Source organism: Cnephaeus nilssonii, assembly GCF_951640355.1.
Source record: "Cnephaeus nilssonii genome assembly, chromosome: 4".
Classification (NCBI taxonomy): domain Eukaryota; kingdom Metazoa; phylum Chordata; class Mammalia; order Chiroptera; family Vespertilionidae; genus Cnephaeus; species Cnephaeus nilssonii.
In genome coordinates this window covers 109065195-109135946 of record NC_137075.1, presented here as the reverse complement: position 1 = coordinate 109135946, position 70752 = coordinate 109065195, and the positions used below count along the sequence as shown (strand labels likewise).

The window sequence follows — 70752 nt, the reverse complement described above, 5'->3', positions numbered from 1 at the left end:
CCCAGGTGTCCTATCCCAGGTGCAGTTGCAGGAGTCAGGCCCAGGACTGGTGAAGCCCTCGCAGACCCTCTCCCTCACCTGCACTGTGTCTGGATTCTCTCTAACGAGCTATCATGTACACTGGATCCGCCAGGCTCCAGGAAAGGGGCTGGAGTAGGTCGGGGTTATGTGGTCTGGTGGAGGTACAAACTATAACCCAACACTGAAATCCCGTGTCAGCATCACCAGGGAAACATCCAAGAGCCAAGTAAACTTAGCACTGAACAGCCTGAGAGAAGAGGACACGGCCGTGTATTACTGTGCCAGGGAGACACAGTGAGGGGAAGTCAGTGTGAGCCCAGACAATAACCTCCCTAAGGAGGCAGCAGGGCTGGGCTGCAGGGAGCGCTCAGGACACCAGGGGGCGCCCAGGACCACAGCACAGAGAGCAGCACCAGGAGCAGGGGCAGAGGGAGGTGGGGAGGGAAGGGCCTTCCTGTTGGGCTCAGGGATTTCCTCTCAAGCTCTCAGCTGCCTCCAGGGAAGGCTCCTGCTCTTTCTCTGAGGCTCTAATTTCCTGCTTTCTCACTGCAGACCCCAGAGGAGGAGGTAGCTGCTGCGAGATGACATATGGGCAGTGATGGGGACTCTCCTCACCACGTTCCTGTATTTCCTGCTTTTCTTTCTCAACAGAGACCATCCTCAGTGCTCTCATTGGCCTGTGGTTGGAAACTTTCCCACCAAGAGAGATCCCAGCACAGCCCTGGCCCCTGTGTGCTGAGCTCGGGCTCTGACCCACATGCCCACCTGCCCCATAGGGGCCTTCGTACTGACAGGCCCACAGTAAATAAAACAAGTGCACGTCCCGTGGAGAGTGGAAGCTGGATGAAACCATCTGAATGGTGCAAAGGGCCCCTGAAGGCTGCTCCCTGGTCTCCTCACCTGTATAGGTACCAGGATTGGCGGTTTCTGGTCCCACAGGAGCAGGAAATGACCTCAGCTCTCTTCCTATAGGCATCACACCAGCACTGATGTGAGAGGATAGCAGTGTGGGTGTCCTTTGTAGTGTGGTTTAATAGGGACATTTAACAAGGGTCATTGGAAATCATCTCTTGTTAACAAGCAGCTGACTTGGGAAATCTCTTGGTGAAGGAGACAGCTTTACAGTTTTCCATTCTCTTTTACTTAAAACCATGGGCTAACGTTTGACATTTCATGATGACGGTGTTGAGTCCTCTGTAGATCACTACTCTGAGGGCTCAGACGGGATAATAACCCAGGTAGAGGCTGCTTGTTGGGGTGTTGCTCTATCTCAGCATTTCCCAGCCTCCATGTTATAGATGCTGTAGTGGCCCCACCTCACCTCATTCTTGTCTGCAGGATGGTGGAGACCTCCCTCACTTCCCTCCTTGCTCCTTTGGTGGGTCTCCAGGAGCCATGAGAACCCACTGTGTCTGCAAGGCTTCCCCAAGTCATGCACTGCTCCCCAGACCTCTGTGTGTCTCCCCTGTTCCCCTCCTGATTGACTTGGTGAAACCATGAGCTGGTTCTTTGAAAAGATAAAAAAGATTGGAGAACCATTAGCCAGACTCATCAGGAAACAAAGAGATGAAACCAAAATAAATAAAATCAGAAATGAAAGCAGAGAAGTAACAACCAACACCCCAGAAATAAAAAGGATGGTAATAAAGTACTATGAACAACTATATGCCAACAAGCTGGACAATGTGGACGAAATGGAAGAATTCCTAGAAAAATACCCCAAAACTGAAACAGGAAGAATCAGAACACCTGAATAGGCCAATAACAACTGAGGAAATAGAAGCAGGAATCCAAAAACTCCCAGCAAACCAATGTCCTGGTCAGGATGCCTTCACAGAGGAGTTTTACCAAACATCCAAAGAAGAACTAACACCTATACTCCCCAAACTATTCAAAACAATTATAAGAGGAAGGAACACTTCCAAACTCTTTTTATGAGTCCAGCATTATCCTAATTCCAAAACCAGATGACACTCCTAAGAGAGACAATTACAGGCCAATATCCCTGATGAACACAGATGCTAAAATTCTCAACAAAATATTAGCAAATTGGATCCAGGAATATTTTAAAAAGATCATACACCATGACCAACTGTCATTCATCCTGGGATGCAATATTCACAAATCAATAAACGTGATACATCACATATACAAATTCAAAGACAAAAATAATATGACCATATGTATAGGTTCAGAAAAAGCATTCCACAAAACCCAACACCCACTTTTGATAAATACTTTCAGCAAAGTGGTAGAAGAGGACTCATATCTCAACATAATAAAGGACATGTATGACAAACCAACTGCCAGAATCAAACCCAATGAGCAAAAACAAAAACCATTTCCCCTAAGAAAGTGAACAAAACAGAAATGTCCGCTTTCACCACTCTTATTCAACATAGTACTGGAAGTCCTAGCCACAGCAATCAGACAAGAAGAAGAAATAAAAAGTACCGAAATTGGAAAGGAGGAAGTAACACTCTTATTATTCATAAATGACATGATATTGTATATGGCAATCCCTAAAGACTCCAAACACAAAAAAACACACACTAGACTTAATAAATGAACCCAGCTATGTATCAGGATACAAAATTAACATCCAGAAATCAATGGCACTTTTATACACCAATAATAAATTCTCAGAAAGGGAACAAAACACACAATCCCATAGACGACTGTATCAAAAAAAATTATGATAACTTAAGAATAAACTTAACCAAGCAGGTAAAAGAATTGTACTCAGAAAAATTCAGGAGGTTGAATAAAGATATAGAGGAAGATATAAACAAGTGGAAAATATATAGTAATCATGGATTGGTAGAATTAACATTAAAAAGTCCAAATTACCCAAAGCACTCTACAGATTCAATGTAATTCCTATTAAAATTGCAATAGCATATTTCACAGATCTACAATAAATACTCCAAAAATTAATATGGAACAAAAAAAAGACCCCATTTAGCTACAGCAATCTCAAGAAAGAAGAACTACAGTGGAGGGATCACAATACCAGATATCGAATTATACTCCAAAGCCATGGTAATCAAAACAGCCTGGCACTGGCACAAGAACAGGCATATACATCCATGGAACAGAACAGAGAACCCAGAAATCTACACAAGTCATTATGCACAATTAATATTTTACAAAGGAGGCAAGAGCATACAATGGAGTCAAAACAGTCTCTTCAATAAATATTGTTGGCAAATTGGACAGATAAACTTGAGGAGAGAAAAGGAAACAATGCATTAACATATACCACACACAGGAGTAAACACAAAATGGTTAAAAGACTTCAATGTAAGTAGGGAAACCATGAAACTCCTAGAAGGGACCACAATCAGCAAAATCTGATACATCTCTCATAGCAATGTGTTTACAGATACATCTCCCAGGACAAAGGAAACTAAGGAGAAAACAAACAAATGGGAATACATCAGAATAAAAAGTGTCTGCACAGCTAAAGAAACCATCCACAAAATGAAAAGGGAGCCCACAGTATGGGAGAACATATTTGGCAAAGATACATGTGATAAAGGATTAATATCCAACATATATATGAAACAAAAAACTTACCCAAAGGAAGACAAGCAATCCAATTACAAAAAGGGCACAGGGCCTAAATACACACTTCTCCAAGGGGACATTCAGATGGCCAAGAGACATGGGAAAATGCTCAGAGTCCCTGACCATCAGAGAGATGCAAATTAAAAGAACAAGGAGGTATCAGCTCACACCTGTCAGAATGGCTACCATCAGCAAATCAACAAATGACAAGTGCTGGCCAGGGTGTGGAGCAAAGGGAACCCTCCTACTCTGCTGGTGGGAATGCAGGCTGGTGCAGCCACTATGGAACACAGTATGAAGTTTCCTCAAAAAATTAAACATGGAACTGCCATTTGACCCAGTGATCCCACTTCTAGGAATATATGCTAAGGGACCCCAAACACCAATCAGAAACAGTATATGCACCCCTATGTTCATAGCAGCACAATTTGCAATAGCTAAGATCTTTAAACAGCCCAAATGCCCATGAGTAGGTGAGTGTGTAAAAAAGCTGTCGTACATTTATGCCATAGAATACTATGCAGCAGTAAAAGAAAAAGTTCTCTTATGCTTTTGGACAGCATGGAAGGACCTGGAGAGTATCATGGTAAGTTAAATAATCCCGTCAGAGAAAGACAAGTATCACATGATCTCACTCATATGTGGACTCTAATGAACAAAATAAAATGATGAACACAATGGATCCAGATACCTGGAAGCATGGAGCAGACTGTGGATCTCAGACGGAAATCGTGGTAGGGTGGGTGATTGGGAAGAGGTCAAACAACAAACTCGTATGCATATAGGCATAATCCAGGGACACAGACAATAGGATGTTGAAGATCTGGGGCACCCAGGGCAGGCTAGAAGGTGTCAATGGGGGATAAAAGGGGACATGAGTAATACCTTCAACAATTAAGGTACAATTTAAAGAAAAAAGAATTAGGACTTGGACCCTTTAAAGCAGTTGGAGCTTTAAAGGTGAGGACAAGGCCCTGTATTACTGACCAAGCAACAGTGAGGGGAAGTCAGTGTGAGCCCAGACACTAACCTCCCTGAGGAGACAGCAGGGCTGGGCTGCAGGGAGCTTCCAGGACACCAGGGGGCGCTCAGGACCAGCACAGGGCCCTGACCAGGAGCAGGTGGAGAGTTAAAGAAAGACACCATTTCCTGCTCCATCTTAAATTAGTTTTGTTCTGAGGCTCAGCCACAGAGCTCACAGGAATCCCTTTGCTAGGTCTAATGTTAAGGATTGTGTTTGTGAACAAAATGGGGGCTCTGTCCTAAATCTGACAAACCACAGTGACTGACAGGACCCTCACAGGAGGCTCTGATCACACATTCCTACCTGTGCAGCCCTGGGGGAGGGCACGCCCCAAGCCTATGACTTCTTTACTAAAAGGCTCCTCTTTGCCTGAAGCACCCCGTCCATGGTTCCTGTGCATCTGGGTTAACACACCTGTGAGATCAGCATGACCACCCTCAGGAGAGCACCTCCTGTTCACTGTCCTTGCACCCAGTCCCCGCCTCGCTCTCTCCCACCTCCATGTCTCCTCACCTTCCCTCCTTAACTTCAAATGCACAAACGCAGCTGCAAACGGTTATTCCCTGGAGCACTGGAGATCTTGCTCCCCAACAGTTCTTGTCCGTTTGGCTCCAATGACATTTTATAAAACATTCTCCACATATTTGCACATTTCTTACATCAACATGCTGTCTCTTCTTCATTTACAACATATGTTCACACAGGTTTCTTCCCCGTGTGCAGAGGGAAGTGCACACAATTATTAAAAACCTGTTACCTGGACGGGATGAGTTCAAATGCGTTCACAGGTGTTGGAGATGAGACAAATTTGCAGTTGGTTGAAATGGACGTAAGTGTCCTGTCTATTTCGAGTCTGGTAGGCGTGACTGGGAGGTTGAGCATCAACCTCTGAACTAGAAGGTCATGGATCTACTCCTTGGTCAGGGCACATTCCCGGGTTCCAGTCTTGATCCCTAGGGATTGGGGAGCAGAAGACAGCCGATCAATGATTCTCATCATTGGTGTTTCCATCGCTCACTGGCCTCCTCTCTGGAGTCAAGGAAAGTGTATAAAGAAGGAGAAGGAAAGAAAGGCGGCTTCCCCAGCTGTGCCATCTCCCCTGTGACACTCTGGCAGGTTCCCCTGCTGGTGGAATCGGCATAAAATCCACAACATAAATGAGCCACTTTGAAGTCGTTGACGTGACAACCTCCAAGCCTGTGCAGAATAGTTTTAAGAGTTTATTTGAGCCAAACTTGATCACCGGAACAGCGAGCCCAACTTCTTCTGTCCCCGGGATCGGGGGTCACTAAGTCCAAGAATGAAATCGGGGACCAGAAGGTTTAAGGAAAAGCGTGGAGCGTTTATTACAAGCAGATTCAGGCTCCCCGCACGGGGAGGGCCTCCTGATGGGCTGCCCCTGAAGCCTGTGGTCTTGGGTGTATGTGTGCCACCAGCCTGCTCCGTGTCCACCCGTGTGCCCACCTGATTGGCCCTCATTGTTCCTGCCCAGCAAGGGGCCTGCACGTCCCTGTTCCCTGTGTGCGTTCACCTTACTGTCCCAGGCCCTCCCTCGTTTCCCAGGCCTCCCGCTCTGAGTCCAGAAACACTCTGCTATGTCTGCCTGGTTGGTGCCTGTGGATAGGCTGATCAGACTGCTGAGTCTGCCCCTGCCTACCATCCACCTGCCTTGGTTTCCCATGGACCCTGCCCTGTCTGCCTGCCCGTCAAGCTAACTCCTCTCAAAGCCACGCCTTCTGGACGTGTGTCTGGGGTCCTCCAGGAACAGGAAGCTCATCTTCCTGAAACACAGGCTCTCCTTACAAACACCAGAGTCACTGCTCAGACCTTGCTCCTCCTCCCGCCTCTGCTGGCCTGGATGGGCGCTGCCCCCTCTGTTCTCTCTGTTGTTGGTAGATTTCCAGGGCGGTTGCTCTTCTCCCTTCTCATTCTCTGTTTGTTCAAAAGGAGTCACTGAACAGAAGGGACAGAAGCAAAATGGTGGCGTAGGCAGCTCCAAGCTCTTATTCCTCCACAAAAGCATCAAAAAACAAACCGAAACTCTCAGAACTGGCATCTGTCGGGCTGTGGAACACAGTCAGACCTGCAGCAATAGAGCAAACCCCGCGTCAAGGACATGCTACTCAGAGAGGGAAGGAGCCCGGCTGGTGTGGCTCAGGGGCTGAGTTTTGGCCCAGGAACCACCAGGTTATGGGTTTGATTCCCATTCAGGGCACAGGCCCTGGGTTGCAGGATCAATCCCCAATAGGAGGAATGAAGGAGGCAGCTGATCAGTGATTCTCTCTCATCATTGATGTTTCCATCTCTCTCTCCCCTCCTTTCCTCTCTGACATCAATAAAAATATATTTTAAAATAAGAATAAAAAGTGAAAAGGAAGAGAAGGAAGGCTTTGTGGTGTTTGACCTGCCCACGCCTCCCCTCCCCAGCGTGATCGCACTTTCCAAGTGGTGGTGGCCGCCTTCCCAGAGGAACAAGGGACCACAGTCCCAGATCCCTGTGTCCGTCTGTCCTCACCTGGGGCTGTGGGAGGATGGACACAGGTGGCCGCTCTCCTCTGGGAAGGGAGGTGCTCACCTGCCCCCAAGGACGACGTGGTGCCTCAGCTCTCTACCCAGGGTTTTGTTCCAAGAGCCAACATATTCCTTTTTTTAAATCATTTTTGTAATTAATTAATTTTATTATTTATTTAATTTTTATTATTAATTTGTTTGTCAATACTCACCGAGGATAATTTTTCATTAATTTTTAAGGTGAGTGAAAGAGAGTGACAGACAGAGACGAACATGGATATGAGAGAAACCTGTAGATTGATTGCCTCCTGCACCAGCCCCGACCAGGGGAGGAGCCTGCAAGCAAGGTAAGTGCCCTTGACCAGAACCCAACCTGGAACCCTTAGTCCACAGGCCCACACTCCATCCACTGAGCCAAACCAGCTAGGACTCCTTTTTTAAATGATAGAAATTCCCTCAAATTGAGAGGCTGGGAAACAGGGCTTTTCCACATGAACAGCAGGGAGGCTGAGGGAAATGTGTGCTTTTGGGAGGCAGCTGTGTGCTTGTGAGAGTGGCAGCAGGTTAGAGACGGAGGCTGCGGCCACAGCGTCCAGCCCAGCATCTCCTGCCTCCTCACATGCATATGTTAGATTTTGTGGACGATCTGATTGGGGAAAATAACAAGGAGAATCTTTTGGTCTCAAAATAAAAGCATCATTTAATGCAAATTCTTATTCCCAAACCCCAGAAAGGCGACATGGCCCATGGCAGGTGAAGGGGAGCGAGAGGAAGCCCCATCCATGTGCCTCTGGGGCAGCACCCCTGGGTCCTCATCAAACCCCGAGGAAGGAGGACTCTCAATCCTGGAAACTGCCCCCAAAGGAATGGGGTTAGGGTGACGGGTCTCAGGAAAGGAGGGAGGGAGGGCGGGTCAGGATGGGACCCCTTGTGGCCAGCATCCTTGAGTCCTTTCCCATCTGGGGTCATCCCTAGGATGACAAGATCAGGCATGCAGCCCAGGGTCACAGCTGCACCTTATATGCACACTCCATGCAAATGGGGCTCTCCTCCTGCTCATAAAAGGGGTCCTTGCCCGACATGTTGGGGAGACACCCAGAACCCAAGTGCCTGAGACAGGACCCCAGCGGCTCCACCATGGACTTGGTGCCAAGCTGCGTTTTCCTCCTGATCATTTCTCAAGGTCATTCTCAGGAGTGGGGAGCGCTGAGCCCTGTGCCTGTGCCTGTTTGTGCTTCCATGTGATTCTAAGTCCCCCTGTGTCTCTGTGTTTGCAGGTGTCCAGTGTGAGGTGCAGCTGGTGGAGTCTGGGGGAGGTGTGGTGCAGCCTGGGGGGTCTCTGAGACTCTCCTGTGCAGCCTCTGGATTCACCTTCAGTAGCTATGATATGCACTGGGTCCGCCAGGCTCCAGGGAAGGGGCTGGAGTGGGTCTCACGCATTAGTAGTCCTAGTGGTAGTAGCACATACTACGCCGCCTCTGTGAAGGGCCGCTTCACCATCTCCAGAGACAACGCCAAGAACACGCTGTACCTGCAAATGAGCAGCCTGAGAGCCGAGGACACAGCCGTGTATTACTGTGTAAGAGACACAGTGAGGGGAAGTCAGTGTGAGCCCAGACACTAACCTCCCTGAGGAGGCAGCTGGGCTGGGTTGCATGAAGCATCTAGGAAACCAGGGGGCGCTCAGGACCAGCAAACCCGGTCCCAGCTCAGAGGCTGTCCCTGGAGGGGTTGTGAGGGCTTCCTATTGGGGTCAATGCTTTCTTCCCTCCTCATGTCCCCGGGGCAGGTCCTGCTTCCTTCTCTGTGTCTCTAATTAGATTCTCTGCAGGAAAAAAGCAGGAAGTGGCTGTGTTTCCGATCTGGTTGACTTCTCCTCTGAACCCTTCCTGTCACCAGGTCCCTGATGGTCGCTCTCTGGGTTGACAAGGAAAACATTGTAGGGGTTCCCGTCCCCTCACTGAGAGCAAAGTCCCCCAACCTCCACGCAGTGCTGAGCGGGGCACACAGAGTCCAGGCCCCAAACCTCACCTGAGGGTGATCAGCCCTCGCTCTGCCCCAGGAGGAGCCCTTTGGGGGCAGTTAGCGCTTGCCTCTCACTGACATGGCTGCACATGGAGGTGTAGGTTGGACCCTGCAGGTGCTGCCTCTCTGTGAGCCTGGCAGCGCCCACCTCTCCGTGTGCCCCAGATGGAGGCAGGAAGCCCTGCTGGGCTCTGTTCCCCGTGGGTCTCAGAACCTGGTCCCAGGGGACGTGTCCCAACACCTGTCCCGCTTCCCCTGGAGAACCACCTGCATCCTGAGAACCTGCTGAAGGGAGACCTGGTCCCACCCACCTCTGCTGTGCCTCCAGCTCCGCAGACCCCACCCCATCCTCACCCTCTGTCCTCTGCCGCCCACACTCTCACCCCACGGGGCCTGCACAGGACGTCCCGTGGGGATGCGTCTGCCCTCTCCTTCCCGCCCTGGTTGTTTTGCCTTAAATGCACCCCCAGGTCCCCCCTCATGCCCATGTCCTGTGCCAGGCCCTCCCTGAGACGCCAGGGCCAGGACCACTCAGCCGTCCTGCTGAGCCCACAGTCAGTGCCCACGTGTGATGTCTGGTCGTCGGGATCCCTCCTGTGTCAGGTGGAGACACAGCTGAGCACTGAGCTCAGAGCACCTCCAACAGCTCACACCTGGGCTGAGGGATCCTCCAGGGGTCCATGAGCTGCAGAGCATAGTGGTGGACAAGCCCGTGGGCACTGGGGTCAGAGGGCAGTCAGGGAAAGGCTGGGGCCTGGTCCCCTATGATGGTGCCAATTTCTCCTGACCAGAGCCATGGTGCACAGGGAGCTCTGTGAATCCTAAAAACACAGGGACAGCCCAACCAGCATGGCTCAGGGGTTGAGCATCAACCTTTGAACCAGGAGGTCACCATTCGATTCCCAGTCAGGGCACATGTCTAGGATGCGGGAAACATCCCCAGTGTGGGGCATGCAGGAGGTAGCCAATCAATAATTCTTACTCATCATTGATGTTTCTATCTCTCTCTTCCTCTCCTCTTTGAAATCAATAAAAATATTTTAATAAATAAAAAATAAATACATACATAAAAATGTTGCAGATATTATTCACAGTGGAGTCATATATGGGAGGCAACTAATCAATATTTCTTTCTCACATCAATGTTTCTCTCTTTCCTTCTCTCTCTCTCCTTTACTTTCCCTCTTAAAATGAATGAATATATTCTTGGGTTAGAATAAAGAAAATAATATCTATATCTATACCTTTATGTACATCTATAAATACATCTTCATCTGCATCTTTTATCTCTATATCTACATCTACATCTATAACTATAAATCAATTAATGTATTCATAGGTGAGGAAAAAGAAAAGAAGATCTATCTATGTCTATGACCATATCTATATCTATATCTAAACCATCTATAATAATAAAAGCATAATATGCTCATTAGTCCAGATGTCCTTCCGCAAGAAACCTCGGAGGCGGTGGGGGCCGAGCCACTTGCACCATTTAAATGCATCAGGCCTCTAGTATATCTATATCTATATCTATATCTATATCTATATCTATATCTATATCTATATCTATATCTCTATATCTATATATCTATCTGTATCTATCAAAATCCATGGAAACAGATTCTCATTGAATTTATGCCCAAAGGAGGCTCTGATGGTGCCCACAACCTACTTCCTGACCACCTGATGCAGCACAGCCCCTGGTGTGGAAGAAGAGGCCCCTGGGCACAGTGACCAGGACCCCAAGGAGGGCCTGGTTCTCTGAGGGCACAGTCAGCACCTCCTTCCAGGAGAAGCCCCAGAGACCAGGACCTCCCTCACCTCTTGCCCTTTGTATGTGCAGACACCTCCCCTATGCAAATGCCCACCCGGCCACCAGACACACACACAGTTGGCGTCCACTTAAATGCAGGGCCTCCTCACCCTGGAGAATACTTTCTGGGGGACGAGGACCTCACCTGCAAGACATGACTCCCATGTGGCTCTTCCTCTTCCTGCTGTCAGCTCCCAGATGTGAGTGACTCAGGGGCTTAGACATGAGGAGATGGGGACCCTGCATCTGAGCCCAGGACTCACTGTGTTCTCTCTGTCCCAGGTGTCCTGTCCCAGGTGCAGATGCAGGAGTCGGGCCCAGGACTGGTGAAGCCCTCGCAGACCCTATCCCTCACCTGCACTGTCTCTGGTTACTCCATCACCAGTGGTTACTACTGGGACTGGATCCGCCAGCCCCCAGGGAAGGGGCTGGAGTGGATAGGGTACATACGTTATGATGGAAACACTTACTACAGCCCCTCCCTCAAGAGCCGAACCTCCATCTCCAGAGACACGTCCAAGAACCAGTTCTCCCTGCAGCTGAGCTCCGTGACCACCGAGGACACAGCCCTGTATTACTGTGCGAGACACAGTGAGGGGAAGTCAGTGTGAGCCCAGACACAAACCTCCCTGAGGATACAGCAGGGCTGGGCTGCAGGGAGTGACACCAGGGGGCGCTCAGGACCAGCACATTGCCCTGAGCAGGAGCAGGTGGAGAGTTGAGCAAAGATATCATTTCCTGCTCAGTCTTAAATTAGTTTTTACTCACAGAAAGCCCTTCCCTACGTCTAGTTTTAGGGATTGTATTTGTGAACAAAAAGGGGGCTCTGTTCTATGGATGAAAGGGACCATATGCTAACCTGACAAGCTCAGGGGAGGCCTGCATGGCAGTTGTACAACCTCAGAGACCTAACATAACCACAAAACATGGTCTGAAAATTAAATATTTAACTACAAACTGGTTATGGTGGGTAGTCATGTCCTAGGGCAGTATTTTCTTTTTTTAAAATTTTTTAAATATATTTTATTGATTTTTTACCATCGATGAGAGAGAGACATCGATCAGCTGCCTCCTGCACAACCCCTACTGGGGACGTGCCCGCAACCAATGTACATGCCCTTGACCGGAATCGAACCTGGGACCTTTCAGTCCGCAGGCCGACGCTCTATCCACTGAGCCAAACCGATCTCGGCTAGGCCAGTATTTTCCCTGACAAAGATCAACTTAGATCTTTGCTGAGTCTATTTGTCTTTTTGCATCTAAGATAACATATCTGTGAGATGTCTGGGTACCTGGTAACTTCCTTTTTCTTCCAGGACCCCTCAGAGCACAACAAATTGCACCAGGACATTCCATCATTGTAATTGTTATCAAGTTAATTGTCAACTGTTAATTATTTTAAACTATCCTGTATCCACCTCTGTAAATGACGCACCTGTCCATCATTTCACTTTTTACCCTATCTCAGAGGTTTCCCTGCTTTGCTTTCTCCCACCTCCTTAATCTATCACCAATGAATGTCATGTAACCCATCTACATCCCTACCTTTGATTGCAATGTATAAACACAGATGTAACCTGCTATTCTCCGGAGCATTATCTCAATTCATTGAGGTTCTGCTTCCCAGCATATGTCCACATTTTGACTCAAATAAAGTCACAAAATTTTTAACAGGTCTAAATGATTTTTACGTTAACAGTTTTTTTCTTTTACACGACTGCATACTGTTCCATGGTGTAGATGTACCAAGGTTATCCAGTCCTCTGCTAATAGCACTTAGGCTGTTTCCAAACCTTAGTTATTGTAACTTGCACTGCTATGAACATAGGGGTGCACGCATTCTTTCTGATGAGTGTTTTGGGTTTCTGAGGATGTATTCCAAAAAGTGGGATCACTGGTTTAAATAGGAGTTCCAATTTTAATTTTTAGATGGAACTCCATATTGTTTACTATAATGGCTGCCGCAGTCTGCATTGCTAATGGACCAAATAAACAGATGAACAAAAGTAGACCCAGAGTCATAGAAGCATGAACAGACCATGGAACCTCAGAGGGAGGGTGGATGGGAAGAGATCAACCAATGGGCTTGTCTGTATATATGCCTCACCCGGGGACACAGACAAAAGGGTGGTGAGGGCCTGGGGAGGGAATGGGAGTGAGAGAGAAGAGGATAATTCGGAGAAACGGGGAACCTATGCAATACTTTCAACAATAAAGATTGGGGGGGGAGAGAGAGAGAGAAAGAGAGAGCACCTCCTGTTCACTGTCCTGGCACCCAGTCCCCGCCTTGCTCTCTCCCACCTCCATGTCACTCCTCACCTTCCCTCCTTAACTTCAAATGCACAAACGCAGCTGCAAACGGTTATTCTCTGGAGCATTGGAGGTCTTGCTCCCCAACCGTTGTCGACAGTTTGGCTCCAATAAAATCTTATAAAACACTAGAGGCCCAGTGCATGAAATTCATGCATGGGGGGAGGGGAGGTGTCCCTCAGCCCAGCCTGCACCCTCTCCAATCTGGTACCCCTTGAGGGATGTCCGACTGCCCAGTTAGACCCGATCCTGGTGGGATTGGGCCTAAACGGGCAGTCGAACATCCCTCTCACAATCCAGGATTGCTGGCTCCCAATCACTTACCGGCCTGCCTGCCTGATTCCTCCTAACTGCTTCTGCCTGCCAGCCTGATCACTCCCTAACCACTCCCCTGCCAGCCTGATCAACACCTAACTGCTCCCCTGCCTGCCCAATTACTCCTAACTGCCCTCCCCTGCCAGGCTGGAAACCCCTAACTTCCCTCCCCTGCTGGCCTGGTTGCCCCTAACTATCCTCCCTTGCAGGCCTGGTCGGCCCCAACTACCCTCCCCTGCTGGCCCAGTCACCCCTAACTGCCCTCCCTTGCCAGCCTGGTTGCCCCTAACTGCCCTCCCCTGCCAGCCTGGTAGCCCCCAACTGTCCTCTTCTGCAGGCCTGGTTTCCCCTAACTGTTATGCCCTGCAGGCCTGGTCACCCCCAACAGCCCTCCTCTGCTGGCACGGTCACCCTTACTGCCCTCTCCTTCTGGCCTGGTGGCCCCCAACTGCCCTCCCCTGCAGGTCTGGTCACCCCCAACTGCCCTCCCCTACAGGCCTGGTCACCCCCAACTGCCCTCCCCTGCAGGTCTGGTCACCCCCAACTGCCCTCCCCTGCAGGTCTGGTCACCCCCAACTGCCCTCCCCTACAGGCCTGGTCACCCTCAACTGCCCTCCCCTGCAGGCCTGGTCACCACCAACTGCCCTCCCCTGCTGGCCTGATTTCCCACAACTGCCCTCTCTTGCTGGCCATCTTGTGGTGGCCATCTTTGACCACATGGGGCGGCCATCTTTGACCACATGAGGGCAGCCATCTTGTGTGTTGGAGTGATGGTCAATTTGCATATTACTCTTTTATTAGTTAGGATTCTCTTCGTGTTTGGACATTTCTTACATCAACATGTTGTCTTTTCTTCATTTACCACATACGTTCACACACGTTCCTTTCCGTGTGGAGAGGGAGGTGCAAACAATTATAAAAACCTGCTGCCTCCACATGATGGTGGTGGTGACTCAAAAGAGTTTGCACCCTTTGGTGTGGGGATGATGCTCCAACCACTGAGCCCACCAGCCAGGCTCCATGTGTAAATGATGGAAACTCTCCCACTGTGAGAGGCTGGAAACAGGGCTTTTGTACACGAACAGCAGGGAAGTCCAGGGAATTGTGTGCTTTCGGGAGGCAGCTGTGTGCTTGTGAGAGTGACAGCAGGTTAGAGACGGAGGCTGCGGCCACAGTGTCCAGCCCAGCCTCTCCTGCCTCCTCACATGCATATGTTAGAGTTTTGTGGACGATCTGATTGTGGAAAATAACAAGGAGAATCTTTCAGTCTCAAAATAAAAGCATCATTCAATGCAAATTCTTATTCCCAAACCCCAGAAAGGCAACACGGCCCACAGCGGGTGAAGGAGAGCGAGAGGAAGCCCCATCCACGCGCCTCTGGGGCAGCACCCTGGGTCCTCATCAAAACCCCGAGGAAGGAGGACTCTCAGTCCTGGAAGCTGCCCCCAAAGGAATGGGGTCAGGGTGACGGGCCTCAGGAAAGGAGGGAGAGGGGGTGGGTCAGGCCGGGACCCCCTGTGGCCAGCATCCTTGAGTCCTTTCCCATCTGGGGTCACCCCTAGGATGACAAGGTTAGGCATGCAGCCCAGGGTCATAGCTGCACCTTAGATGCAGCCTCCATGCAAATGGGGCTCTCCTTCTGCTCATAAAAGGGGGCCCTTGCCCGGCATGTTGGGGAGACACCCAGAACCCAAGCTCCTGAGACAGGACCCCAGCGGCTCCACCATGGACTTGGTGCCAAGCTGCTTTTTCCTCCTGATCATTTCTCAAGGTCATTGTCAGGAGTGGGGAGCGCTGAGCCCTGTGCCTGTGCCTGTTTGTGCTTCCATGTGATTCTAAGTCCCCCTGTGTCTCTGTGTTTGCAGGTGTCCAGTGTGAGGTACAGCTGGTGGAGTCTGGGGGAGGCGTGGTGCAGCCTGGGGGGTCTCTGAGACTCTCCTGTGTACCCTCTGGATTCATGAACTGGGTCCGCCAGGCTCCAGGGAAGGGGCTGGAATGGGTCGCATACATTAGTTGGAATGTTGGTAGCACATACTACGCCGCCTCTGTGAAGGGCCGCTTCACCATCTCCAGAGACAACGCCAAGAACACGCTGTACCTGCAAATGAGCAGCCTGAGAACTGAGGACACGGCCGTGTATTACTGTGCAAGAGACACCTTGAGGGGAAGTCAGTGTGAGCCCAGACAGTAACCTCCCTGAGGAGGCAGCAGGGCTGGGCTGCAGGTGGCGCTCAGGACACCAGGGGGCGATCAGGACCAGCAAACCCACAGTCCCAGCTCAGAGGCTGTCCCTGGAGGGGTTGTGAGGGCTTCCTATTGGGGTCAATGCTTCCTTCCTTCCTAGTGTCCCTGGGGCAGGTCCTGCTTCCTTCTCTGTGTCTCTAATTAGATTCTCTGCAGGACAAAAGCAGGAAGTGGCTGTGTTTCTGATCTGGTTGACTTCGCCTCTGTGTCCTTCCTGTCACCAGGTCCCTGATGGTCTCTCTCTGGGTTGACAAGGAAAACATTGTTGGGGTTCCTGTCCCCTCACTGAGAGTGACGTCCCCCACCCTCCACGCAGTGCTGAGCGGGGAACACAGAGTCCAGGCCCCAAACCTCACCTGAGGGTGTCAGCCCCTCGCTCTGCTCCAGGAGGAGCCCTTTGGGGGCAGTTAGCGCTTGCCTCTCACTGACATGGCTGCACATGGAGGTGTAGGTTGGACCCTGCAGGTGCTGCCTCTCTGTGAGCCTGGCAGCGCCCACCTCTCCGTGTGCCCCAGATGGAGGCAGGAAGCCCTGCTGGGCTCTGTTCCCCGTGGGTCTCAGAACCTGGTCCCAGGGGACGTGTCCCAACACCTGTCCCGCTTCCCCTGGAGAACCACCTGCATCCTGAGAACCTGCTGAAGGGAGACCTGGTCCCACCCACCTCTGCTGTGCCTCCAGCTCCGCAGACCCCACCCCATCCTCACCCTCTGTCCTCTGCCGCCCACACTCTCACCCCACGGGGCCTGCACAGGACGTCCCGTGGGGATGCGTCTGCCCTCTCCTTCCCGCCCTGGTTGTTTTGCCTTAAATGCACCCCCAGGTCCCCCCTCATGCCCATCTCCTGTGCCAGGCCCTCCCTGAGACGCCAGGGCCAGGACCACTCCGCCGCCCTGCTGAGCCCACAATTAGTGCCCACGTGTGATGTCTGGTCATCGGGATCCCTCCGGTGTCAGGTGGAGACACAGCTGAGCACTGAGCTCAGAGCACCTCCAACAGCTCACTCCTGTGCTGAGGGATCCTCCAGGGGCCCGTGAGCTGCAGAGCATCGTGGTGGACAAGCCCGTGGCCACTGGGGTCAGAGGGCAGTCAGGGAAGGGCAGGACCTGGTCACCTATGATGTTGCCAACGACCTGCTGACCAGAGCCCAGGTTCACATGGAGCTCTGTGAATCCTAAAAGTGCAGGGACAGCCCAGGCAGCATGGCTCATGGGTTGAGCATCGACCTATGACCCAGGAGGTCACTATTCGATTCCCAGTCAGGGCACATGTCCAGGAAACATCCCCAATGTGGGCCATGCAGGAGGAAGCCAATCAAAAATTCTTTCTCATCATTGATGTTTCTATCTCTCTCTTCCTCTCCCTTCCTCTCTGAAATCGATAAAAATATTCTAATAAATAAAAAAATCAATCTATATAAATAAAAATGTAAATGTTTGTTAGTTCAAAATCTTAAATTTCTGAAAGTTCTTCACCGATTGCTTTGAAATTTTGACACAACGTTGCATTCGAATACGCGCATGTTTTTATATACCTTATACCTACTATCATATAGATGTCACACCTGTGACAGGTTAAAACATGCTTTTTTGAAAAACAGCGCCATCTGTTGGACGTAAAAGCAACACACGCTATACTAAATATTTTATGATTCCATTTCAATGTTTCCAATTTACGATCCATTTACGATTTCCAAATTTCCAATTTTACGATTCCATTTCAATGTTGATAATGATTGAAGATCTGTGCTTAGAAATCGTGAACAAAGTTCTCAATCAATTGGAAATGCCATCACCGAATCGATCTGCTGCTGCTTCGTTCAATGTAGAATTGCGTAGTGAACAAAATTACAACATGTGTGATCTTTTGTCGTATGTGCAATCAAATATTCCTAAGCTAACGCTTGAGCAAAAAGGCATTTACGATCAAATAATGCAAGCTGTCAATAATGGGGTTGGAGAAATCTTCTTCTTAGATGCGCCAAGAGGAACTGGTAAAACGTTCCTAATTAGATTGATTCTGGCAGCAATTCGATCCCAAAATGACATAGCCTCAGCTCTTGCATCGTCCGGAATAGCTGCGACATTGCTACCAGGTGGAAGAACTGCTCATTCCGCTTTGAAATTGCCATTGAACATGCAATTCATTGAAACTCCCACATGCAAATAACATTTCCAAAGCATCCGGCATGGCAAAAATATTGCAGAAATGCAAACTTATTGTTTGGGATGAATGCACAATGGCGCACAAAAATTGCTCAAGGCTCTTGATCGATCATTGCAAGATTTGCGTGGAAACATCAGACCATTTGGGAACACATTAATATTGCTTGCAGGAGATTTCAGGCAAACATTACCTCTAATTCCTCGATCGACACCAGCAGACGAAATAAATGCTTGCCTGAAATACTCTACTTTGTGGCAACACGTAAAGACGTTAAAATTAACTACAAATATGCGTGTCCAGCTGCAAAACGATCGATCAGCTGAGATATTCTCACATCAATTGCTGGAAATTGGGAACGAAAAGGTGCTGGTTGATCTGACCTCAGGACGAATTTCATTGCCTCATAACTTCTGCAATTTAGTGACGTCAAAAGAAGAATTGGTTGAAAAAGTATTTCCCAATATTCAAACCAATTATAAGAATCACGATTGGCTGAGTGAATGAGCTATTCTTGCGGCCAAGAACAAAGATGTCTACGAACTTAACATTATTCAGTCTAACATTCAAAGCGAGGCAGTCACATACAAGTCCGTCGACACTGTTGTGGAAGCAGATGAAGCGGTTAATTATCCAACAGAATTTTTGAATTCACTCGATCTGCCAGGGATGCCACCGCACGTACTGCAATTGAAAATTGGCATGCCAATTATCATGTTGCGAAATATCAACCAGCCAAAGCTTTGCATTGGCATGCGGCTTGCAGTAAAAATATTAATGAGCAACATCATAGAAGCAACAATCTTGACAGGACCTTTCAAAGGTGAAGATGTCCTCATTCCTCGCATTCCTATGATTCCAACGGATATGCCATTTCAATTTAAGAGATTGCAATTCCCAATTCGATTGGCGTTTGCAATCACCATCAACAAAGCTCAGGGCCAATCTTTAGAATTGTGCGGTTTAGATCTAGACATGGATTGCTTCTCACATGGACAATTATATGTTGCGTGTTCTAGAGTCGGCAAACCAGACAATCTCTATATCTGCACAGACAATGGAACAACAAAAAATATTGTATATCCACAAGCATTGTGAAATTAAACATATTAGAAACATGCGCTTTCTCTTTTCTTTCTTCTCCATTTAACCAGACTGAGCCACAGCAACGCGTGGCCGGTACAGCTAGTACATACATAAAAGTGTTGCAGATTTGATTCGCAGTAGAGTCATATATGGGAGGCAACTGATCAGTATTTCTCTCTCACATCAATGTTTCTCTCTTTCCTTCTCTCTCCTTTACTTTCCCTCTTAAAATGAATGAATATATCCCCGGGTGAGGATAAAGAAAACAATATCTATATCTATACCTTTATGTACATCTGCAAATACATCTTCATCTGCATCTTTATCTCTATATCTATCTCTACATCTACATCTATATCTATAAATCAATGAACATATTCATAGGTGAGGATAAAGAAAAGATCTATCTATGTCTATCTCCATATCTATTCTATATCTATATCTAAACCACCTATAATAATAAAAGCATAATATGCTAATTAGACCAGATGTCCTTCCGCAAGAAACCGCTGAGCAGTGGGGGCCGAGCCCCTTGCACGATTTTCGTGCATCGTGCCTCTAGTATATCTATATCTGTATCTATATCTGTATCTGTATCTGTATCTATATCTGTATCTGTATCTATATCTATATCTGTATCTATATCTGTATCTGTATCTATATCTATATCTGTATCTATATCTGTATCTGTATCTATATCTATATCTGTATCTATCAAAATTCATGGAAACAGATTATCATTGAATTTATGCCCAAAGGAGTCTCTGATTGTGCCCACATCCCACTTCCTGACCACCTCAAGCAGCACAGCCCCTGGTGTGGAAGGAGAGGCCCCTGGGCACGGTGACCAGGACCCCAAGCAGGGCCTGGTTCTCTGAGGGCACAGTCAGCACCTCCTTCCAGGAGAAGCCCCAGAGACCGGGACCTCCCTCACCTCTTGTCCTTTGTATGTGCAGACACCTCCCATATGCAAATGCCCACACGGCCACCAGACACACACACAGTTGGCGTCCACTTAAATGTAGGGCCTCCTCACCCTGGAGAATACTTTCTGGGGGACAAGGACATCCTCACCTGCAAGACATGACTCCCATGTGGCTCTTCCTCTTCCTTCTGTCAGCTCCCACATGTGAGTGACTCGGGGCTTAGACGTGAGGAGATGGGGACCCTGCATCTGAGCCCAGGACTCACTATGTTCTCTCTGTCCCAGGTGTCCTGTCCCAGGTGCAGCTGCAGGAGTCGGGCCCAGGACTGGTGAAGCCCTCGCAGACCCGCTCCCTCACCTGCACTGTCTCTGGATTCTCCATCACAACCAGTGGTTACGGCTGGAACTGGATCCGCCAGTCCCCGGGGAAGGGGCTGGAGTGGATGGGGTACATATGTTATGAGGGGAGCACTTACTACAGCCCCTCCCTCAAGAGCCGAACCTCCATCTCCAGAGACACGTCCAGGAACCAGTTCTCCCTAAAGCTGAGCTCTGTGACCACTGAGGACACGGCCGTGTGTTACTGTGCCAGACACAGTGAGGGGAAGTCAGTGTGAGCCCAGACACTAACCGCCCTGAGGAGACAGCAGGGCTGGGCTGCAGAGAGCGTCCATGACCAGCAGGCAGCGCTCAGGACCAGCACAGGGTCCTGACCAGGAGCAGGTGGAGAGTTGAGCAAAGATACCATTTCCTGCTCCGTCTTAAATTAGTCTTTACTCACAGAAAGCCCTTCCCTATGTCTAGTTTTAGGGATTGTATTTGTGAACAAAAAGGGGCCTTTGTTCTATGGAAAAAAGGGACCATATGCTAACCTGACAAGCTCAGGGGAGGCCTGAATGACGGTTGTACAAACTCAGAGACCTGACATAACCACAAAAGATGGTTTGAAAATTAAATATTTAACTACAAACAGGTTATGGTAGGTAGTCATGTCCTAGGCCAGTGTTTTCCCTACAAAGATCAACGTAGATCTTTCCTGAGCCCATTTGCCTTTTTGCCTCTAAGGTAACATTCCTGTGAGATGTCTGGGTACCTTGTACCTTCCTTTCTTCCCCGGACCCTGGGGGAGCCCCTTTCACGTCCCGCGTGGTTCAGGGTTCCCGTTCAGGGTCCGGGTTCTGGAGAAGGCCGCAAACAAAATGAAAAGAGACTAGAGAAGAGTTAATTTGGGAAAATGGGGGGCCAGGCGGGAGTCCACCTCTAGGGGGAGGACTCCCACTGCTCTGGCCTTGCTATCCCTTTTATGGAAACACCCATATCCTGTTGGCAGGAAATTCCAATAATAGACAATCAGCATGAATTTACACATGACTAACAGGTGAATGTTGCTTTACCTGCCAATGTCTCAACTAAATAATGAGTGAATGGCTCCGACCATTCAGAGCGGTTAAGGTTGACCAGCCTTCCGATTCCCTTTTGGCATTTAACTACTAGTGACAATGTTTGGTTTCCGGCAGGACCCCTCAGGGCACAACAAATGGCACCAGGATGTTCCCTCGTTGTTATTGTTATCAAGTTAATCATCAACTGCTAATTATCTTAAACTGTCCTGTATCCATCTCTGTAAAAGATTCACCTGTCCATCATTTCACTTTTCACCCTATCCCAGAGGTCTCCCTGCTTTGCTTTCTCCCACCTCCTTAATCTATCACCAGTGAATTTCATGTAACCCATCTACATCCCTTCCTTTGATTGCAATGTTTAAATAGAGATGTAACCTGCCATTCTCCAGAGCATTATCACAATTCATTGAGGTTCTGCTTCCTGGCATATGTCCACAGTTTGACTCAAATAAACTCACAAAATTCTCTACAGGTCTAAATGTATTTTACATTAACAGTTCTTTCTTTTTCAAGGCTGCATAGTGTTCCATGGTGTAGCTGTACCACGGTTATCCAATCATCTGCTAATGGGCACTTAGGCTGTTTCCAAATCTTAGTTATTATAAATTGCATTGCTATGAGCATAGGGGTGCATGCATTCTTTCTGATGAGTGTTCTGAGTTTCTTAGGATGTATTCCTAGAAGTGGGATCACTGGGTGAAATTTGAGTTCCATTTTTAATGTTTATATGGAACTCCTTATTTTTACCATAATGGCTGCCCTAGTCTGCATTGCTAACGGACCAACTAAACTGATGAACAAAAGTAGACCCAGAGACAGAGAAGCATGAACAGACCATGGAACCTCAGAGGGAAGGCAGGGAGGGTGGGTGGGAAGAGATCAGCCCATGGACTTGTCTTCGTATATGCCTCACCCGGGGACACAGACAATGGGGTGGTGAGGGCCTGGGAGGGAATGGGAACAAGAGGGAAGAGGATAATGGGGAGAAAAGGGGGACCTATGTAATACTGCAACAATAAAGATTGGGAGAGAGAGAGAGAGAGAGAGAGAGAGAGAGAGAGAGAGAGAACCTCCTGTTCACTATCCTGTCACCCAGTCCCTGCCTCGCTCTCTCCCACCTCCATGTCACTCCTCACCTTCCGTCCTTAACTTCAAATGCACAAACGCAGCTGCAAACAGAGCATTGGAGGTCTTGCTCCCCCACAGTTGTTGACAGTTTGGCTGGAATAAAATCCTATAAACATGCTCTACATGTTTGGACATTTCTTACATCAACGTGTTGTCTTTTCTTCATTTACAACCTACACTGAGTGGCCAGATTATGATGATCTCTGAACACATAATAATCTGGCCACTCAGTGTGTATCCTATATAATAAAAGGCTAATATACAAATTGTCCCCTTGACCAGGAGTTCGACCAGCAGACAGGCCGGCCAACCACCTATGTCCCCTCCCTCTGGCCAAGCTAGCTGGACCCCACCCATGCACGAATTCATGCACCGGGCCTCATATATATATATACTAGAGGCCTGTTGCATGATATTCGTGCAAAAATAGGCCTTCCTTCTTCTGGCTTTGCTTCCGGCTGCCTGGGAGCCAGCAATCCCCACTCTCGGGCTCCCTGGGAGCCACCAAGTCCTCACTCCCCACCGGAGCACCACTTCTGTAGCTCCCTACACCCCCATTCCACCCCTCATAGCAGGCATCACTCCCTGAGGACCCTCAGCCCCTGCATATGCTAATTATCCTGCCATCTTTGTTGGGTTAATTTGCATACTCACTCCTGATTGGCTGTGGGTGTAGCGGAGGTACAGTCAATTTACATGTTTGTCTATTATTAGGTAAGAGATACAATGAGTGGCCAGATTATTATGCTTTCAGAGATCATAATGTACACTCAGTGTATATTCATACACGTTTCTTCCCGTGTGGAGAGGGAGGTGCACACAATTATAAACACCTGCTGCCTCCACATGATGGTGGTGGTGACTCTAAAGAGTTTGCACCCTTTGGTGTGGGGATGACGCTCCAACCACTGAGCCCACCAGCCAGCCTCCATGTGTAAATGATGGAAACGCTCCCACTGTGAGAGGCTGGGAAACAGGCTTTTGCACACGAACAACAGGGAAGTTGAGGGAAATGTGTGCTTTTGGGAGGCAGCTGTGTGCTTGTGAGAGTGACAGCAGGTTAGAGACAGAGGCTGCGGCCACAGCGTCCAGCCCAGCCTCTCCTGCCTCCTCAAACGCATATGTTAGAGTTTTGTGGACGATCTGATTGTGGAAAATCACAAGGACAATCTTTCAGTCTCAAAATAAAAGCATCATTCAATGCAAATTCTTATTCCCAAACCCCAGAAAGCAACATGGCCCACGGCGGGTGAAGGAGAGCGAGAGGAAGCCCCATCCACGTGCCTCTGGGGGAGCACCCCTGGGTCCTCATCAAACCCCAGAGGAAGGAGGACTTTCAATCCTCGAAGCTGCCCCCAAAGGAATGGGGTCAGGGTGACGGGTCTCAGGAAAGGAGGGAGGGAGGCGGGTCAGGACAGGACCCCCTGTGGCCAGCATCCTTGAGTCCTTTCCCATCTGGGGTCACCCCTAGGATGACAAGGTCAGGCATGCAGCCCAGGTCACAGCTGCACCTTATATGCAGACTCCATGCAAATGGAGCTCTCCTCCTGCTCATAAAAGGGGGCCCTTGCCCGGCATGTTGGGGAGACACCCAGAACCCAGCACCTGAGACAGGACCCCAGCGGCTCCACCATGGACTTGGTGCCAAGCTGCGTTTTCCTCCTGATCATTTCTCAAGGTCATTGTCAGGAGTGGGGAGCGCTGAGCCCTGTGCCTGTGCCTGTTTGTGCTTCCATGTGATTCTAAGTCCCCCTGTGTCTCTGTGTTTGCAGGTGTCCAGTGTGAGGTGCAGCTGGTGGAGTCTGGGGGAGGCGCGGTGCAGCCTGGGGGGTCCCTGAGACTCTCTTGTGCAGGCTCTGGATTCACCTTCGATGACTATGCTATTCACTGGTTCCGCCAGGCTCCAGGGAAGGGGCCTGAGTGGGTCGCATACATTAGTAGGGATGGTAGTTACACAAACTACGCCGACTCTGTGAAGGGCCGCTTCAGCAACTCCCGATCCAACACCAGGAACTCGGTGTACCTGCAAATGAGCAGCCTGAGAGCCGAGGACACGGCCGTGTATTACTGTGCAGCAGACACAGTGAGGGGAAGTCAGTGTGAGCCCAGACACTAACCTCCCTGAGGAGGCAGCAGGGCGCGACCAGGACACCAGGGGGCGCGCAGGACCCTCAGTCGGAGCTCAGGGCCAGGAGGGGGCGCTCAGAACCCATTAAACTCAGGAAACCAGCCCTGAGGCAGGTGCAGGGGTCCGGCAAAGAGGGGTTTCCTTCACCTTTGTTTCCTCTTCACACTAGAAAATGAAATAGCGGATCTCTAGGCGCTGTTCCACCTGTTGCCACTGACTCGCTGTTCCTTGGATCCAGGCCTGAAAGAGCAGGTGTTTCAACGGTGCAGTCAGGAGCCTGGCCAGGAGGCGGCTGCTCACAGAACCAGCAGACCCACTGTGCACCCGCAGGAAAGCGTGGCTTGTGCCCAAAGAATGGATGGAAGAAATGCCCTTGGGTAAGGATTTTTTTTTAAAAAAAAGTCTGGAATGATCATGCCCGTTAAACGCTCTGGACAGTCACTGCGCGGAAGCCTGACCTGGACCCCACAGCACAGCGAATGCGGAACACCCCCCACCCCCACCCCGCCTATACCACAGGTGGGCGGGGCCTCCGCAGGCCACCCTCCCTCAGGCCACGCCCCTAGCCTGCAGGGTGCACCCACCCTGAAGGCTGGGGCAGGTCTGGGCTCTGGAATCGTGCGCACCAGCTCCAGGGTGAAGGCTGCCTGCGCCCACCAGGTGCCCGCGCTGGGGAGGAAGGCACCCCTCCCCCAAGCCGGGAGTGAAGGGATCCAGGAAGGCTGATCTCCGGAGACACCCTGACCACCCAGTGGTGCCCGTGCCAGCTGAGAGGCAGGGAGGCGAGGTGGGGAGCCTGCCAGGTGCCCCCGGATGGGAGACCTGGGGGTTAGTCACCGTCCCCGGGTCCGAGATGACTGGGAATACAAGCCACCCTCCCAGCCTCAGCAGGGAGGGGACCGGGAGTGGGGACGGATGCCGGGCCCTCGCTGGCCGCGCTGGGGACAGGGAGGCTCCAACAGGGGCCCAGAGAGCAAACTGGAAACTTCGGGGGGCATCGGCGAGGTCACAGACACTGGGTGGGCGGGGTCACAGACACTGGGTGGGCGGGGTCACAGACACCGGGTGGGCGGGGTCACAGACACCAGGTGGGCGGGGTCACAGACACCAGGGTGGGGTCACAGGCACCAGGGTGGGGTCACAGGCACCAGGGTGGGTGGGGGTCACAGATGCCGGGTGGGTGGGGTCACAGGCATCAGGTGGGTGGGGGTCACAGATGCCGGGTGGGCGGGGTCACAGACACTAGGTGGGCGGGGTCACAGACGCCGGGTGGGCGGGGTCACAGACGCCGGGTGGGCGGGGTCGCAGACGCCGGGTGGGCGGGGTCGCAGACACCAGGGCGGGGTCACAGACGCCGGGTGGGCGGGGTCACAGGCACAGGGTGGGCGGGGTTGCAGATGCCGGGTGGGCGGGGTCACAGACGTCGGGTGGGCGGAGTCACAGATGCCGGGTGGGCGGAGTCACAGACACCGGGTGGGCGGGGTCACAGGCACAGGGTGGGCGGGGTCACAGACGCCGGGTGGGCGGGGTCGCAGACACCAGGGCGGGGTCACAGAAGCCGGGTGGGCGGGGTCACAGGCACAGGGTGGGCGGGGTCGCAGACGCCGGGTGGGCGGGGTCGCAGACACCAGGGCGGCCTGCCCGGAGGACCATGCTCCTGCTCTGGGTCCTCGCAAGCCCCTCCGCCGGAGCAGAGCCGGGCTCAGCGCCCAGGACGCCGCCGGCCTGTGCAGAGCCGCCTCCTGACCGGGAGGTTTGGGTCAGACCAGCCCCACTCACCGCCCTGGAAACAGGATCTGTCCGCGGAGGACAGGCCGACCCAGGGGCGGGGGTTCTGTCGGACCCGTCACATGACCCTGACGCCTGCAGGAGTGACACCCAGCGCTGGGGGGGGGGGGCGGGGGGGTGCTGCCTCGGCCCCGATTGTGACAGGAGAGGACGGAGCAGGGCGCCCCTCAGCCCCCTCCCCCGCAGGCTGGGCGGACCCGTCGGCACTGCCATCCCCGCGGGCCCGGGAGGCGGGGGGGGGGGGGGGACCCGGCAGGAGACACCCCGCCTGCCGCTGACGTCAAACCTCCACCCCCGCAGACGCTGCGTCTGTAAGGAGAGGTTCTGAAACTCGTGTACGTGTACTTTTACAGCTGACCAGCAGGCGGTGCTGGGGGCCTGCGGTTCCTTTCCTGCGCCACCCCCCTGCCCCCACCCCCACCCCCCTGCCCCCACGCCCGCCACCTCAGGGACCTGGGCAGGGTCCCAGGGCAGGCCCCACCCCTGAGACTAAAGGGCCAAGGCGCCACGTGGGCGATCTGGGACCTGGGATGGCGCCACCGGGGTTCAGAGGAGGGAGGGGTTCAGAGGACGGGAGACCCGCGGGAAGAGGGTTCATGGGGCAGGCCCCGCAAAGGGCTGGCCCTCGGCTCCAGAAGCCCACGGGGGACTTGAGGGCAACGAACACCAACGCCGGCCCAGGGTGCCCCTAGACAGGCGGGTGCTGCTGAGGAGCCCAGGTGGTGTCCTTTCTGCAGAGGCCACGGCGGGCCTGGAGGATCAGGCCGCGCTTCAGGCCTGGGGCCGGGGGCCTCGGGAGGGCACACGTCCCAGGAAGGAGGCCTGTGCCTCCACAGCCAGCAGCACCCGGTGGTGAAGCAGGAGGGAGGGGGCCCTAGGGGAGGCACACAGGCCTCCCTGCACCTGGGCCTCACCTGGGCCTCCCTGCACCTGGGATGGGCCGGCCCCGGAAGGGGGATCACCCAGGTCTCCATCACCAGGATGTGGGACTCCAGGCAGGATTAGCGGGGACAGTGCCTGCCCAGGCGGAGGGGAGGGATTTGTCCAGGGAGAGGCCGGAAGCAGGGTCCAGGTGAAGCCGAGGGGCAGCGAGCACAGCTCGAACCCGGAGGCCCAGGGTCGGCAGCAGCGGGAGCCAATTCCCAAGTGGGGGTCACCCGCCACCCCCAGGAGGACCAAAGGCCCCACAGTGACCCCGACAGAGATTGGGGGCCATTGATCAGCCCAGAAGGCCATCACAATGGGGTTGGGTTCCGAAATGGGCCAGACAGCAGGCTGAGGTGGCCGAGCCCTGCCAGGGAGCCTCAAGACAGAGCCGGGCAGGGTCCCGTCCACCAGCCAGGCAAGGCCTCCCAGGCGCCCAGCCCTGCACCCACCACAGCCCCCTCAGGCCCAGGACCCCCCGGGGCCGGGGAGAGGTTTAGGGGCGGGTCTGTGTCACTGTGCTACGTACTGCTTAGCGGGTATTTGCTACGGCCACAGTGGCACAGTGCCCATCAAAAACCCGCTGCAGCCGAGCGGGCCTGCCCTCTGCCCGCAGTGACACCGCCCCTGGAGTTTGGACGGGGCCCCATCGCATGGGTATGGCGGTGCCGCCGCGGTGCAGCCCACGCACAAACCCTCTGGGCGGCGGACACAGTGAGCGCCCCTCGGCTCCCCCACGGGGCCCGTCCCGCAGCTCAGAGACCGTGAAGCCCATGTGTCCGTGCGGACGGGCCCACCAGGCACCCGGGCCGGGGCCTCCGGCCACACAGGAGCTTTTTGCCAAGGCCCCTCCCACCGTGGGAATACTATAGCTACCACAGTGACAGACCTGCCGCCATAAACCCAGCCACGCGCCAGGCCCTCGGCCGCCAGGGGCCGCTCCCAGGGCCACTTCCAGCCGCTCGGCCCCTGAGCCCGGCACCCACCTGCAGCCGGGGGCCTCAGGGGGCTCTGAGTGACCTCTCTGACCCCACAGGCAGGTGCCGGCAAGTTCAACCCCAGGAGGGAGGTCAGAGCCGCACTGGCAGACCTTCCAAGCTCAGGCTCCCAGCAGGTAGAGCCCCGGGCACCCCTGAGCCGCGAGGGCAGGGCTGTGGGTGGGAGCACCCCCCAGCCTCAGGTCCTGGGGGGGAGGGGCACGTCCGCTCCTGGCGTGGCCTGCGGGGTCCCAGAGGAGAGGGGCCGGGCTCAGGGTCAGCGTGTGGCCCGCTCCTGACCACGGGGGCCGGGGAGCCAGGGACCTGCTGGGCTCAGGCCTCCTGCAAGCTAACCGCTGTCCTCCCGGCAGCCCCTCCTCACATGGAGACACGGAGGCGTGGAGCAGGCCCACCCAGCCCGCGATGGCCCAGGCTGGGAGCCCGGGCAGCAGCCCAGAACCCTCGGTCTGCGGGCACCCTGCCCACTGGGCGCCAGGGACGCTCTGCCCGCCCAGCACCCTGCCCACCAGGCCCCAGGGACCCTCTGCCCGCCCAGCACCCTGCCCACCAGGCCCCAGGGACCCTCTGCCTGCCCAGCACCCTGCCCACCGGGCCCCAGGGACCCTCTGCCTGCCCTGCACCCTGCCCACCGGGCCCCAGGGCCCCTCTGCCTGCCCAGCACCCTGCCCACCGGGCCCCAGGGACCCTCTGCCTGCCCTGCACCCTGCCCACCAGGCCCCGCACCAGACCTGGGCTCAGGCTGCCCCTCCGATCGATCCAGGGCGTCGCTGCACAGAGCCCACGGGCCATGGGCTCCTTCCCACACGGCCGGGCTGGAACGCCTGCAAAGCCGCACGCACTGGGACCCGGGGCCTCCGAGCTCGGGAGACCATCCAGAGAGCAAGGACCCCGCCCCCTTCCAGGCTGAGGAGCACAGGGGTGTGCTGAGCCCCCCACAGGCCAGGGGGTTTCTGGTCCGGCCTGTGTCACCGTGGTACGGTAGTGGCTGGTACCACGGTGACACTCGCCCGGCCTGAAACCCTGACCGGAACGATCCCTGGTGCAGTGCCGCCCTTCTGTCCAGGAAATGCCGTGCGCTCCCCCCTCCTCCCCAGGGGACGGCCGGAACCTGAGGGGCTCCTGGGCCAGGACGTGGGCCACTGCATCCAGGCGGGGCCCCTACACCGCCCTGGGTCCTGACAGAATTTGTGCGGGCCTCAGGCAGTGTGGGTATAACTACGATGCTCACAGTGCCACAGGCCACTCATAAAACCTGCCCGTGGCCACACAGAGCCCACCTCGGCTGGCCCAGCCCTGCCCACCGGCCCAGGGACCCTCTGACTGCCCAGCACCCTGCCCACTGAGCCCCAGTGACCCTCTGCCTGCCCAGCACCCTGCCCACCAGCCCAGGGACCCTCTGCCTGCCCATCACCCTGCCCACCAGCCCAGGGACCCTCTGCCTGCCCAGCACCCTGCCCACTGAGCCCCAGGGACCCTCTGCCTGGCCTGCACCCTGCCCACCAGCCCAGGCACCCTCTGCCTGCCCTTCACCCTGCCCACCAGCCCAGGGACCCTCTGCCTGCCCAGCACCCTGCCCACATCTGCCCCAGGGACCCTCTGCCTGCCCAGCACCCTGCCCACCAGCCCAGGTACCCTCTGCCTGCCCAGCACCCTGCCCACCGGCCCAGGGACCCTCTCCTGAAGATGAGTCTGCAGGTGAAGCTCAGGGCCCCAGGGCACCCAGAGGCCCCTCAACGGAGCCCACCCCCCAGCCCTGTCTGCAGCTCAGCTTCCCGAGGCAACGCCTACCTTGGCTTGTCCCTGGGGGACGGCTGGAGGGGCCGTGACCCGGCCAGAACCAGCTGTGAGCTGTGTGCCTCCAGCCCGGCCCTGGGACAGGCCATATTGTCCCGGCCTCTGTCACTGTGGGTACTGGAGTAGCTCCACAGTGACTCAGCCTGTGCTCAGAACCTGCCCCGCCCGCCGGCACCCTGCCCTGCTCCGGCCGGGCCGCCCTCCTGCCGCCCCCCACCTGTCACACGAGGCGGTGACCTCACAGGGGGCTCTGAGCAGACGCAGGAAGCTGCAGGGAGAGAGGCCACCTCCCTGGTGTCCAGAGCCGGTGCCCTGGGCAGCGCTGACCGGGCCTCCACGTGTCCACCCCTCCTGCCCAGGCCCTGCCCGGGAGGCCCCCCTCGAAGCCCACGCCCCACCCAGAGGCCCGGGCACAGGACGGAGCTCGGCCCCACGGGAGGCCCTCCCGGCCCTTGGCCTCAGGCCTGGACCCACGGACAGGGAGCCAGCCTCCTCCGCCCACCGCCCACCCCTCCTCTTTCCACGGGACGTACCAGGACCCCTCGGTGGAGAGGGGGTGACGAGGGTCTGGAGCTGAGCTGGTCCCCCCAAGAGTGCCGTGACCCCACCCACTTTCCCTCCAACCTCGGGGTGCTGTCCCGGCTCTCCAGTCCCAGCTCCGGGGCAGCTCCCGGCAGCTGGGCAGCCCCGTGTGGAAGGTGCTGGAGTGCAGGGCAGGGGCCGGGCAGCTGCAGGGGGAGGGAGCTCAGCTGACGATACCCCGCCCCGCCCCGCCCCACCCTGCCCGGCCCGAGGGGGATTCTGCAGGGGACCCTCTCACGGTGCGAATACCCCCACAGTGGTTCAGGGCAGACCTAAAAGCTCCTTGAGCCCGCTCCTCGCCCCCCCGCCCCCCCACACACACACACACACAGCGCCCCAGTGACGCCCCGCACCAGACCTGGGCTCAGGCTGCCCCTCCGATCGATCCAGGGCGTCGCTGCACAGAGCCCACGGGCCATGGGCTCCTTCCCACACGGCCAGGCTGGAACGCCTGCAAAGCCACACGCACTGGGACCCGGGGCCTCCGAGCTCCGGCGATGCATCCAGAGAGCAAGGACCCCGCCCCCTTCCAGGCTGAGGAGCACAGGGGTGTGCTGAGCCCCCCACAGGCCAGGGGGTTTCTGGTCCGGCCTGTGTCACCGTGGTACGGTAGCAGCTGGTACCACAGTGACACTCGCCCGGCCTGAAACCCTCGCCGGCTCCGAGGTGCAGCGCCGCCCTTCCGGCCTGGAGATGCCCTTGCGCTCCCCCCTCCTCCCCAGGGGACGGCCGGAACCTGAGGGGCTCCTGGGCCAGGACGTGGGCCACTGCATCCAGGCGGGGCCCCTACACCGCCCTGGGTCCTGACAGAATTTGTGCGGGCCTCAGGCAGTGTGGGTATGACTACGGTGCTCACAGTGCCACAGGCCACTCATAAAACCTGCCCGTGGCCACCCAGAGCCCCCCTCGGCTGGCCCAGCCCTGCCCACAGGAGGCCACGCCCGGAAGCCCGCCCCCAGGGAAGAGGCCAGGCCGGCCGGCTGGGGGATTCTGAGCGGCCCTGAGTCACGGTGGGTATACGGGGGCTACCACTGTGAGACATGCCATGGCTGAAACTGCCATGGCCTTCGGGGACCCAGCCCGGGTCAGAGGGCGAGCCCGGCTCCAGGTCAGGCAGATCCAGGCTCCATGGGCAGCCCCACAGCCCGGGCGCCCCTCGGTGTCCCGCTCCATGGTGAGCGTGGGGGGCTGGGCCGGTCAGTCGAGGGAGGGTCCTCTCCTCACCCTCTGGACGCCGCTCCGGGGACCCTGGCCAGAGCTGAGCTTTGAGGTGAGCATCCCGGTCCTGCCACCAGTGCCCGGGGCCAACGGTCAGCAGGCATGACCCCCACCCGTGTCATCTAGAGCCAGGAGCAGGAGCACAGACACCCCAGACCCGGGACCCACGCCCAGGAGACCCGGAGCCCGCTGGCCCCGCACCCACCGGGACCACAGACCTCCCCGCTATGAACTTCTCCGGGGCCGCTGGGCGGGAGCTCACAGGAGGCTCACCGGTCTCCGCTCTTTCAGAAAGCCAGGCCAGGCGGCCAGCGCAGAAGCTGACGGTCAGCGGTCAGCAGAGCCGACCGCCCTTCCCTCATGGGGGACGGTCACCTCGCGGGCGTCCTCCACGAAGCCCTCAGGACACAGCCCTTCCCGCGTCCTCACAGGGCCTCTGTCCCGGCCCTGGGAGCTTGGCCACACCGGGCAGCAGGTGCCCAGCCCACAGCTGGGCCGCAGAAGCCTGTGCCCACCGCTCCACAGGTGAGTCTCCTATGAGCAGCCTGTCCCCGAGGGTCGGGGCCCCAGGCAGGAGCTCAGGGCTGCTCTCACCGGCTCCCTTCCCAGCCACAGGCGCCTCGTGCCCAGGTCCCAGCGGGCAGCACAGGCAGCCCCAGACAGCTGTTCCCCAGCCGTGACCCGGGCACCGAGAGGGGGGCCGCCCCCAGGCAGGAAGCAGATAAGCTCCCGGCCAGCTCGGTCTCCAAACCACTAACCCGGGAGCCCCTTCCTGCCCCCACCACTCCCCACACTCAGCCCGGGAGGTTTTCACACGCCTCTCGCCTGGAGCTGCCGAAGCTCTGGGTGGATGTCTCTGCAGTTTGCTGGCATCTTCTGGTCAATATGTTTCTTCACCCCCTCCCAATGCCGCAAAGCTTCGTTCACCCACGCACTCCTTCATCAGAGGGCCTGAGCCGGGCCCTGCGTGTGACCACGTGAGGCCCCGAGGGAGCCAAGGGGCGGGCACGGAGGGTGGGTCACCTGGTCCAATCCAGTCTGGGTCAGTCAGGGTGGCTTCCTGGAGGAGGTGTCACTTTAGCTGCAGTTGGAGCGAAGGAGCCTCCAGAGCTTGTGATGCCCTGGCTATGTGGGGACCCGAGACTCAGCTGGAAGAACCGAAGGTCCGAGGTCCCCGGAGACCTGCCCTGGCACGCAGGAACCAGCTGGAGCCATGCCACAATCCCAGATGGAGGGGGCAAAGGGCGTGGCAGGGGCTGCGACGCCAGCAAGGCAGTGAGACACAAGCCCCCCTTTTCAATGCCCCGTGTCACCGGGGAATCTCCTCCAGCTCAGATGCCTCAGGCCATGCTGCTGCCACTGGTCCTGAAGGGCAGGATGGGGATGGGGGGCTCAGGGAACCCCTCGCACAGCCCAGCCGAGCCCCAGCTGGGCCTGGACAAGGATGCCGTCCCCGCCAGGACACTCCGCTCAGACAGGGCAGCGTGGTGGGAGGAGGCTGCACGGGCACCATTCCCCACTCCCCATGCACCCACCCCCCACATCAGCCCGGCCACCTCGCCATCTGCCCACGTGTCCCTGTGGTGACCCCAGAGCCACCCCGAGGGCTTTGGCAGGCTTTTTGCTTCCTCTGCTGTGGAGAGCGGCTACAGCGTTTGGACAGGTTCAAGCCTGGGACTAATGAGAGGGCACGGTCCTCTCGTGGCAAAGCCACGTGCACATCTCGGCTTGGACGGCAAAGCCCTCCCAGCACAATTATAGCCAAAGGTGGTGGTTGTAAGCTTGACCTTATGGTCTGAACCTGTGGTCCCAGGTGGCTGAGTGATATAGGCTGTGGGAGGTGCAGCAAGTGCTGCCAAAACAAAGCTTGACCGAGTTCTCAGGTGCAGGTAAGTAAGTAGATTCGAAACCCACGAGAACATTGTAAACATCTTGACCACGCCCTTGCTTTGCCTCGTGGGATCTGACTATAAAGTAAAGATTGGGCTTGCAGGCTGTGGCACTGTCACTCCATCTGAGAGCAGTGTCCCACCTGGCCCCAGCTGTATTCTCTTGTCTGTCTTCTTTAACCCTTCACCACCACCCCCTCAGGTTCACCCCTAACCGTGCTGGATGTGGTTCACTCTTCCCTCCCAACTGCCCTCAGAGCCTCGGCCTCAGAGTGACACAGGCACACTCACACTCCTCACACTCACACTCACACTCACCACACTCACACTCACACTCCTCACACTCACCACACTCACACTCCTCACACTTACACTCCTCACACTCCTCACACTCACCACACTCCTCACACTTACACTCCTCACACTCACACTCACCACACTCACACTCACACTCACACTCACCACACCACACTCAACTCACACTCCTCACACTCACCACACACACTCACCACACTCACACTCCTCACACTCACCACACTCACACTCCTCACACTCACACTCCTCACACCACACTCACACTCACACTCCTCACACTCACACTCTTCACACTCCTCACGCTCACACTCCTCACACTCACACTCATACTCCTCACACTCAAACTCCTCACACCCACACTCCTCACACTCCTCACACTCACACTCCTCACACTCACACTCACCACACTCACACTCCTCATACACTCCTCACACTCACACTCACGCACACCAAACAGCGAGCACTGCCTTCCTCCAAGTCCCGCCCCTGCCTGTGGAAGGTGCACCCTCTCCCCCATCCCTGTCACCTGACGGACACCCTCAGGTCCTTGGGCCTCTTCCAAAGACCCGTCCTCCTCTCCCTCCAGCCCCTCTCCCAGGCCAACGTCTGGGCTCCTCAGCACCCACCACTCGCCTCCAGAATCACAGTTTGCTGCATCTGCCCACCCACCCTTCCTCCCAGCTCATTCCCTGCAGCACCTGTGCACCTCGACCTGCACCTCTGCCCTCCTCCAGCCCTCCCCCAGGCCCTCTCCTCTCTCCCTGCCATTTTGAATTGGTGGCCACAGGCTGAAGTGGGCTGTGAACCCTCAAGGCCACTGTTACAGCTCCTGCTCCAACCCTCTCTGGCAGGCCATCCAAGTGCCCCAGCACCCATGGTCCCCACACCCTTCACACACAGCCAAGGGTGCCCCTGGCACCCACGTCTGCCCAGTGAGATATGAGTAGATCAGCAGGTGGGGCATCCAGAGTGTGGCTTGCCGTTTGCTGCCTGCCCATCCTGTGCCCTCCTGTGAAGGACAGCAGACCACACGTACAGACGGGCCTTCACTGCTCATTGCTGGCCAGTTGCAGGGAGGGGCAGCCAGGGACCCAGAGCCAACGTTCCCAGACCTGGCTCAAAACAGCATCCCAGAAATTTCTTTAAGTTCCCAGAAAAACACGACCCAAGCAGTCAATAGCAAATATATTTTATTCAAGTCACTGGACTTTGAAACAAGCAGATGGACACTTAAGCAAGGAATCCAGCTCATTTATAAGACAGGAACGAATCTGGCCTGATTTCTAAAAACAAAAACAAAACCTTTACCAATGCCTATAAAACACGACTAGAGACAAAGCATGATCCAAGAACTTCATGCCCGCATAGTGGCATTCAAATACACCACTCGTGTGAACACGGAGGTTGGCGCCATGTGCTTCCTTATGGAGCCACTGTATATACACTCACATACATTAATATCCTATATAATAAAGAGGTAATATGCAAATTGACCCTCACACCCTTGCACAAGATGGCCGCCCCCATGTGGTCAAAGATGGCCACCACAAGATGGCTGGCAGGGGAGGGCAGTTGGAGACGACCAGGCCTGCAGGGAAGGGAAGTTAGGGGCGACCAGGCCTGCAGGGGAGGGCAGTTGAGGGTGATCGGGCTGATTGGGAGCAATTATGCATCGATCAGGCTGGCAGGGGAGTCAGGCAGGCGAGTGGTTGGGATCCAGCAGTCCTGGATTGTGAGAGGGATGGCCCAGATTGGAAAGGGTGCAGGCTGGGCTGAGGGACACCCCCCACCAGTGCACAAATTTCATGCACTGGGCCTCTAGTTTCATTATAATATAAGTTTACCTTTAATAGCCTATATAACATATTGAATATTGAACATGGGTGTATACATGTACATGTGTATATATATACATACTAGAGGCCTGTTGCATGAAGATTCGTGCAAGAATAGGCCTTCCTTCCCCTGGCTTTGCTCCTGGCCGCCTGGGAGCCTGCAAGTCCCCACTCCTGGCCAGAGCACTGCTTCTGTAGCTCCCTCCGCCCCCGCTCCCCCTCATAGCATGCGTCCCGCACTGCCTGGCTGCTCCATGCCTGCATATGCAAATTAACCCGCCATCTTTGTTGGGTTAATTTGCATACTCACTCCTGATTGGCTGTGGGTGTAGCGGAGGTACGGTCACTTTAGATGTTTGTCTGATATTAGGTAAGATTCAGTATTCAATATGTATAATACGGACTATTGGAAATAAACATTATTTATTTGAATAAAGATAAACTTTATCCAATCAAGAAAAATGGAAAGATTCCAACACAGCCCTGGCTGGTGTGACTCAGTGGATAGAGCGTTGGCCTGTGGACCAAAGGGTCCCGGGTTCAATTCTGGTCAAGGGCACGAAACTTGGTTGCAGGCTCCTCCTTGGCCGGGCCCCGATCTGGGCATGTGCAGGAGGCAACCAATCGATGTGTTTCTCTCACATCAATGTTTCTCTGTCTTTCCCTCCCACTTCCATCTTTCTAAAAATCATTGGAGCCCTGACTGGTTTGGCTCAGTGGATAGAGCATCAGCCTGTGGACTGAAGGGTCCTGGATTCGATTCCAGTCAAGGGCATGTGCCTTGGTTGCAGGCACATCCCCAGTTGGGGGTGTGCAGGAGGCAGCTGATCGATGTTTCTCTCTCATTGATGTTTCTAACTCTCTATCCCTCTCCCTTCCTCTCTAAAAAAAATCAACAAAATATTTTAAAAAATAAATAAATAAAATAAAAATCAATAGAAAAATATCCTCGGGTAAGGATATTTTAAAAAGGAAGAAAGATTCCAACACAAAAGATGCAAACTTAGTGTAAAACTTGGAGCCCACACTGTGGGGCACGTGAGGTGCCTCCAGACATGAGCTGGCAGCCAATGGGGCTGGGGGCTGGGATATAGAAGTGGGGATGGAGGCTAAAGATGAGGGATGTGTGCTAAGGATGAGGGATGGGGCTAAGGATGAGGGATGGGGCTGAGGATGAGGGATGGGGCTAAGGATGAGGGATGGGGGCTAAGGATGAGGGATGGGGGCTAAGGATGAGGGACGGGGCTAAGGATGAGGGATGGGGCTAAAGATGAGGGATAGGGGCTAAGGATGAGGAATGGGGGCTAAGGATGAGGGATGGGGGCTAAGGATGAGGGATGGGACTAAAGATGAGGATGTGGGCTAAGGATGAGGGATAGGGGCTAAGGATGAGGGATGGGGCTAAGGATGAGGGATGGGGCTAAGGATGAGGGATGGGGGCTAAGGATGAGGGACGGGGCTAAGGATGAGGAACGGGGCTACGGATGAGGAATGGGACTAAAGATGAGGATGTGGGCTAAGGATGAGGGATAGGGGCTAAGGATGAGGGACGGGGCTAAGGATGAGGAACGGGGCTAAGGATGAGGAATGGGACTAAGGATGAGGGACAAGGCTAAGGATGAGTGATAGGGGCTAAGGATGAGGGATGGGGCTAAGGATGAGGGATGGGGCTAAGGATGAGGGATGGGGGCTAAGGATGAGGGACGGGGCTAAGGATGAGGAACGGGGCTACGGATGAGGAATGGGACTAAAGATGAGGATGTGGGCTAAGGATGAGGGATAGGGGCTAAGGATGAGGGACGGGGCTAAGGATGAGGAACGGGGCTAAGGATGAGGAATGGGACTAAGGATGAGGGACAAGGCTAAGGATGAGTGATAGGGGCTAAGGATGAGGGATGGGGCTAAGGATGAGGGATGGGGGCTAAGGATGAGGGATGGGGCTAAGGATGAGGGATGGGGACTAAGGATGAGGAATGGGGCTAAGGATGAGGGATGGGAGCTAAGGATGAGGGATGAGGCTAAGGATGAGGGATGGGGGCTAAAGATGAGGGATGGGGCTGAGGATGAGGGATGGGGCTAAGGATGAGGGATGGGGGCTAAGGATGAGGGATGGGGGCTAAGGATGAGGGACGGGGCTAAGGATGAGGGATGGGGCTAAGATGAGGGATGGGGCTAAGGATGAGGGATGGGGCTGAGGATGAGGGATGGGGCTAAGGATGAGGGATGGGGGCTAAGGATGAGGGATGGGGGCTAAGGATGAGGGACGGGGCTAAGGATGAGGGATGGGGCTAAAGATGAGGGATAGGGGCTAAGGATGAGGAATGTGGGCTAAGGATGAGGGATGGGGGCTAAGGATGAGGGATGGGGCTGAGGATGAGGGATGGGGCTAAGGATGAGGGATGGGGCTGAGGATGAGGGATAGGGGCTAAGGATGAGGGACGGGGCTAAGGATGAGGGACGGGGCTAAGGATGAGGGATGGGGCTGAGGATGAGGGATGGGGCTAAAGATGAGGGATGGGGCTAAAGATGAGTAATGGGGCTGAGCTGGAGAATAGAGCTAAGGATGAGGGATGGGGCTAAGGATGAGGGATGGGGGCTAAGGATGAGGGATGGGGCTAAGGATGAGGGATGGGGCTGAGGATGAGGGATGGGGCTAAAGATGAGGGATGGGGCTAAAGATGAGTAATGGGGCTGAGCTGGAGAATAAAGCTAAGGATGAGGGATGGGGCTAAGGATGAGGGATGGGGCTAAGGATGAGGGATGGGGGCTAAGGATGAGGGATGGGGGCTAAGGATGAGGGATGGGACTGAGGATGGCGGACGGGGCTGAAGCTGGAGGCTAGGTGGGGGCCTGGGGCTGAGCTGGTGGAAAGGGCCGGCAGGGCAGATTGGCCCCCTCCCCTCCCCCATCAGGCACCAGAGACCTGGGGAGCCCGGCAGGTGCTTCCTGAAGGGCCTGGGGTGGCCCTACCCCTTCTTCCTGAGAGGGAAGCCGGAGGCCCCAGAGCAGAGGCCGCAGCAGGAAGAGCCTGCAGAGGGGCTGAGGGCTGCGGAAGCCTCCCGTGCACTGTGAGCCGCCCCCACACGCCTGGAGGGCAGGACTCCCGCCCTCGAGGACAGGGCAGGCCGCACCTCCAACCCCCCCGCGCCCCAGGGCTCAGAGGCAGAACCCGCACCTCAACCTCGACCCTGGCTGTGTCCCTCGCTGCATCTGCGGCCCCACCTCAGGGGCCCCCCATCTCTCCAGACCCGGGATCCTGGGACCCCGCTCTGCTGAGTCCTGGGAGTGCTGCCCTGGACCCTGCTCTCCCCGCCCCCGTGGAGCCCCGTGGTCCCGCTCACCATCCCATGGGCTCCCTAACCCTCTCTCAGCACCAGGCCTCCCGCCCCGCACACCCCAGCTCAACCCAAATCCGTCCACATGGGACCAGACAGAACCTTCTGGAGCGAGCCCTTTCACGGGGCCCTCGTCTCACCTGTAAATGCAGCTCATCCAAGCACTGAGCTCTCCAGGCACCAGGCCAGCCTCTGGGCCTCCACTCCCGGTTCCTCTGCCTGGAGTTACACACGTGTACACTCACATATCCACTCATGCACACTTGTGTACATGTACACGCATGTATTCGTGTACACATGCACACACCGGTATACACACATGTACACTCATGTTCACACACGCGGGCTTCTCAACACATTGGGCTCTCACCCTCCCCCAGCCAGCAGTCAGGGCACCAGCTCGCCCTCGGGGCCGTGGGGCTGTGGGGCTGTGGGGCTGTGGGGCTGTGGGGCTGTGGGGCCGTGGGGCCGTGGGGCCGTGGGGCCGTGGGGCTGGGGGGCCGTGGGGCTGTGGGGCTGTGGGGCCGTGGGGCTGTGGGGCCGTGGGGCTGTGGGGCTGTGGGGCCGTGGGGCTGTGGGGCCGTGGGGCCGTGGGGCTGTGGGGCTGTGGGGCCGTGGGGCCGTGGGGCCGTGGGGCCGTGGGGCCGTGGGGGGCTGTGGAGCTGTGGGGCTGTGGGGCTGTGGGGCCGTGGGGCTGTGGGGCCGTGGGGCCGTGGGGCCGTGGGGCCGTGGGGCTGTGGGGCTGTGGGGCCGTGGGGCCGTGGGGCCGTGGGGCTGTGGGGCTGTGGGGCCGTGGGGCCGTGGGGCCGTGGGGCCGTGGGGCTGTGGGGCCGTGGGGCTGTGGGGCCGTGGGGCTGTGTGGCTGTGGGGCCGTGGGGCTGTGGGGCTGTGGGGCCGTGGGGCTGTGAGGCCGTGGGGCTGTGGGGCCGTGGGGCTGTGGGGCTGTGGGGCTGGGGGGCTGTGAGGCTGTGGGGCCGTGGGGCCGTGGGGCCGTGGGGCCGTGGGGCTGTGAGGCCGTGGGGCTGTGGGGCCGTGGGGCTGTGGGGGGCTGTGGAGCTGTGGGGCTGTGGGGCTGTGGGGCTGTGGGGCTGTGGGGCTGTGAGGCCGTGGGGCCGTGGGGCCGTGGGGCCGTGGGGCCGTGGGGCTGTGGGGCTGTGGGGCTGTGGGGCTGTGAGGTTGTGGGGCTGTGGGCCGTGGGGCCGTGGGGCTGTGGGGCCGTGGGGCTGTGGGGTGTGGGGCTGTGGGGCTGTGGGGTTGTGGGGCTGTGGGGCCGTGGGGCCGTGGGGCCGTGGGGCCGTGGGGCCGTGGGGCCGTGGGGCTGTGGGGCTGGGGGGCTGTGAGGCTGTGGGGCCGTGGGGCTGTGGGGCCGTGGGGCCGTGGGGCTGTGGGGCCGTGGGGCTGTGGGGCTGTGGGGCTGTGGGGCTGTGGGGGGCTGTGGGGCTGTGGGGCTGGGGGGCTGTGAGGCTGTGGGGCCGTGGGGCCGTGGGGCTGTGGGGCCGTGGGGCTGTGGGGCCGTGGGGCTGTGGGGCTGTGGGGCTGTGGGGCTGTGGAGCTGTGGGGCTGTGGGGCTGTGGGGCTGTGGGGCTGTGGGGCTGTGAGGTTGTGGGGCTGTGAGGTTGTGGGGCTGTGGGGCCGTGGGGCCGTGGGGCTGTGGGGCTGTGGGGCTGTGGGGCTGTGGGGCTGTGGGGCTGTGAGGTTGTGGGGCTGTGGGGCCGTGGGGCCGTGGGGCTTGGGGCTGTGGGGCTGTGGGGCTGTGGGGCTGTGGGGCTGTGGGGCTGTGAGGTTGTGGGGCTGTGGGGCCGTGGGGCCGTGGGGCTGTGGGGCCGTGGGGCCGTGGGGCCGTGGGGCTGTGGGGCTGGGGGGCTGTGAGGCTGTGGGGCCGTGGGGCTGTGGGGCTGTGGGGCCGTGGGGCTGTGAGGCCGTGGGGCTGTGGGGCTGTGGGGCTGTGGGGCTGTGGGGCTGTGGGGCTGTGGGGCTGGGGGGCTGTGAGGCTGTGGGGCCGTGGGGCCGTGGGGCTGTGGGGCCGTGGGGCTGTGAGGCCGTGGGGCTGTGGGGCCGTGGGGCTGTGAGGCCGTGGGGCTGTGGGGCCGTGGGGCTGTGGGGCTGTGGGGCCGTGGGGCCGTGGGGCTGTGGGGCTGTGGGGCTGTGGGGGGCTGTGGAGCTGTGGGGCTGTGGGGCTGTGGGGCTGTGGGGCTGTGGGGCTGTGAGGTTGTGGGGCTGTGGGGCCGTGGGGCTGTGGGGCTGTGGGGCTGTGGGGCCGTGGGGCTGGGGGGCCGTGAGGCTGTGGGGCCGTGGGGCTGTGGGGCCGTGGGGCCGTGGGGCTGTGAGGCCGTGGGGCTGTGGGGCCGTGGGGCCGTGGGGCCGTGGGGCTGTGGGGCCGTGGGGCTGTGGGGCCGTGAGGCCGTGGGGCCGTGGGGCTGTGGGGCCGTGGGGCTGTGGGGCCGTGGGGCCGTGGGGCCGTGGGGCTGTGGGGCTGTGGGGCTGTGAGGCCGTGGGGCCGTGGGGCTGTGGGGCCGTGGGGCTGTGGGGCCGTGGGGCCGTGGGGCTGTGGAGCTGTGGGGCTGTGGGGCTGTGGGGCTGTGGGGCTGTGTCCGTGCCCCTGTCCCCCCAGCACAGCCTGCCCCTGGCACACCTGTAGGCCGGCACCTGGCCCCAGCAGCCTCTGCTCTCCCTCCCCCCCTGGTGCCCTCGGAGCCCTGGTACCAGCCCATCTGACAGGAGCTGATGCCGTCCCCCTCCCCTCCCTGTGGCCGGGAGTTGGGGGACAGTGGCCTGCCAGGTGTGGGGGAGGAACCCTCTCCCCTCACTGCCCTCCTGAGACCCCTCCCCAAGGACCTGCCGCCCCAGGGGACTGGGCGGGAACTACCCTGTGGGGTGCGGTGGCTCAGCAGTCGCTAGGAGCCTGCACCCGAGGGGCAGCGAACAGGTAGAATTAACGAGCTGTGGCCAGAGAGAGAAAGGAGCCTCTGGGCTGAGACCCTGACAGACCCCGGAGGCCGCCCCACAGATCAGCGATGGGCTGGGGGTTCCATCAGCCCCCAAATCCCCCAGGACGAGGCCTTTCTCCAGTGAGAACAAAACAAATGTGTGTGTTGGGGGGGGGCAGGGGGGCGCATGAGAGAGCCTCAGCGCAGCCTTGAATCTGCTCTTATTTCTAAAGAAAAGGGAAAAGCAGGACCGGCTGTCGGGGTCTCCTCTGCTCTGTGCCCCACCCCCACCGCCCCACCCCAGCGTGGCCCCCAGAGCGAGATCCGCCTCCACCCACCCGCCCCACCCCAGCCTGGAGGTTTTGGCTAAGCCAGGGACCACAGTGCCAACTGGGGCACAGTGATTGACAACTCTACAAAAACCCGGCCAGCCGCCCCAGGGCTCAGGGCCAGGGGCTCTAGGGGCTGGGTGGGAGCTCGAGATGGGGATGGGGATGCCCTCCCGGCCAAGGGGCGCAGCTGGGTGCTGGGGAGCAGCTGGGCAGGGTCGGCAGGGGTGAGCCAGGTGTCAGGAAGGAGGTCCAAACCCAGCCCTGGGGACTGGGGCAGGAGGGAGCCTGCGGGGGCCGGTGGGTGTGTCTGTGAGCAGAGAGCAGCCTTGGCGTCTCCTGGGGCTCCCGGGGGACCCCGGCTGCTGCGGGGATTTCTGAGGCCCGGGCTCGGGGCCCACTCACTGTGCCTATGATTACTTCGAGCACTGGGGCCAGGGCACCCTGGTCACCGTCTCCCCAGGTGAGTCTGGCGTCTACTGTCCGACCTGGGACGGGGCGGGGCGGGGAGCAGGCTCAGGTGTGCCGGAGCCAGGGGTCCCGTTTGGTCTCAGATGTGGGACAGGAGGGAGGGGTGCATTTTCGTGGGGCAGGAGGCTGCATTGCTCGGCCTGTCCCCCTCCCAGCCCGGGGTCCCTGTGGCCCTGGGCAGGACAGCAGCCTGGCCGTCCGGGGGCCTGGGCAGGTTTATGTCTGGGGGGACTGGGAACTGTGTCCCTGTGCGATGCTTTCGATGTGTGGGGCCAGGGGACCCTGGTCACTGTCTCCCCAGGTAAGCCGGCTTCCTCTCTCCTCTGTCCCGGGGCGGGAGAGGACTTTCCAGAGATTTAACTTCTTCTCTACGTGGGGCCCCTCCGGGGGCTGCCCCTGGGGTCTCCGCTCTGCAGACGGCCTCTCGTGGGGACGGGGGCCTTTGCAGGGGAGGCTGAGTGGGCTGTGTCTGGAGGCCAGGAGACTTGAAGAGTCGGGGTTTCTGGGGTGGCCAGCGCGGGGCGGGGTGGTGGGTGGTGGTGCAGTTTTTGCACGCGGCCTGAGGGAGCCCATGGCAATGTGATGACTTTGCTTACTGGGGCCAGGGGACCCTGGTCACCGTCTCCTCAGGTAAGCCGGCTTCCTCTCTCCTCCTCGGTCCCGGGGCGGGAGAGGACTTTCCAGAGATTGTTTTTGGCTCTATGAGGGGCCCTGCGGAGTCCCCCAGCCGGCTGCCCCCGAGGCCACTGCGGACGGCCTCTCGTGGGGGACAGGGGTGGTGGAAGGCAGAGGGGCTGAGTTCTCGGGGTGCGGAGTCCTGAGGAGACGGGTTTGCTGCGGTGCCTGGTGCCAGGCGGGGCCGGGTTTTTGTACGCGGCCTCAGGGAGCCCGGGGCAATGTGACTACTTTGATTACTGGGGCCAGGGCACCATGGTCACCGTCTCCTCAGGTGAGTCCTCCCAACCCCTCTCTCCTCTCTCTCTCCTCTCTCTCTCGGAGGGTTTTTGATGCTTTTGGGGGAATGAGTGTGTCTGGGTCTCGGGTCCAGGAGGACGGGGCCAGCCTGGGGACTCAGGAAGGGGCCGGGGGACACCGTGGCTCCCCGGGTCAGAGGACGATCCGGACCCTCTCCTCCGGGCTCCGCGGCCGGGGGTCTCTGGGTCTCGACCACCCTTGGCCTCCGGGCCCTGTGGCCCCCTCTGCCCTCCTGGGCGCCACCTGAGGGGACATGAGGCCCGCGCTGGGCACCGGTTCTTGTCCGGGACCCGGGCGCGGCTGTCACAATGTGACAGCTGGTTCGAATACTGGGGCCAGGGCACCCTGGTCACCGTCTCCTCCGGTGAGTCCTACGCCGCGCCCACTGCAGCTGCCCTTGGGGAGGTCGGGGGTCGGGTCTGGAGATGCCGAGGCATTTCGGAGGTCAGGAAAGGGAGCGGGGGAGAGGGCCCCCCAGGCGGGGCTGGACAGCGTCGTGAGACCCCAGGGGCCGTGTGACCGGCTGCCCCGGCTCCGTGGCTTTGTCGCTTGGACTTCTGAGTCCCAGTCGGGGCTGTCGGCTCAGGGCCAGCGGCCGGGCGGCCGGGGACCTGGCTTCGCGGGGCCAGGTTAGGGGGTCCGCTGGCTGAGGGGCTCAGGACCCTCCGGACCACAGGGACTTGGGTGGTCGGCTTCCACGTGGCGCCCAGAGACCGTGCAGGTCTCCGGGCAGCCTCCGGCCATGCCGGGCCGGCGCCCCAGTTTTTGTGGGGTGAGGATGGAGATTGCACCGCTGTGATTACTATGGTATGGACTACTGGGGCCAGGGGACCCTGGTCACCGTCTCCTCAGGTAAGACCGATGCCCTCCTCGGGCCTTTCTTTCCTTTGCTCCTCTCGGTGGGTCTTTCTGGGCATCAGTGGCTGGTCCTCGGGACGTGTCCCCCCGGCCGGGGCCTGGGCAGGCTGGCCAGGGAGGACAGGGGCCAGGGCGCAGGGACTGCAGACCCTCTTGGTTTTTGGGCGCCTTTCAGAGATGAAATAACGCGGCTTTTCTGGGCGTCACTGAGCCCCTAAAAGAGGCTGCCGGCCTGAAGGCCAAGCCGGGGAGAGAGGTCGGACCGGCCGAGGGCCAGCGGGGCCGCGGGACTTTCTCGCGGTCAGAACCGGGTGTTTGCAGGACCAGGAGCAGGCGGCTCAGGGGAACACTGTCCTCAGAAGGAGGCGGCACGTTCTCATTCTTTCCAAGTCCATTGCTTTGCTATAATCTAATTTCTTTCAAGTCCATTGCTTTTCTATAATTTAACTTAAAAATTGCCAGATTGTATTTAGGCTTCTTTACCGGCAAGGAGGGCCGTGTGGCCGGGATGGGGCCGAGGCCCGAGGGCTCAGCCGAGGGAGGCAGCTTCTCCGAGGACACGCTTTGCTTACCGAGTTGAAGGACAGGGTTAGGGAGAGTGTGACTTTATTTTATTTTATTTTTTAAAATTATTTTTTATTGACTTCAGAGAGGAAGGGAGAGGGAGAGAGAGATAGAAACATCAGTGATGAGAGAGAATCATGGATCGGCTGCCTCCTGCACAGCCCACACTGGGGACCGAGCCCGCAACCCGGGCATGTGCCCTTGATAGGAATTGAACCCGGGACCCTTCGGTCCACAGGCCGACGCTCTATCCACTGAGCCACACCGGCCAGGGCAAGAAAAGGGTGACTTTAAAATGTGCGAGATTTTCAAGGACCCTGGATTTTTTTTAATCTCATTATTTAACTAATAATTGGAAATCACGTCTTTCTGGAGTGGCTAGAGGTGCCAGTTTGGCCAGAAACGGTGACAGGGGACCGTGGGCTGAGTTCTGACAAAGATAAATTATTTTTCACCGAGATGAGGCTGCTGGATGGAGCGGAGCCGGTGGCGGTGGGGGTGGGGGGGCGCCGCACACCTGCAGCCGGCGGCCGGAAGCGGGCCGGCCAGAGTCTATTTTCGGGAGCGAGGAAGCACGGTTGACACATTTATAGCTTCTGGTTCTGAGATGTGGTTTCGGGGGTTTTGCCCACAAATCTAAACCTGTCGCTGGAGCAAAACAACACCTGGCGGCTGAGCTGTGAGATAAGGCGGCGGCCGGGAACGGGAGTTCCGCTTTTAGCGTCTGGGTTTCGTTTTTCGGACTTGGCTTACCAGCGTCTCATTTACATTCCTGTCCAAAGGGAGGTGTGTGAGGCGTGAAACCGCCTCGGGGCCGTCAGCCGAGGGCCCGTGTCCTGTTTTCAATCCGCTGGCCCTGCGAGTGGCCATTCGGGCCGGGTCCCTGTCCCCTGGCCGGTGTCACAGGGAATGTCCGGTTTTTTTAAGTTCGTGTTTTCTCCCCGTGAGGAAGGCACTTGGCGATTTCTGATAAAGTCGCCTTTGTTTCAGACCGATGTTCAAGTACGCCCCTGAGGACAGAGGGCGGGAGGGGTGTGTGGGGTGGTCCAGATTAGCTCAGTGAAGCCTCGTGGTCAGTGGACTAAGAGGAAGCCCGTCAGGTCTCGAGGCAGAAAGGGACCGGGCGCGTGGCAAGGCTTCGTTCGCACTTGAACGTGCTCCGGTGCAGGTGGAGGGTCTGAGAGCGGCCGAGCCCCGGGCCAGGAGGGGCAGCCCCGGCTTCCGCCGCCAGCCGGCCGCTCTCCTGAGTCCCCAGCGACTGAGTCCAAGTCCCGAGTGAGTGGGTGGTGGAGTTGGAGGAATTGCTGCAGGACAAAGGCCCCCCTCTACCACCCCTCCCCCCGACATTCGAGTGAGCGGCAGGCGTGGGGAGAGAGGCCACCGCTGCCAGCCGCGGGGCAATGGGTTTGACAGCTTTGCCTCCACATGACGGGGATCTTGGACCATTGGTGCTCAGTGGAGGAGGAGAGGGCTGTGTGTGTGACCCCCCAAGCTGCCCCTGTGGGGGTCCCTCCCAGTCACCTCTCCCCAGAGAACCTTCCAGGGACAAGTGGCCAGTGCTGCCCCGCGGCCAGCCGGCTGCGGGCGGGCGGGGTGGCCCAGACAAGCCCCGCTGTTGTCTTTCCCTAAGTGGTGAGCGCAGCTTCGGTGCTCAGGTCATTGCCGCGCACTGGGAAGGGCCCGGCCGCGTGCCGCAGAGCAGGGTTCTACGTGCGAGGTCAGAAAGATGCGTGTCCTGGCCATTCCGAGTGGTGATTTTTCTCTGGAGGGAACGTGGTTAAAGCCGGAGGCTGACGGTGGGGCACGGGGCGGGGGGTGGGGGGGGACACTCTGCCGACCCAGTGCTCCCCAACCCCGCCAGATGTTGACTGACTTAAAGTGGGCAGGAGTGTTTAACCGGCTGCTGGGGAGGGCAGTGACTGGCGCTGCTTGGGAGCCAGACGCCAGCGGGAGCCGGGCCGGGGCTGGGAGCGGGTGTATCAGGGGCAAAAGGCAGGAAGGCCCTGGGCAGGAGCTGACCTGGGCCGAGCCAGCTGCACAGAACTCCGGGGTGAGGCGCTTCCGCTGAGGTGAGCAGGTCGGGTGGCCTGAGCCTTTCTGACCAGAACCACCGGGCTGAGCAGGGCTGCACTGGGCTACTCCGGGCGGCCGGAGCTGAGCTGAACTGAACCCGTTTGAACTGAGCTTTCTGAGCTGAACTGAGCTGGGTGAGCTGGGTGAGCTGGGCTGAGCTGGGCTGAGCTGGGCTGGGCTGGGTGAGCTGGGCTGAGCTGGGCTGAGCTGGGCTGAGCTGGGCTGGGCTGGGTGAGCTGGGCTGAGCTGGGCTCGGTGAGCTGGGCTGAGCTGAGCTGGGCTGAGCTGGGTGAGCTGAGCTGAACTGGGCTGGGCTGGGCTGAGCTGAGCTGAGCTGAGCTGGGTGAGCTGAGCTGAGCTGGGCTGGGCTGGGCTGGGTGAGCTGAGCTGGGTGAGCTGGGCTGAGCTGAGCTGGGTGAGCTGGGCTGAGCTGAGCTGAGCTGAGCTGGGTGAGCTGGGCTGAGCTGAGCTGGGTGAGCTGGGCTGAGCTGAGCTGAGCTGAGCTGGGTGAGCTGAGCTGAGCTGAGCTGAGCTGGGTGAGCTGGGCTGAGCTGGGCTGAGCTGGGCTGGGTGAGCTGAGCTGAGCTGAGCTGGGTGAGCTGAGCTGAGCTGAGCTGAGCTGGGTGAGCTGGGCTGAGCTGGGCTGAGCTGAGCTGGGTGAGCTGAGCTGAGCTGAGCTGAGCTGGGTGAGCTGAGCTGAGCTGGGTGAGCTGGGCTGAGCTGGGCTGAGCTGAGCTGGGTGAGCTGGGCTGAGCTGGGCTGAGCTGAGCTGGGCTGAGCTGGGCTGAGCTGGGCTGAGCTGAGCTGGGCTGGGCTGAGCTGGGCTGGGTGAGCTGAGCTGGGTGAGCTGAGCTGGGTGAGCTGGGTGAGCTGAGCTGAGCTGAGCTGGGTGAGCTGGGCTGAGCTGAGCTGAGCTGAGCTGGGTGAGCTGGGTGAGCTGAGCTGGGCTGGGCTGAGCTGGGCTGGGTGAGCTGAGCTGGGTGAGCTGAGCTGGGTGAGCTGGGTGAGCTGAGCTGAGCTGAGCTGGGTGAGCTGGGCTGAGCTGAGCTGAGCTGAGCTGGGTGAGCTGGGCTGGGCTGGGTGAGCTGAGCTGGGTGAGCTGAGCTGGGCTGAGCTGAGCTGGGCTGGGCTGAGCTGGGCTGGGTGAGCTGAGCTGGGTGAGCTGAGCTGGGTGAGCTGGGTGAGCTGAGCTGAGCTGAGCTGGGTGAGCTGGGCTGAGCTGAGCTGAGCTGAGCTGGGTGAGCTGGGCTGGGCTGAGCTGGGCTGGGCTGGGTGAGCTGAGCTGGGTGAGCTGAGTTGAGCTGGGTGAGCTGAGCTGGGTGAGCTGAGCTGGGCTGGGCTGGGTGAGCTGGGCTGAGCTGAGCTGGGCTGGGTGAGCTGAGCTGGGTGAGCTGAGCTGGGCTGAGCTGGGTGAGCTGGGCTGAGCTGGGTGAGCTGGGCTGAGCTGGGCTGAGCTGAGCTGGGCTGGGCTGAGCTGGGCTGGGTGAGCTGAGCTGGGTGAGCTGAGCTGAGCTGAGCTGAGCTGAGCTGGGCTGGGTGAGCTGAGCTGGGTGAGCTGAGCTGAGCTGAGCTGAGTTGGGTGAGCTGAGCTGAGCTGAGCTGAGTTGGGTGAGCTGAGCTGGGTAAGCTGGGTGAGCTGAGCTGAGCTGGGTGAGCTGAGCTGAGCTGAGCTGAGTTGAGCTGGGTGAGCTGAGCTGAGCTGAGCTGAGTTGAGCTGAGCTGGGTGAGCTGAGCTGGGCGAGCTGAGCTGAGCTGAGCTGAGCTGGGTGAGCTGAGCTGAGCTGAGCTGAGTTGAGCTGAGCTGGGTGAGCTGAGCTGGGCGAGCTGAGCTGAGCTGAGCTGAGCTGAGCTGAGCTGAGCTGGGTGAGCTGAGCTGAGCTGAGCTGAGCTGGGTGAGCTGAGCTGGGTGAGCTGAACCGGGCTGAGCTGGGTGAGCTGGGTGAGCTGAGCTGGGTGAGCTGAACCGGGCTGAGCTGGGTGAACTTAGGTGAGCTGAGCTGGGCTGGGTGAGCTGGTTTGGGTAAGCTGGGTGAGCTGGGTGAGCTGACCTGAGCTGGGTGAGCTGAGCTGAGCTGAGTTGAGCTGAGCTGAGCTGGGTGAGCTGAGCTGAGCTGGGTGAGCCGGGTGAGCTGAGCTGAGCTGGGTGAGCTGAGCTGAGTGAGCTGAGCTGGGTGAGCTGAGCTGAGCTGGGTGAGCTGAGCTGGGCTGGGTGAGCTGGGTTGGGTAAGCTGGGTGAGTTGGGTGAGCTGAGCTGAGCTGGGTGAGCTGAGCTGAGCTGAGTTGAGCTGAGCTGGGTGAGCTGAGCTGAGCTGAGCTGAGCTGGGTGAGCTGAGCTGAGCTGGGTGAGCTGAGCTGAGCTGGGTGAGCTGAACTGGGCTGAGCTGGGTGAGCTGGGTGAGCTGAGCTGGGTGAGCTGAGCTGAGCTGAGCTGAGCTGGGTGAGTTGAGCTGAGCTGGGTGAGCTGAGCTGGGTGAGCTGAGCTGAGCTGAGTGAGCTGAGCTGAGTGAGCTGAGCTGAGCTGGGTAAGCTGGGTGAGCTGGGCTGAGCGGGTGAACTGATCCGGGCTGAGCTGGCTGAGCTGGGTGAGCTGGGTGAGCTGGGTGAGCTGAACCGGGCTGAGCTGGGTGAGCTGGGCTGGGTGAGCTGAGCTGAGTGAGCTGAGCTGGGTGAGCTGGGTGAGCTGGGTGAGCTGGGCTGGGTGAGCTGAACCGGGCTGAGCTGCCTGATCTGGGCTGGGTGAGCTGAGATGGGTGAGCTGAGCTGTGCTGGGTTGACCCCGTGACCTGGTTGTGCTCGGGATGTGTTGAGTTGAGTGTGTATTCGTCCCCCCATCACACACCGTCCTTTGGACCCCAGGCACCCAGAGCAGGGCTCCATGTGGCAGAGCCACGGCAGTGAGGGCTGGGCTCGCAGGGGCCCCTCTCTCGCTGGCCGGCCGCTGCCTGGGGGTCCCTGGGTGCTGGGGCTGAGCGTGCGGCTCCCGTGGTCAGAGGGAAGGCCGCCCTGGCCTGGGCCTGGGTCGTGTGGGCCGGGAGCTGGGCGCACATGTCTGGGGACAGCGCTGCCCGAGGAGGAAAAGCCAGACCTGCCGCTCCAGCAAGAGCCGCTCCCATCCCCCCAGGCTCAGAGCCGGCTCCTGCGGGGTGGGGGCCGTGGCAGCCTCCTAGCCCGAGCCTTGGCCAGGGCTCCGGCCGGCCACACTGCCTGCCCCACGGGGGGCGAGGCCTGGGGGCCCGTCGTAGGCTTGGCCCCGAGAGGCGACTGAGGGGCGACGGGCCTGACCCCTGACCGGCCCAGTCTGGGAAGTCATCCTCTCACGCCCCTTTCTCTTCTGTCCCGCTCGGGTCCTCAGCGAGCGCCGCTGCCCCCAACCTCTTCCCCCTCGTCTCCTGTGAGAACTCTCTGTCCGATGAGAGCCTGGTGGCCATGGGCTGCCTGGCCAAGGACTTCCTGCCCGACTCCGTCACCTTCTCCTGGAGCTTCAAGAACACCACCGCCATCAGCAGCCAGGACATCAAGAACTTCCCGTCGGTCCTGAAGGAAGGCAAGTACGAGGCCAGCTCGCAGGTTCTCCTGCCCACGGCCGACATCCTCCAGGGCACGGACGAGTTCGTGACGTGCAAGGTCAAACACTCCAACGGCGAAAAAGTATTGCAAGTGGTCTTACCAGGTGAGTGGGCCTCCCCCTGGCGGGCGGGCGAGGGGGGCGGGCGAGGGGGCGGGTGGCCGGGCTGACGCTGTCCCCTCCTTGTAGTCGGCAGCGTATCGCCCCCCCACGTGAACGTCTTCATCCCGCCTCGCGACTCCTTCACCGGCCCCGGCCCCCGCACGTCCACGCTCATCTGCCAGGCCACGGGCTTCAGCCCCAAGAAGATCGCGGTGTCCTGGCTGAAGGAGGGGAAGCTGCTGACCTCCGGCTTCGTCACGGACAAACCAGAGGTCGAGCGCAAAGCCCGCCCCGTGACCTACAGGGTCACCAGCACGCTGACCATCACCGAGAGCGACTGGCTCAGCCAGAGCGTGTTCACCTGCCAGGTGGAGCACCAGGCGCTAATCTTCCAGAAGAACGTGTCGTCCATGTGCGGCCCCAGTGAGTGGTCCTGCCCCGAGGGCCCCGGGCAGAGCCCCCAGCACACAGGTGTCCACTCGGTCGGCAGACCCTGCCCCCGATGGGGCCGGCGGCTCCCCGAGCCTTGGCTTCCCTGAAAGGCCAGGGGCGGGGAGGGGCCCCGGCAGGGCCGCTCGGGTCGCCTGTCGGGCGGGGCCCGGTGTCCCCTCCGGCAGGACCCCAGGGCCCAGGAGAGGCTCCGCCAAGTCGACGCCTTGGCCTGACTCCCCGCTCCTGTCCCAGGTACATCCACCATCCGAGTCTTCACCATCCCCCCGACCTTCGCCAGCATCTTCCTCACCAAGGAGGCCACGCTGTCCTGCCTGGTCACGGACCTGGCCACCTATGAGAGCCTGCGCATCTCCTGGACCCGCCAGAACGGCGAGGAGGTGAACACCGACGTCAAAGTCTCCGAGAGCCACCCCAACGCCACCTTCAGTGCCATGGGAAAGGCCACGGTGTGCGTGGAGGACTGGGAGGCGGGCGAGGAGTTCACCTGCACGGTGACCCACACGGACCTGCCCTCGCCGCTGAAGCACACCATCTTCAGGCCCAAGGGTAGGCTGCCCCCCTTCCCGCCACCCCAGACCCCCCCACGCATGGCATCCAGGGCCTGGGGACCCCACGGCAGGCCCGGGAGCAAGAGGCACATATGCACAGGGACACAGGCAGACACGCACATGCATGCAACGTGCACATGGACACAAGTGCACACGCACAGGCGTGCACACAGATACCTGCACATTCGTACACTGAAACACAGAGACACACATGCCCTCTACTCCCCTGTTGTCGAGGGCTGAACCCCGCCGCCCCCGACCCGAGCTCACCCCTTCCCTCTTCCCACAGATGTCGCCAAGCACATGCCCTCGGTGTACGTGCAGCCGCCCAGCCGGGAGCAGCTGAGCCTCCGGGAGTCGGCCTCGGTCACCTGCCTGGTGAAGGGTTTCTCGCCCCCAGATGTGTTTGTGCAGTGGCTGCAGAGAGGGCAGCCCGTGTCCTCCGACATGTATGTGACCAGCGCCCCAGTGCCCGAGCCCCAGGCCCCCGGCTTGTACTTCGTCCACAGCATCCTGACCGTGAGCGAGGAGGACTGGAGCGCCGGGGAGACCTACACCTGCGTCGTGGCCCACGAGGCCCTGCCGTACTCAGTGACCGAGAGGACCGTGGACAAGTCCACCGGTAAACCCACCCTGTACAACGTGTCCCTGGTCATGTCTGACGTGGCCAGCACCTGCCACTGACCCCCAGGCTGCCCCTCCAGGGCGGTCCCGGAGCCTCTGGCTGACCTGTCGCTGTGTGTGCATGTATGCAACTGACTGTGTCAATGGGTGGGGTGTTGCATTCTATAAAAACTAAAAATAAAAATATCCGTTCAAAAGATGCTGGTCCGAGTGAGCAATGCTCTTGCCCGCTGGGGCCACGGCTGTGCTGCCCCCACCCGCCGCCACCACCCCCACCCCTGCTTCACCCACTGGCTTCCCACTCACCTCTCAAAGCCCTGAGCCCCTGCAGAGTGCTCACAGCAGACAGTGCAATGCTCACCGCCTCTCCATGGCTGCTATGGGCTCACAGGGACATGGGTGTACAACACACATGCACACACAGACACACATGCATGCATGCACACAGACATGAACAGATATGCACACACATAGACACAGATACACGTGCTCTGGACATTGGCACACAACGCATGCACATGTGCACACATGCATGCATGCACACAGACACATGGCCAGATATGGACACACACAGGCACATGGACACAGGCACACACAGACACATGCACATACATGGATGTGGACACAGACGCATATACTGTGAACATGGGCACACAAACACATGCACATGTGCACGTGTGTGAGAAGACATAGACACACAGGTCCACATATGTACACATGCACATGCATGTGCACAGTGTCACATACATGTATACACAGAGACACATGCAAAGATATGAACACATACACAAAGAAGCACACAGGCACACATGCGTATACATACACGCATGAATATGAACAAAGAGACACATACAGTGGATGTGGGAACATGGAGACATGCAAAGACATGGATACAGACACACAAATACCTACACATTCATACACACAGACACAGACACGTGCACACTCATACACACATGCACATACATGGACACATACACACAGAGGCACGAATGCACATGGCTCTAGAGACACACGTGCAAGGGACATGAGCACACTGGCACATGTACATATACCCACATGCAAAGGCATACACACATGCACAGAGATACCTGCACATGCATGCACACATGCACACAGACACACAGTTAATGCACGCTCATATACACATGCACACACAGTCACATATTCACATGGGCACTCACACACAGAGATGAGTCATGGATGCACAGGTGTACACTGACACATGGACACATTTGCACAGACACATGCATGTGCGCACAGACACAGACACACACACACAGATATCCACCCTGTGCGCCCAGGTCACTCGGTGCCTTTGCACACGCCTGCCTCTGTGCCACGCTTGCTGCACGGCTTCCTGCCCAGCCTGCTTGTCCTCTGTCTGCCCTTGGAGGTGCACCCAGGGGCCAGTCCAGCCAGGACTCTGACCAGGCACCATCCCAGGCCCTGGACAGGGGCTCAGGGGGCCACCTGGTGGGCGGCTGCAGCCTTTGGGCCACGCCGGCCCAGTTCAGGCTGTTGATGAAGCAGCAGGACCTGCACCCCCTGTGAACAGAAGTAGTTGGCGTGTCCTGGAGGCAGGGAGGCTGATCTGCGGACTCTGCCCCGCAAACACCTGGTCCTGGCAACACCTGGTGGGAAAGAGGCCGCCTGCAACAGGGAGTGCGGGGCACAGGGGCACAGGCGGGACTCCGTTCCCAGCAGACGGCACTGCCCCCTGGGCCACCCCCTAGACACCCCATGTTCCTGGTCCTTTGAGGCCCTGGGCTCCAGATGCTGCCTCAAAGGCCCATCTGTGTTGGGGCTCCAGACCCCACTGTATGTGTCCGTCTGTCCATCCCAGCCTCACTCTGCCCAGAGCCTCGGGTGTCTGTCAGACCTCTGGGTCCCAGAGATATGATTCCTAGTGGGGCAGACAAGCCAGCCAGGACCCTCCCCCCCCCCCCCCACACGGCCTCCCACACTCGCCCTCCACTCCAAGGAGAGAGTGAGAGTCCCACTGAGGAAGCAAGGAGGGTCCCTCGGGCCCAGACCTGTGCCTGCCCCCACTGCCACCCCCAACCACAGGGGACGGGAGGCCCCACTCCCAGCTTCATCACCCCAAGTGGCCCTGGCCGTACCCCCTCGAGGAGAGCTCAGGACCCTGAATGCACCCCTCTGGGTCCCCCATCCCAGCCCTGCGGCGCCCACCCCTGGGTCTGTGAGCTGCTGTCACCCTGCACCCAGGGCTCTCAGGACAGGGGCTCTGCCCGGCCTCCCAGCGGCTGTGGGAGCCCAGCTCGCGCCAGGCTCAGACCTGCCCACGAGAGGCTCAGCTGAGCACTTCCGGCCCTGCCTGCTGCCCTCCGCTTCTGCCTCCGCCCCGCCCCGCCCCGCCCCGCCCCGCCTTCCTGAGGGCAGCACCGCAAGGGCCCTGGGCAGCGGGAGGATGGGTGGCCTGGGAGGGGGGATTGGGGTGCAGCACTGAGCCCCATGTTGTGTCCCTGCAGGGGGGGAGGTGAGCGCTGATGAGGAGGGCTTCGAGAACCTCAACACCATGGCCTCCACCTTCATCGTCCTGTTCCTGCTCAGCCTCTTCTACAGCACGACCGTCACCCTGTTCAAGGTGGGCGGGCGGGCTGGAGGGCTGGGGGTCAGGGGCACCCAGACACCCCCCACCCCCGAGCAGTGCCTCACGCTCCCTCTGTCGTCCGCAGGTGAAGTGACCCGCCGGGCAGGAGCGTGGACGCAAGGAGACGGAGCCGAGGGGGTGCCCGCCGCCTTGCACCCCGCCCGGGCCTGCGTGCTGGGCCCCTTGTACATAAACCTCCCCTGAGCGCCTCCAGCTTCCAGCGCCAGGAAGCCACTTCCCTGGACGCCCGCCGCCGAGCTCGGCCCGGGTCGCTGCGCAGTGTGTGCCCTTGTCGCCTTGAAATAAATACGTGCGTTATCTTGTGACACTGTGTGTGTGAGCCTAATTCTGACGGGCGCGTGGGAAAGGGGGGGCTGGGGGCAGATGAGCCTGAAGGACGAGGCTGACCTGGGGGGATGCAGGCCTGGGCTCCCCAGCACCACCTGTGCGGAGCTGGGCTCAGCCTCCCAGGGTCAGCAGGGCCTTGCCCAGGGCACCCCCAGGATGCGCCTCACTGCCCGTCGCTGTTCCTGGAAAGCCCAGCCACGCCGTCTGGCCCCCGCTCGCCGGTGTCTGGGGTGTGCCCGTGGGACCCGGTGACCAGTCTAGAGCGTGCATGGCCGGGAGGCAGGACAGCAGGGGCAGCGCCATCCACCCTGGGGCCCAAACAAGGCAGGTGGCAGCCGGGCCAGGAGCCATGTGGGGCGTGAGGTGCGGGAGGCAGGAGCCAAGCACAGGGGACGCGGGGCGCATGTCGGGGGCTCCCTGGGCCCGGGGCGCACAGCGGGGCGGCCAAAGGCCATGCAGCGTCCCGGCCCGCTGTGGTGGCCTGGGCCTGGGCAGAGGCAGCCCGGGGGCAGGCAGGCAGGGCAGACCCGGCAGGGCCAGGGTCCCGGGAGGGGCCAGGGCAGAGCCGCTGAGCCCGGCTCTGGGAGGAGGCACTTCCAGGAGCGGAGGCACCGTCTGGGCTCGCAGGGCGGCCGCTGACGCGGGCTGTCCGGGCCTGAGCGTTCGCCTGGCCCTGCGGGTGACTGTCCACGGCAGAACTGGAAAAGGACGCGGGTCCGAGGGGGCGTCTCCCCTGGCCTGGGCTCCACGTGGACAGCTTGCAGGCTCCGGCTTTGTTTCCGTTAAGTGGGTCCCGTCCGGGCCCAGCCCGTGGCCCGTGGGGGGGCGGGGGGGGGACCGAGCAGGGCCCAGGCAGCACGAGGCTCACGCAGCACTGCTGGCGGCTCTTACGCGCAAGGGCTGGCCCTCGGGCAGCACCGTGAGTGTCCAAAGACCGTCACGGGAAGCAGCTCAGGCCAGGCGGCTTAGACCTCAGGAGTGGATCCTGCCGGGCTCCGGGCTCCGGGTCAGGTGGAGGCGGAGGCGGGCGTCCCCTGGGGCTGAGCGCCGCCGCCTTCCTTTCCCGCCTCTTCGGCCTTGGCGTGCTCTGTGCCTCCACTGCGCATCCTGTGTGTGTGTCTGTCCCCAAAGCCCCTTCTCATAAATTCGCGGTCACACTGGCTGGGGGCCCAGCCCAATCCAGGGAACCCTCACTTTAACTCACTGATCACACCCGCCATCATCCTAATGAATTGCCTTCTGCAGTGCCAGTGGGTAGGACATCAGGATATACATTGGGAGACACAGCTCAAGCCACGGCAGTCCACCCTCTGGCTCCCCAAATTTGCATCTTCCTCACATGCAGAATACCCCATCCCAACACCCCCGCAGGTCTAACCCACCCAGCATCCCCTCTCAGTCCCAAATCTCAGCTAAGCCAGGCAGGGACCAGGGGGCTCCCCAGCCGTGGACTGTGGCGCAGACTCGGGACTGCAGGCAGGAAGGCCCCGTGGCCGGCATTCCCACCCCAGAGGGAGGAGAGGGAAGGAAGGGAAAGGAGGCCATGGGCTCAAGCAAGTTCAAGCCCCATTAGATGTTTTGTAATTGATTTGCGAGAAAAACTTCGATGTGCTTTCCCGCTGACATGCATTCATTGTTGAGGGTAGCCATTCCTGCAGGTGTGAAGTGAGACGTCATTACCATTGCAATGTGCACCTCTGACGATCGGTGGCTTTGAGCATTTTCTCATCTGTCTCTTGGCCATTCGTATGTCCTCTCTGGAGAAGTGTCTACTCAGGTCCTTTGCTGATTTTTAAATTGGAGTGTTTGTCTCCCTTCTGTTGAGTTGTAAGAGTTCCTTACATATTTTAGAAATAACCCCTGAGGTATCATTGGCAAGTATGTGCTCCCATGCAGTGGGCTCCCTTTCCATTTTGATGATGGTTTCTGTGCAGAAGCTTTTTAGTTTGATGTGGTTTGTTTACTTTTTTCCTTTGTTTCTCTTGCCCTCGGAGATGTATCGGTGAAATTCTGCTACATGAGATGGCTGGGATTGTACTGCCTATGTTTTCTCGTAGGGTTTTATGGTTTTGTGACGTACATTTAAGTCTTTTATCCATTTTGAGTTTGTTTTTGTGTATGGTGTAAGTTGGTGATCCAGTTTCAATTTTTTTGCATGTATCTGTCCAATTTTCCCAACACCATTTATTGAAGAGCCTGTCCTTACTCCATTGTATGCTCTTGCCTCCTTTGTCAAATATTAGTTGACCATAATGGCTTGGGTCAATTCCTGGGGTCTCTGTTCTGATCTATGTGCCTGTTCTTGTGCCAGTACCAGGCTGTTTTGATCACAATGGCCTTGTAGTATAGTTTGATATCCGGTTTTGTGATCCCTCCAACTTTGTTCTTCATTTTCAAGATTGCTGTGGCTATTCAGGGTCTTTGTTGTTGTTGTTCCATGTAAATTTTTTGAATACTTTTTCTAGATGTGTGAACTATGTGATTCCAGCATTATCCTAATTCCAAAACCAGATAAAGACACTACAGAGGAAGAAAATTACAGGCCAATATCCCTGATGAGTATAGATGCTAAAATCTTCAACAAAATATTAGCAAATCAGATCCAGCAAGACATTAAAAAGACCATACACCATCACCAAGTGGGATTTATTCCAGAGATGCAAGGTTGTTGCAATATTACCAAATGGCATTTGAAAGTCAATTAATGTGATACATCACATAAACAAAATGAAGGATAAAAATCACATGATCATGTCAATAGATGCAGAAAAAGCATTTGACAAAATCCAACACCCATTTTAAAAAAATATATGTATTTATTGATTTTAGAGACAGAAGAAGGGAGAGGGATAGAAAGACAGAAACATCGATGAGAGAGAAACATGGATTGGCTGCCTCCTACATGCCCCAATTGGAGATTGATCACCCAACCTGAGCATGAGTCCTGACCAGGAATTGATCTGATGAACTCTTGGTCCATGGGTCAGTGTTCAACCAATGAGCCACACCAGCTGGGCCAGCCCCCATTTTTGATAAAAACTCTCAGTAACATGGGATTAGAGGGAACATACCTAAACATAATAAAGGCCATATATGACAAACCTACAGCCAACACCATACTCAATGGGCAAACGCTAAAAGCATTTCCCTTAAGATCAGGAACAAGACAAGGATGCCCGCTTTCACCACTCTTATTCAACACGGTACTGGAAGTCCTAGCCACAGCAATCAGACAAGAAGAAAAAATAAAAGGCATCTAAATTAGAAAGCAGGAAGTAAAACTCTCATTATTTGCAGATGACATGATAATATATATATATATATATATATATATATATATATATATATATAAACAAAGACTCCACCAAAAACCTACCAGATTTATTAAATACATTTAGTAAAGGAGCGGGATACAAAATTAACATCCAGAAATCAGTGACATTTTTATACACCAATAATGAACTCTTGAAAAGAGAAACTAAAAAAAAAAAAAAATCCCATTTACCATTGCAACCAAAAAATATACCTAGGAATGAACATAACCAAGGAGATAAAAGACCGGTACTCAGAAAACTATAGAGCGTTGAAAAAAGAAATAGAGGAAATAGAGGAAGACATAAACAAGTGGAAGAGCATACCATGTTCATGGATTGGAAGAATCAACATCATTAAAATGTCCATGCTACCCAAAATGATCTACAGAGTCGATGCAATCCCTACAAAAATGCTTTTTCTGCGTCTATTGATGTGATCGTGTGATTTTTATCCTTCATTTTGTTTATGTGATGTATCACATTAATTGACTTTCAAATGCCATTTGGTAATATTGCACCAACCTTGCATCCCTGCAATACATCCCACTTGGTGATGGTGTGTGATCTTTTTAATGTCTTACTGGATCTGATTTGCTAATGTTTTGGTGAGGATTTGAGCATCTACATTCATCAGGGAGATTGGCCTGTGATTTTCTTTCATTGTAGTGTCTTTCTCTGGTTTTGGAATTAGGATAATGGTAACGCTGGCCTTTTTTCATATTAGCCTGGAAGTCCCCCCCCCCCCCCAGCTCTTGATTTATTTTTTTTTAATAGTTTGAGAAAGATAGGTGTTAGTTCTTCTTTGAATGTTTGGTAAAATTCTCCGGTAAATCCATCTGGTCCAGAACTTTTGACTATATTCTGTGCAGTGAGAAAACCTGAAGTCATTTTCAACGTCCACCATTTCTTACTTCTTTTAAGTTGGGTCAAGTTTCTAAGCTTTCTAAATCTCCATTTTTCCAGCTAATGAAAAGAAAATAGGATTCCACTGAGTCTCCTATCTACCTACTTCAAGACTTCTGTGAGGATCAAATGAGATGAGGCACAGGAAAACGCTTCACAGACATTTGATTAAAGTGTAAAATGTTTGCACCTGGCGATAAAGCAATTTTGTTCCCGGGCTGAAGAAACTGCAAGGAGGCTAGTCGTTTCAATTTCACTAATTGTTATTGGTCTATTCAGATTTTTCTGATTCCTCCTGGTTGAATTTTAGAAGATTGTATATTTCCAGGAATTTGTCTATTTAGCCCAGGTTGCAAGTTTGTTGGCATAGAGATGTTCATAGTATTTTCTTACAACATTTTATATTTATGGGGTGTCAGCTATTATTTCGCCTCTTTCATTTCTGATTTTATTTGGGTCCTTTTTAGTCTGGTGAAATGGTCATCAACCTTGTTTATCTTTTTGAAGAAGCAGCTCTTGGTTTCATTGATCTTTTGTATTGATTTTATTAGTCTCCATGTCGTTTATTTCCACTCTGATCTTTATTTCCTTCCTTCTGCTTACTCTGGGCTATTCTTGTTGTTCTCTTCCAAATTCTTTTAGCTATGGGGTTAGATTGTTTGTTTGAGATTTTTCTTGTTTCTTTAGGTAGGCCTGCGATGCTATGAACTTCTCTCACATGGATGCTTTTGCTGTGTCCCATAGATTTGGGGTTGTTGTGTGTTCATTTTCATTTGTTTCCAGGAAGTTTTTTATTTCCTCCTTGATATCATTGGTAAATCATTCATTGTTTAATACCATACTATTTAGCCTCCATGTGTTTGAATGTTTTAGTTTTTTTTAATTGCAGTTGATTTCTAGTTTCATGCTATTGTGATCTGAGACGATGCTTGATGTAATTTCAATCTTCTTGAACTTGTAACGATTGTTTTGTGTCCTAGCATGTGGTCTATCTTTGACAGTGTTCCGTGTGCACTTAAGAAGAAAGTTTATTCTGCTGCTTTGGGGTAAAATGTTCTGTAAATGTCAATTAAATCCATCTGATATAGTGTTCCATGTAGAATCACTGTTTCCTTGTTGATTGTTTTTTGTCTAGAAGATGTATCAAGTGAAGTCAGCGAGGTGTTAAAGTCCCCTACAATGACTGTATTGCCGTCGATCTCTATCTTAAAGTTCTCCAGCTGGTGTTTAATATTTTTAGGTGCTCCTATATTGGGTGCATATACATCTACCAGTGTTATATCCTCTTTTTATTGATCCCTTTCTATTATGTAGTGACCTTCGTTGTCTCTTGTGATGGCCTTCATTTTGAGGTCAATTTTGTAAGATGTCAGTATTGCTACCCCCACTTATTTCTTTCATTTCAATTTTTTTATAATTCTTTTCTATCCCTTCACTTTCAATCTGTATGAATCATTTGTTCAGAGGTGGGTCTCTTATAAATAGCATATATATGGGTCATGTTTTTTATCCATTAGCTACCCAATGTCTTTTGGAGCATTAAATTAATTTATATTTAAGGTTATTATTGATAAGTACTTATTTATTGATATATATATATATATATATATATATATATATATATATATATATATATTATGCTAAGTGTCTGTCTGGGTAATGACATCATGTAGCAATGGCCAGCTTCCTCTCCGTAGCAACGAACAGCCTCCTTGCATTTTCTTCAGCCCAGGAACATGACTTGCTTTATCGCCAGGTACAAACATTTCACACTTTAACCAAATGTCTGTGAAGCGTTTTCCCATGCCTCATCTCATTTTATCCTCACAGAAGTCCTGGAGTAGGTAGATAGGAGACTCGGTGGAATCCTATTTTATTTTCATTAGCTGGAAAAATGGAGATTTAGAAAGTTTAGAAACTTGACCCAACTGAAAAGAAGTAAGAAATGGTGGACGTTGAAAATGACTTCAGGTTTTCTCACTGCGCAGAATATAGTCAAACACTGCTGCAGTTAAATATTTTACCCTTTGTTCTCCCTGCGTGATCTACAATAATAATCTGCTTCATGTTGATATTTACTGTTGTGTTGCTGACAATTGCCTGAAAGTGAAGTTGGGATGCTTCACTGGGCTGGAAAAAGTTTAGCTAAATCAGAAAGCAGGTCTAATTAAACAAGTTTTATAGATAGATAGATAGATGATAGATAGATAGATAGATAGATAGATAGATAGATAGATAGATAGAGATAGATAGATAGATAGATAGATAGATAGAGATAGATAGATAGATATAGATAGATAGATAGATAGATAGATATAGATAGATAGATAGATATGGCTAAGTTGACTTGTGCATACGTGATACATACACTGAGTGGCCAGATTATTATGATATTATATATATATTAGAGGCCTGGTGCATGAATTCATGCATGGGTGGGGTCCAGCCAGCCTGGCCAGGGGGAGGGGACATGGGCGGTTGGCCAGCCTGCCTGCTGGTTGAACTCCTGGTCGAGGGGACAATTTACATATTAGCCTTTTATTATATAGGCTATACATTGAGTGGCCAGATTATTATGTGTTCAGAGATCATAATAATCTGGCCACTCAGTGTATAAAGCTCTCACAAGCACCAATCACATGTGTGTGTTTTGATCCATCATTGGCGATCATGAACTTGGTTAACACTTCTATTATAGAGAGAGGGTGAATAGCGATATTAAAATATTGCTTCTAATTACTTTCCTTTAAATGTGCATGAATTCATGCACCAGGCCTCTAGTATATATATAATCTTCTTACAACAGTCCCTTTAGCATTCTTGCAATGCTGGTTTGGTGGTAATAAACTCCTTTAGGCTTTTTTTGTCTGGGAAGCTCTTTATTTCACCATCAATTTTGAATGATAGCTTTGCTGGATAGAGTAGTCTTTGTTTCAGATTCTTGCTTTTCATTGCTTTGAATACTTTACCTACTTGCCTGTAGTTTTTGTGCTGAGATATCGGCCGACCACCTATGGGAGCTTCCTTATAGGTAATTGACTATCTCTTGCTTGCTGCTCTTAAAATTATCTCTTTGCCTTTAATGTTTGCCATTTTCATTATGATGTGTTTTGGTGTAGGTCATTTTGTGTTCATCTTGATTGGGACTCTGCTTCCTGAACCTGTGTGGCTTTTTCCTTCACCAGATTAGGGAAGTTTTCTGTCATGGTTCCTTCAAACAGGTTCTTTATTCCTTGCTCACTTTCCTCTCCCTCTAGTTGCCCCTATGATGCAGATGTTATTTTATTTCATGTTGACCTAAAGTCCCCTTAAACTCTCCTCATGTGTTTTAAGTTGTTTCTTTTTCCATTTTGCTGCTCTAATTGAATGTTTTCTCCTACCTTGTCTTCCAAATCACTGATTCGATCCTCTGCTTCATCAAGCCTGCTTTTAATTCCTTCCAGTGTATTCTTGGTGTCAGATATACTATTCTTCATTTCTGGCTGGTTCTTGTTCATGGTTTCTACATTCTTTGTCATGTTGCTGTAGTTCCCACTAAGTTCCTTGTAGTTCCTCCTAAATTCCTGAGCACCCTTATAACCGTTACTCTGATCTCTATGTCTGATAAATTGCTTACCTCCCTCTCATTTAGGTTTTTTTCTGGAGATTCCTCATTTTCTTCCATTTGGGGGTTGTTTCTTTGTCTCCCCATTTAAGTTGTCTCTTTGTGTTTATTTCTATGTGTTAGATATACCTGCTATGACTCCCAGTCTTTGTGGTGTATCCTTTCGTAATAAATATCCTGTGGGACCCAGATGGTGCTGTCTCCTTGAACTCCTGAGGTGGATACTCTAGGAGTGACCCTTTAGTGTATTATTTGGGCTCTTCTGTTATAATTGTGTCTTGATTATTGTTGTCCCATTTGTGGTCGGGATCTCCTCTCAGGTTGGCTAACTGTGAGGCTCAGCCCCAACCACGTCGTCTGAGCTGTTGTACAGGTGCAGTCTTGAGGTGGTTTCTGCCTTTCCTTGTTTCAAAGTCTCCTCTCCAGCCAGTCTTCATCTGGTATTTCAGGGTGACTATTCTCCAATTTAGTTTCAATACCAGTTAGATTCTGGGAGGAGGTGGGAGAAAGATCCCCCTACTGCACCACCATCTTCCAATGCCCCCTCTGTAGAGAATGTTTATAAGAATTTATTTGAGCCCAAATGACGACAATGCTGGAAAGCAAGAACTCAAATGCTCCCAGTTTGGGCTTTTCTAACCCTCACCTCAGACCTTCCAGGCCTCCACGCACCACCCAGTTCTAAAGCCACGTCCACACTCTTAGGTGCTGGTACCATCACACCCCACTTCTGGTACTACAGTCCACATTTATTTTCTACAGTCAGAGGTACCACAGTCCCATAGACCCGTGGGCTTAAACAGCAGAAATTCACTGTCTCAGACCCGGAGGCTGGATGTCGAGGTCAAGGGTCACAGGGCCGGTGTCCCCAGGCTGTAAGGGGGTGGCCAGGCCCTCCCCACTGCTGCTCTGGGAGCTGCTGGTGTCCTTCTGTAGAGCTTTCTCCATGCATGGCCACTTCCTGTGCATGTCTCTGTGTCCAAGTCCGCCTCCTGTGAGGACAAAGACCTATGGGGTTTGGAGCCACCTGACTCCAGGAGGACCTTGTTACTTTATGGGGAGGGGAGATAGCCCCAGGAAAAGATGAGAACAGGGTCACCAGACGCTTGGGAGATCAGGGCCCAGGGACCCTCAGAGAGGGCACGGTGCACTGCCCAGCCCAACAGCCTGCGTGCCAGCTGAATCACAGGGACCTGTGGCCCTGTCCCAGCACCGACAGGCAGTATGGGTGCAGGTACATGGGAGGAGGTGGGGGACGGGAGAAAAGGCGCCATGAAACTAAGATAGAGCAGGGCCTTTAGGGACTCCACGTGGGCCATCCAACTTGGTCACCCAGGTCCCCACAGAAAGGATGAGGAAGCTGTGAGCCAACCCACCAGGGAGCTGCCAGTCCAGGAACCCAGCGTCCATGAGTGACAGCCCTACAAGCATCCAGGCCTGAAGCACATGCAGGGTGTCGTCTGTCTGGACATTGGCTGATGGAGCCGTGTGCCCCACCTCCCTCCAGGACAGGGCTGGACACCCCCGCTGAGACCAAAGTCACCGATAGGCTGGTCCCAAGCAGCAGAGCCCTTGGAGGCAGGAGTTGGGGACAGGAAGGGCTGACCTCACTGCTGCTCAGGTGACGACACACAAGTCCAGCCATGCTGTGCCTCACCTGCTGGGCAACTGAGGCCCCCAGGCCCATCCCCCAGGGCACACCCTGACCTGGGGTATCTTCACCCCTCGCGGCGCCATGGGAGGGGTTAGAACAGGAGATGCATAGAGCAAGGGGACCGGGGTTTGTCTGGGCCTCCCCTCCAGGGCTCTGCCAGGGCCCCCAGGACGGGGACCTCTCCTCTCACACTGCCCTGTGCCCTGGGAGTGCCCGGCCTCAGAACCACCCCCGTCTGTCTTCCAGGTGGTGCTCCCGAGGTGACTGTGCTCCCCATGGTCGCGGAGTGCAAGGCCCCAAAAGCAGGCGTGAAGGTGACCCTGGCCTGCCTGGTGACAGGGTCCGACTCAGCCACCTGGAACATAGGCACAGAGGAGCTGCCCACAGAGGACGTTGTGATTGGGGGTTACAAGCAGAGGGTCACCTACCTCTTCTACCGAACCGTCGTCTGGAAGCCTGGCTCACTCGTCTGCAGTGCCAAACACACTTCCAAGACCTTCCAGTGGCCAGGTGGGTGGCCTCCAGCATGTCCCAGCATCTTCCAGGGCCTGGCCTCAAGGACCAAAGCAGGGACTGGGCCCCGATGGGCACCCAGCCACCTCCCAGAGCGGCTCACTCCCTACCCCCCACTCTGCCCTCAGCCGCTCCAGCTCCAGCATTCGAACCCAGTCCCTTCCACCCCTGTCCCCAGAGTGCTGGAGGCAGCAGCCCCTCCCCGGCCCCTTCCCTGCCCCTCCCTGCCCTACCCATGTCTTCCCGTCCACCCGGCAGCCTGTCCCCCCTGCGCCCACGATGCTCTCTGACCTCGGCTGCCCACTGCCCCTCTGCTTTCAGCGTCTTGGGAAACCCAGACCCTCTCCGTGACCCACAGGCCAACTGTCTCAGAGAAACTCACCCCGGCCCCCACCACTGCCAGAGGCCCAGGTGAGGAGACCCTCTGCCAGCTTACCCCTGCCCGCCTGTCCATGCCTTAGGCTGCCTCCTTCAGGCAGCCGCCATGACTTCTCCTGGGAGTCTTCAAGTCACATCCTGGTCAGGAAGGACGGGGCTCTGAACTTACGGCTCCTGAGCACCTACCGCGTGCCAGGCGCTATGCCACGTGCCACCCAGGCCTCTCAGACACCGGGGGCCCGCCGGGTCACACCGCAGGGAGCACAGTGGACGAGGAGGGCCCCGGGGCAGCACCAGGACGCCCCCGCCCACGGGCCTGGCTGAGACATGGGCTTGTCCTGGAGGCTTTTGTGGGGACTCATTGCCAGAGCAGCCAGGAGCACGGAGCCCGCCCCCCTGCTCCTCACAGAAACACAGGGCGCCCCCTGAAGGCGGGGGTCGTGTGGTGCACCCCGGGTCTGCCAGCCAGGCGAGGGTGCCCGTGCTCTGAGCGGGTTGCCAGTGCGGCAGAGGTGTGCTGGGCAGGCGCAGGGAGCCCTGGCCGGGGTGGCCCCCCACGGCGCTCTCAGCGCCCACACGGCCGGCTGCCGTCGGCTCTCCCGGGGTGCGTGCGCCCAGACACATCCTGGGGACGGTCCCTCACTTCCAGATGGACGGAGACACGGTTACTGTGTCCTTTGCGGTTTTGTTTTTATTCTTTGTTCATCCTCACCCGAGGATACCCTTCCCGTTGGTTTTTAGAGAGAGTGAAGGGGAGAGGGAGCGACAGAGGGAGAGAAACATTGATGTGAGAGACACATCCATTGATTGCCTTCCCCACACACCCAAACCAGTGCTGGGGATTGAGCCAGCAACCAAGGTGCATGCCCTTGACTGCAATCGAACCCAGAACCCTTCAGTCTGTGGGCCGACGCTCTAACCACTGAGCCACACGGGCCAGGGCGTGTCCCTTTACAAGCGTGCTGCTCCTGGCCTGCTGTCGGCCTGTGGCCGTTCACCTGCTGGCTCTCACGCCCTAAACCACAGAAGATGTTGCCAGACGGATGGTCCTTGAGCACCTGGCAGTCGGTCAGGGCCACCAGGCCGACAGGGTCCCACCAGAACCGGAGCGCACTCCGGGCACCGACACAGGGACCATGGGGCCGGGGTGGGGCTAGAACCTGCACCTCACAGCTGGGGCCACAGAGCGGCCACTGCCCCGACCACGGGCGGGCCAGGAGGCAACACCCTCACCCACCCACTTCCCCTTCAGGGCCCCCGACCCCTGAACCCAGGGATCACGAGGGATCCGGTCACCATGCCCAGACCCCAGCCTGGGTCCCAGCCAGAAGCTGGGGTGCTGGACCCCTCTCTCCGAGGCCAGTCCCTGGGGGCACGGACCAGGGGGAGCAGGGAAGGAACGGGCCAGGGCCTCCCATGTCCTCTCTCCACAGCCCTTCTGGCCATCTCCACCGACAAGGACACGCATTCTCCAGAGGCTGCCCATGGCTCGGGCACAACCGGGCTCCTCCCCACAGCTGCCACGGCGCCCAGCAGCCTCGCCGTCCGGGTCCTGGCCACGCCTGGAGCTCACGACTCTGCCGGGGCGGCCTCCTGGCTCCTGTGCGAGGTGGCGGGCTTCTCGCCCGCAGGGCTGCGCCTCACCTGGCAGGAGGGCCCGCGCCAGGTGGACGCTTCTTGGGTTGCCACCGCGGCGCCCACAGCCGAGCCGGGAACCAGCACGTTCCGCACCTGGAGCGTCCTGCGGGTCCCGGCCGCCCCCGGCCCCTCGCGGGCCACCTACACGTGCGAGGTCAGCCACCCGGCTTCGGGGAGGCTGCTCAACACCAGCTGGAGCCTGGACACTGCAGGTGAGCCCCCTCCCCGGGCACAGGGCTGGGGGCGGGCAGCAGGGGCAGCGGCCGGGTCTGTGCCGCCCCCGGGACAGCCCCACCCGGCTGACTGGGTATCTGGAGTTTGCACTCGCTGTCCCCACACCCGGGGATTTGGGTGACCTGACACCGGTCCGTCCCACCCATTCCTGCTGTCCCCACACTGGGTGCTGGTCCAGGAGGGCGGGCGGCGGGGACCCCCCCCCCCCCCGCCAGGTCCCGAGGAGCAGCCATTTCCTGTGAAGACACACCGGTCACCGGGCACGGAGCAGGGCCTTCCCCGGGTGGACACGGGGTGGTCACTGCAGGCGGCTGTCCCCCAGGGATGTCCGTGCCTCCCCAGGCTCCCAGGGCCCCAGAACCCGACCCAGACCACGGCCAGCACCTTGGGAGCCGGGTGCACCCAGAAGGGAGGCCGGACCCCATGCTGACTGTGGAGGGGACAGGGACCCACGGGGTGGGGCTCACAGCGTCCAGGTCTCACCCTCCCCTCTGAGCTTCCTGCCAGGCCACCCCGTCAGGCACGGTACCCAGACCCTGCCCCGTCCTCGTCCTCCTGGCCTCCGTGGGACGGGATGGGCTCGCTGGGCTGGGCCGCGAGCGGGACACCATCCAGGCGGCCCAACCCTCACCCGCTGACCTGTGCTCGGTGTACACAGCGCCACAGGCTGCGCAGGACTACGGAGACGGCCCTGCCCGCCGGGCTGGTCACGAGGGATCCGGTCCCCAGGCCCCAGGCCCCAGGCCCCGGCCTGGCTCCCCGGTGGCTCTCAGTCTCGATGGCGACGGACCGCTGTTCTTTAAATTTCCATTTCGCTGAGGACCCCTGAGTATGGAGCATACGCTAGGAATTAGTCACTCGTTACTCAAAGAATAAAATGAGGAGAAGCAAAGCTGTACCCGCTTTTTATTGTTAGAGCCAACAGACCGCAGAGCCTTGGCGCTCACCCGTGCCCGGCCTACCTCCCGCACCCACGCCACCGACAGCAGGCCCCGCGGCCTGCGCTGCGTGCGGGTTCCCAGGCTCACTTCCTGCCCGGCCCCGGCACCCCGCCCCGGGCTGGGCAAGTCCCCCTCCCAATCCAGCGGGATGAGGATGCCATACTCCCGTGGTCGGCAAACTGCGGCTCACGAGCCACATGCGGCTCTTGGGCCCCTTGAGTGTGGCTCTTCCACAAAATACCACGGCCTGGGCGAGTCTGTTTTGAAGAAGTGGCGTTAGAAGAAGTTGAAATATTAAAAAATTTGGCTCTCAAAAGAAATTTCAATCGTTGTACTGTTGATATTGGGCTCTGTTGACTAATGAGTTTGCCGACCACTGCCATACTCTAACCTGGGCATGTGCCCTGGCTCAGCCCTGGCACTCGTCCGGACGCCGTCAGGGCCTACACACCTCCTGGGCCTGGCCTCCTGCCCCCCACACATCCCAGCTCTCCACGCCAGCCACACGGGGCCCTTCCATCCTCCTGGACCAGGCTCTCTCCCAACACAGGGCACCCGTGCATGCTGTTCCTCTGCTTAGAGTGCTGTTCCCTCCTCTCTTTGTCTGGTTGGCAACATCTCGTCTTCCACAGCTCATCACAGCTGCCACTTCCAAATATATACTTTAAGTATTTTTACTGATTTCAGAGAGGAAGGGAGGGGGAGAGAGAGATAGGAACATCAATGAGGAGAGAGAATCATGGATCAGCTGCCTCCTGCACGCCCCACCCTGGGGATGGAGTCTGCAACCCAGGCATGTGCCCTGACCGGGGATCGAACCGTGACCTCCTGGTTCATAGGTCGACGCTCAGCCACTGAGCCACGCAGCTGGGCACAGCTGGCACTTCTGAGGGAGGCTCCACGGCCAGGCTGCCGGGGTCGGGCCGGTGCGTCTGCGTGTACCGACGGCCAGCGCCTCCCTGGCTGTCTGGTCACACGTGTGTTGACTGATGTGCTCGTGTTTCCTTATGGTTCACCTGCCCCATCGGGGCTGTGACCCACCTGGTTCTGCTGGGCCGGGCAGGGGCCTGGCCTCGAGAAGGCGGGTTGCAGGTGCCTGTCCGGTGGGTAACAGGGCGGGCACTGGACTCTGTGAGCTGTCGCCTCGCGTGCAACTGCCGCCGTGGGGTAGACTGCAGGACCGGCCTCACCCGGCGCTCTTCCTCCCCAGGTCCGGCCCCGCCCCTCTGGGGCCCCCTGAGCATGGACGAGGACTGTGACGGCTCCGCCGACCTGGACGCGGCCCTGGACGCTGCCGGCCGCCTGTGGCCCACCTTCGTGGCCCTCTTCCTCCTCACCCTGCTCTACAGCGTCTTCGTCACCTTCGTCAAGGTGAAGGGCCGGGACCCGGCCCCCCTGGGCTGTGCCCAAAAGATGCCCTTCCAGGGGGCTCGCTGGAGCCGGCCCGGGACTGTGCGGAGCTGGGAACCCCCGGCAGGAGGGCAGTGGGCCGTGGGCACCGGCCTGGCCTGAGGGAGCCGCCCGGGGCCCTCACAGCGCGTGGGGGGGACTGCACAGGTCCCCTCAGCCACAGGCCTCCGGGACAGGAACACGGCCCCCCGCCCGGCCCGCAGAGCCGGCCCTGACCCTGGCACCTCCTCCTGCTGCCCGCTGGCTACCCCATAAACAGTTCTGGCTCCTTGCGCCTGCCTCCGTTTCTGTCCCGGCCATCAGGACGTGCCTCGGTCCCGAGACCAGGGTGCTGAGCGCCCACTCACAGCAGGGGTGGGCTGCACGGA

The 70752-nt window shown here is 56.9% G+C and overlaps 1 protein-coding gene and 1 gene segment (V, D, J or C); both read left to right on the top strand.

The window, feature by feature from the left end:
- Positions 1 to 11121: 11121 nt before the first annotated feature.
- Positions 11122 to 55773, top strand: LOC307098334 (putative V-set and immunoglobulin domain-containing-like protein IGHV4OR15-8; the record flags this gene model as incomplete). Its single annotated transcript, XM_079769018.1, has 12 exons — positions 11122 to 11167; positions 11250 to 11558; positions 20293 to 20604; positions 24392 to 24621; positions 43677 to 43701; positions 43955 to 44020; positions 50894 to 51211; positions 51296 to 51631; positions 51893 to 52207; positions 52499 to 52831; positions 55326 to 55441; positions 55533 to 55773. 12 exons carry the CDS (start codon positions 11122 to 11124, stop codon positions 55539 to 55541), a joined length of 2415 nt encoding a protein of 804 aa, XP_079625144.1. The 3' UTR covers positions 55542 to 55773.
- Positions 55774 to 64840: 9067 nt separating this feature from the next.
- On the top strand, positions 64841 to 70486 carry LOC307098333 (Ig delta chain C region membrane-bound form-like). The segment is given in 4 exons: positions 64841 to 64850; positions 65517 to 65780; positions 67595 to 68011; positions 70185 to 70486.
- Positions 70487 to 70752: the final 266 nt, after the last annotated feature.